The sequence below is a fragment of the Lactuca virosa genome, chromosome 5, assembly GCF_052849685.1.
Source record: "Lactuca virosa cultivar CGN04683 chromosome 5, Lactuca_virosa_CGN04683_v6, whole genome shotgun sequence".
NCBI classification, from domain to species: domain Eukaryota; kingdom Viridiplantae; phylum Streptophyta; class Magnoliopsida; order Asterales; family Asteraceae; genus Lactuca; species Lactuca virosa.
Window position 1 is genome coordinate 197756557 of NC_136430.1, and position 72089 is coordinate 197828645.

Genomic DNA, 72089 nt, shown 5'->3' on the forward strand with positions numbered 1-72089 from the left:
GAATTATCCTCTTCAACTAACTTCTTTAATTGTGGTTTGATTTTCTCAACATTTCCAGTAGTTACGAAAACTTGATTTGGAAAAATGACATCCTCTGTACACTTGAAATTTGGATAAACCACTGTATTCGTTTCAAGATAGTGTTCATCTTTTTCATTCATTACTTTTTCGAACTTTTGTGTATCACCATACACTTGATCAACCACTATTCGAGGAGTTTCTTCTTCCTTTAAAGATTTCTTTTTCTTCGAAATTTTCTCTTCATCTTCATCATCACTATCATCAGTTTGACTGTCTTTGAGATCCACGAAGTTCATATCATAAACTTTCGAAGTTGAGGGTATATCAGTTTTATTCTCAACCATCAAATCCTTAACTTTTTCTTTCCCTGTAGATGTTGATGCAACATTAACAACAGACAACTGAGAACAATCAACATCTTTAAGTTCACTAATTTCACTAATATTGTCAGAATTATCTTCAATATCAACAAAATTAGATTGAGAATCAGATGTTGAATTCTCAGTCTTTTTCAAATTTTGAATTTGTTCAGATTTAGTCAAAGTATCATTTACTATGTTAACTAATTCATTCGCATCAAGACATTCATCAATTTTGACAATTCCATATTTATATCTATCATCAGGAACTTTGTCAAAATCAGCTATTATTTGCTCACAATCATACGAAATATTATCTACCTTAGCTCTTTCGAATGCTAGAAAAGGTAGTAATTTTCTATGTTGTTCTTTACTTATGTCACATGAATGATGTAAATCAGTTAATTTGCCATAAAGTCTTTTTGCAAAATTACAATAAATGTTTCTTTGTTCTAGCAAAAGTTTGACTTCACACGTTAAAGTATCCCTATCACACGTAATATTTGTTATTTGTAATTCCATACATTCAATTTGGCTTATTTTCAAGTCTAATCTCTTTTTGGTCTCTAATAACTCCATGGACAATTTGTTGACCTCATTGCTAGCAGACACAACAATTGAATCAAAATAAGTAACCGTCTCATCAAAAGATATTAGTTCAGAATCATGAGCATGTGTAGGAATATTAAAAGATTCGAGAATTTTACGTACCTTTGTTGTCATTGGAGATCTGTCTGCCGTTTTGGATACGAAGCATCGTCCTTTCACTTCGAATTCCTCATCATCTGAATCCTCCGCCATTTTCGCATACATCGCTCCATGTGTTGGATTTCTCATTTCTTCATCGTCTGATCCGGATGACCAGATTTGATAAGTTCCATATTCATCCTCATGTTCACCCTTTGCAACCAATGACAAATTCTTGGCTTTCGCACGAACCTCCTCAAGCCTCTCTGCATAATACACCTCATCCTTGACTTTATTCTTCCTCTCATCCTTCTTTCGAAGCATACAGTCATTCGCAAGATGATTCGTACCGTTGCAATAATGACAATCTATTCCAGCATCACCTTTCAGCTTTTTCTCAATCTTTCCTTCAGACATTTTCGAATCTTTCTTCTCAACTTTCTTTTTCTCCTCATAAGCAGTTTTACTCACAACACTTCCTTTTACCTCAGCAAGCTTAGTTTTCGGATTGAACGGCTTTTTGAAAAACTTCTTAACACGATTATTCGAGTAAAAAGCTATTGCCTCATCATCCGGATTCATGATGAATCCTTCTTCTTCCTCAGAATCATCATTTTCTGCTTCTTTCTCATATATCTTTGATACAAGTGCCAATGGACCTCCCAAATTTAGCTTCGTCTCTTCACCAATTTCATTAACCTCAGTTTCGTGTGTTTTCAACTGATTGTACAAATCATTGAGAGTTGATGTATCAAAACTTTGCTGATTCTTCACCATCATACTTATGCTTCTCCATTCTTTTCGAAGACCCATCACAAAAATGAGATTGAATTCCATTGAAGTCCTGGTAATTCCATAGCGATTACAATGATAGATTAGCTCATTCAGTCGATCACAGTAGACTTCGATTGTTTCACCTTCTTTTTGTCTGAAATCTTTCAGCTCAACCAAACACTGTTTGACTGAATTGATTTTCGTCTTCTCACTTCCTTGAAACTTATCTTTCAGATTGTTCCAGATCTCCTTTGCAGTTGTACAACTCCTAACGTAATTGTACACAACTGGAGGTAAAGCACCTCGCAGTTCCCTCATACACCTCTTCTCTAGTTTCTTCAGACGATTAGATTGATTCTCAACATCAGAACTTGTGGAAGAAGATCCGATTGGTTTAACATTCACTAGAACATTGACATTTCCAGTGATACATGACCATAATTCTTCATCAAGACCATTCAGATAATCATGCATACGATTAGCCCACTGATCATAATATTCAGGGATTAGCATTTGAATTTTGGTTGATGAACCTAACAGATGAGAAAACGAGGTCATCGAATTGAGATTGAAACTCGCCATTGTTGTACGGAAGCTGAATTTGAAACTTTTTAAGAAGAAATGGAAATTTGAAAACAAACTAGTTGATTCAAATCAGAATTGAAAGAAAAACACTCGATTCAACAATTCAAATGCAGAATCAAATCATAGACTAAGATCTAGACAAATTTTTCACTTTCAAAAAGTGCGGAAACTTTTGAATCAAAAAGTTGATTCAAAAACCTTTTGAACAACATGAAAATCAGATCAGAGATATGATTCCTGCTCTGATACCAATTGATGAATCAAAGAATCGAGTATTGAATTAAATAGAGTATGAATTCAGGTAAGAATGCGAGATTGAACACCAGATGTAAATATGATCTTGTTTCAGCTCAATTACGCTTTCGAATGTTACAGAGTACAATAGACAGGTCTGTAAAAACTCTTATCTAACTCTAGTAAATAACCCTATTTATAGGGAACAGAAAGCATACAAAAAATATACTAAGGCATAGACACTTAAGCTTCGAATAAAAGCACCCTAGTAAAATACATTACAAAACATTCGAAGAGTTCAAAATACATTTCGACTAATTACAACAATTCGACCCTTACAAAGTCAGATGATTCCTGATGGTCAGTGTAAGTATCGGATCATGAGCACTAAGAAGATTGGTTAGCATATTCTTTACATCACCAGCACAACTCTGGAATACAGCTCGCTCAGTCTTCAACAATGAAATATCCCTTTCAGCTTGAGCCAATTGAACTTTCTGAACTTCAATAGTAGAGGCTTGTCGTGCAAGATCCTCCTTTAATGCACTCTCCTTCGCTAAATCAGCCTGGAGTGTTTCAAGGCGAGAATTCACTGAGCTAAGTAGAGAAGTGTTCTCAGCTTGAATGGAAGAACGAACATTCTCAAATTTAGCTTGCTCCTCTTGAAGTGACTTTGATAAAGAATCGACTGAAGCATTCACTTTAGCTGCATTTGAATTAGCATGACCTTTGAGGGATTCGAGAAAAATCTGAGAACTGTGAAGAAGTTCTGCAACTTCAGTAGTGGCCTTCTTGCAAGAAGAAGTGGATGCTTCAACCGCCTGTGTGGATGCCTCAATTGCTCCCGTATACTGCTCAACAGCGGTGTCTAGAAAATCCTTGAGCACAATATCGTTGTATGTATTGGTAGAGGCAAGATATTGATCAAGCTTTTCATCAATACTCTGCAATTGTTGTCGTGTGACAGGAACCTCTTCATCTTTGTCTGTTTGAAGCCGATAGGGACCGTAATAAGTCGAGTCAAACTCAAAATTATCACCACCGAGAGTATCACCAGAATCTGATGAGGGTGAGGGTGAAAGAGGTTTGGAAGTAACAGGAGGTTCGGTTTCAGTATTAGCCCCTGTATCAGATACGTTGATGTTTACTGGAGGTTCGGTTGTTGTGGTGGTAGGAGTAGTTGTGGTAGTTGCTTGTGAAAAGATAGGAGGTGGTAAAGGAGTTGTAGAGATTGGTATGGTACTAACTGGTGGTGGGGGTGGAATAGAAGTTGTTGTTTGAGATGTAGGAGGTGTTGGAATAGGAGCAACCGAAACTGGAACGGTGGATTTCGGTGGAGATGGAGGAGGTGTTGGAATCTTATCATTAAGTGGTTCAGTTGGAGTTGGAGAAGGAGGAGGTGTATTACCTCTCGGTGAACCATGATGTTGAACTTCCTCTTCCTCATCTACCGATCGCTCCTCATCATTGTCTGAACTTGAAGGAGAAGGACTCTTTGATTTCTTTGCCATCTTTTTAACCTTCTTTGGAGCCGAAGAATCACCCTTTTCAGCCTTTCGCTTTTTAGACTTGGCAGGCTTAGACGAAGGACCTTCGGTTGTCACTTTCTTGGTATTTGCCCTTTTGCCTTGGTTGGCTGGCTTCTCCACAGCATCTAAAGCAGCTTGCTTTTCAGGAGTCAGTTCTCTTGGTCCTTTGGGAGGAAGCTTTTGGTAGTCTGCCATCACTTTACTTTCGGCTGACACACACCTGTACATCGTCTCAGGGATTGAACCATTGTGGGAGAACTTTGTGGCATCAGAGAAGATGATCTTCTTCGTATGAAAAGTAGCCACAGAGGAGACCAAGGCATCCTTCATGACTGGAATCTGCAAAGAGTCAATAGCCCTTCATGTGACGATGGTCTAGAAGCGACCACAAGAAATTTCAGAGTGTCTCGTTGAGGTGTTGAGACTTTGCACCAGTTGCGACTAAATGATCGACCCGTAATCGAGATTAATCCCATTGTAGAGACCATAGAGAATGGTCAGAAAACCCTTACTGGTACCATCTGACCCGGAAACCCTCTCCACTAATCCCTTGTTGAGAAGAGTAAGCAACCCATTCCATTGTGGCGGCAAACACGATTTCTTAATCTCACTGTGGTAAAAACATTAGTGTACCCCATCTCATAGAGCATTATAAACAGTTGGGTTGTGGTGACGAAATCAGGAGAGATAACAGAGGCATCGACAACAAGCTTTAACAGGGTACATAATCGCCCTTTCGAAATTGATGCCTTGTGAGAGAAGATTTGGAAGTAGATCCTCTCCTTGTTCTTTTCATAGGATGCAGTAGAGTAAACTTGCGATAGTAGAGACATTGGGACAGATTCCACCTGTGTGAGTGCGATAACCAGAGGAGAGTATTTGAGACATTCCACAACCTGGAGCATGTACGAATCATACGGAAAGGGGTTCAGTTAAATGATCATGTTCTGATTGGGTTTGATCACGAGCAATGAGGATGAAGCAGTTTGATCTTGAACAGATGAGGAATCCGCCATTGTTGAGGTAAGGAAGAAGATGAACAGTTGCAGATCGCCTTGTGTATTTAAGAGAATTTGAAGAAGGTAAGAAGGTACAATTTGTGTGAGAAACCCTTTATATACCGTTGCCAGGAGAGAGAAAGAATCTTCGTGATGATGATACGATCACTGAAACGTCGCCTGAAAAAGCGCAATGTGACAGCTTGGTTTCCCCAGATAGACGCCATCAAACGTGAGTTTTGGAACCGTTCAAATTCACGCGCCCAAAATCTTATCCACATATCGTCTTTTCAAATTCACTTTCGCTCCAAATGTGATAATAACCATTTTCGCGCCTAAAAGAAACTTCAAATGAGCCATAAGAAACATCAAACAGAATTTTGTAAAATCACAAAGTATTTTTGTGCAAGAGTGTGCCAAAAATTAAGAAATAAAGCAAAATGTGTATAGGATGTGAGTGATGTCTGTTAGAAGACATAAAGCAGATGATTCCGGGCAAGAATCTCTTCCTTCAAAGTCAAGAGAGACTTGAAGTGCTGCGTGGTTCCCCGAGAAAATACGATCGAGTCCTTGTAAAGAAACACCGAAAGACTTCTTTTAAATAATAGTCTAAGGGTGGCTTATCTTCAACCGAACCTCGATTCTTAACATAAGACCGAACGTTGGATGAAGTACTTGTGAGACCGATGTGGTCTGTTGAACAAGTAGGTTGGATATAATTTGTTGTGACTAAAGATGTTATAAAAATCTCAAAAACAAAAACAAACTGGATCTTTTTGGGAAGAAATGCCTTGGTGTTAGACAATTTCATAAATGACCACTCAAAAATAAAATGAGATTTCGTTAGGTAACAAGTAAGATCTTGAATATAAAGATTCACCGTCAATTCATTGTTGGTGTTGAATTTTGGGTTTCACTTAGCATGTGGTGTACGCATCTAATATCATAAACACAGATGTTATGCAACCATAAACCTCAGTGGTAATATCTGAGAGTCTCAAGCGTTACCAAGATGAAACGAAAGTTGATGGAGAATGTAAAGGAGGTGGTTAAGGAACCGAAAGTACCTATGCTGTATAAACGTGACAAAGCAAAAAACTCTTAACTCATTTGAGAAGAGTATGGTAGCTCTTGACTTGAGTGGATTTATCAGCCTGATTGGGAAGAAACGATAGGTATAGATCGATTCATGAAGGCCTTGCTCCTAGTCTTAGAGGCTTCGGTCGACATGCAACAGCATGCTTCTAGGGACACTTAACTAGTTCATATTAAAAGAATCATACCTGCCTTAGCTCCAAATTATGTTGCACGGAAGTACTTGGGACCTAGTCAAGAGAACATGCAAACAAACAAACCACATTAACAAAACAAACAAAACAAAAAAAAATTAAGAGAAAAAAAAAATCTTTTAGAAAAATCTTTTTGGATTTTTGAAGTTTCTGAAAAATAATAAAAACAGAAAAAGAAAAGATAAGAAAAGAAAAAAAATATTTTTTTTTTGGATTTTTGAATTTTCTGAAAAATAAAAAAAACCGAAAAATAAACAAAAAGAAATTAGCACTAAACACTCTTATAAAAAATTAAAGAGAAAATAGAGTAAGAAATAGACTTAAAAAAGAGTTTAGAAAATATACAGCCGAAACCAAACCTTAAAAGAATGAAGCGAAATAAGTCGAGCGTTCGGTTCATTTCGGTTCCCTAAATTTCCGGAGCCGAAATAGACCGAGCGTTCGGTTCATTTCGGTTCCCGAAAATTATTGAGCCGAAATAGACCGAGCGTTCGGTTCATTTCGGTTCCCGAAAAATCCGGAACCGAAATAGACCGAGCGTTCGCTCTATTTCGCTTGTCTAATTTTTAGTTAGAGGTTTGAGGGTTCGATACTGACTCTGTTTCCATCATTCCCAAACCTTGTAAAATTTTATTGAAGCTTGCTTCTGGTAAGGCTTTAGTGAATATGTCAGCCAGTTGATCAGAGGACCGAATGAAATGTACTTCCACTTTCCCATCTTCTACATGGTCCTTGATGAAATGGTATCTAAGTGCAATATGCTTAGTCTTTGAGTGTTGCACTGGATTGTGACATATTCTTATCGCACTTTCTGAGTCACAATAGAGAGGTATTTTCTTCATACTTAGTCCGTAGTCTCTTAGTTGGCTTTGTATCCATATCACTTGTGAGGTACAGGATGTTGCAGCTATGTACTTAGCTTCGACTGTTGAAAGAGACACACAGGTTTGCTTCTTGGACTGCCAGCTAACAAGTTTATCGTCAAGGAATTGGCATCCACCGGTTGTGCTCTTTCGGTCCAGAGCACATCCTCCAAGATCGGCGTCAGAAAAGGCTTGAACAAAAAAACCAGATCTAGCAGGGTACCAAAGACCGAGAGAAGAGGTTCGCTTCAGATAACGAAAAATATTTTTCACTGCCACCATGTGAGGTTCTCTTGGATTTACTTGAAACCTGGCACAATAGCAAACATAAAACATAATGTCTGGTCTACTAGTTGTTAGATACATAAGAGACCCTATCATTTGATGATAGAGTGTTACGTCAACGACAGGTTTTTCCAGAGACGGTGTTAACTTTGTGCCAAACGCCATAGGAACCTTCACTTTCGAATCTCCCGTCATACCGAACTTTGCCAGCAAGTTCTTTGTGTAGGCCTCCTGGTTGATAAAAATACCTTCTGGTCCCTGTCTTATATTCAAACCAAGTAAAAAATTAATCGGACCCATTGCGCTGATTTCAAATTTATTCTCCATCAACTTACTGAATTCAGCCGTTAAGCTAGGATTCGTGGAGCCGAAGATGATGTCATCGACATAAATCTGAACTATCATTAGATGTTCGCCTTCTTTCTTTCGGAAGAAGGTTGGGTCAACCGAACCTTGCTTGAATTTTGACATTTTAAGAGAGCGAGTTAAAGTTTCATACCAGGCCGTCGATGCTTGCTTCAGACCATATACAGCTTTATCTAACACATAGCAGTGATCAGGGTATTTCTCGTTCACGAACCCAGGTGGTTGCTCAATATACACCATTTCTTCTAGTTCTCCATTCAAGAAAGCACATTTCACATCCATTTGGAAAACTTCAAAGTTTTTATGAGGAGCATATGCCAGAAAGATTCTAACTGATTCCAACCTTGCTACAGGAGCGAAGGTCTCCTCATAGTCTATCCCTTCTTCTTGCAATATCCCTTCACCACCAACCGAGCCTTATTGCATATAACGTTCCCCTCTTTGTCAAACTTATTCCTGAAGACCCATTTTAAGCCGACCACTGAAGCATCCTTTGGAGTGGGAATCAGCCTCCAAACTCGATTACGTTCAAACTCATGGAGTTCATCTTGCATAGCTTGTACCCAATCAGCATGATCAAGTGCAGCATTAACCGTCTTCGGTTCGACTTTGGAGACAAACGAATTAAACATACAGAATTCAACATTTGAGAATAATGCAGTTTGTTTCGCTTTCAATTGAGAATGTGTGAGAACTCGCTCAGATGATTCACCAATTATTTGTGCTTTGGGATGATCTTTAGTCCATTTCCTTAGAGGAGGGTAATTAGGGTCATAGGCTGGATCCAACTCTGCATTTACCTCTTCTTCAAGTTCTGATTGATCACCTTCGTCATTTGTATTCTCATTCTCCCCCTCAAATGGCTAAGCGTAACCCTTGTCAGGTTTTGAATTCTCCTCCTCTGTTGGAGTTGGATTCTCCCCTCGATTGGACTATCGGTTGTTTTTGGTTTAGATGAACCCTCCCTCTTGAACGTTGAGCCGTTGTTTGGAGGGTCACTTGAGGGTTGACCACCATTTGGTTTAGGAGGTTCATTTTCCATTTCTTTTGCAGCTTCATCAATGATCTTTTTCAGATTGTCGATTTTGTTGTCTGCTGCTTTTGCCTCTGAGTGTGCAGCCTTCTCTGGTTCATCAAATAGCCTTATGTACTCTTCAAACAGGTTCGAAATTGGAACCGAGACTTGTCCTGATTCAGGAAATATTTCCCCCAAGGCACTTTCGCTTCTTTGAACTTTCTTAATGTAGTTGTCATCAAAGGTTACATAGTATGCTTCTTCAATACGTTTGGAGCGTTTGTTAAAAACTATGTATGCCTTTGAAGTGAGTGAATAACCAAGAAAAATTCCCTCATCGGCTTTGACGTCAAACTTGTTTCGGTTCCCTTTGGAATTGAAAATGAAGCACCTTGAACCGAACACGTGGAAAAACTTAACGTTGGGCTTTCGATTGTTCAGAATCTCATACGGAGTGATGGAGAACAGTTTGTTAAGTAAGGATCGGTTCTGAGTATAGCACGCGGTTGCAACTGCATCAGCCCAGAAGTATAGCAGAAGAGAAGCGAAGCTTAACATGGTTCGGGCTACCCCATATAAGGAACGGTTTCGTCTTTCAACAATTCCAATACCGTTTTCGCTCATTCAGATTTTTCATGTATCTCTGATTTCTTTGGCGTTTCTGTTCAGCTAACTGCTTTTGAGATTTATGAATATTGAAGCTTTATTTTGGCTTCTCCTTTTGAGTTTTGGTAGTCTTGGAAGGAACATTCGGTGTTTGCTTTGGTTCTTCAAGTTTCTCTTTCGTTCCACTTGTGCTTGGTTTGTCAAAACTCGAGGGTTTGTTGATGGGTTCAGCAACATATCTACCTTTTACCCTCCATGAGGTTCGCTCCGATAAGCTGTCACACCCCGCTAAAGCGGAAACACGTGGCGTGGCAGTATAAAGGGTTTCATAGCAAAAGTTAAAAGACAACACCAACCATAGTATTAAAAAATCATTACAAATTTACAATGGGTTTAAACAACTTTTAAAAGAAATTACAATGTAAATTGAAATACAACACATGCGAATGCTCCTAACAGTGAAGTGTCTGTAAGTGCCACTTACTCGATGATTCCTGAAAAAGCATGTAAAACGAGCGTCAACTATAAAATAGTTGGTGAGTTCACAAATTAAAAATAATATTGGTTTCATGAATCGAAATCAAAATTTTGATATAAGTTTCCATAGATAAAAATATATTGCTAAAATGAGTAAATAAGTTTGTGTAAACAAAGTTCGTTGTCATCATGAGAAATAAAGTATGTTGCCCAAAAGAGATGCAACGTTCATATCCTCATGGGAAATAAAGTTTGTTACTAAAATAAGTAAACAAGTTTCATTGCTACAAGGAGCAAACAAGTTTGTTACTATAAGAAGCAACCAATTTTGTTGCTAAAACAAGTAAATAAGTATTTAGTAACAAAAGTTCGTTGTTATAATGAGATACAAAGTTTATTGCTATAATAAGTAACGAGTTTGTATGTGTATGAGCAAACAATGAGTTCCCAACCAAGCCTATGACTGATGCCCTATCAAGATCTATGCTTATCGTTCCATAGATTATATGGTATCATGCACTCCAGCAATCGGGCGAGTGAGGAGTTGTGAATTCCTAATAGCGCTATCCATAATGAGCATTGGCTCAAAGAGTTAATGGTTGGATTTAAGTATAAGGGAAGGGACTTAAGACGATAAGGCCTCATGTTTCAAGTTTCATAAACATACATAGCAAAATATGGCAATCAATTTTGATACAAATCAATTTAAATACAACGAACAATAAATAGATTTTTGGACATGCTTTTCCACCCGAAAACATAAAAACTGAAAATATGGGAGTCCATGAATACTCACAATATGCAAAATATTGTAATCAAGTTTATACGAGTCAATTAAATATAACGAACATAAGTAGTTTAGGACATGCTTTTCCACCCCAAAACATAAAAACCGAAAATAGGGGAGTACGTGAATACTCATAATATGCAAAATATAGCAACCAAGTTTATACGAGTCAAATAAATACAATGAATAAAAATAGTTTAGGACATGCTTTTCCACCCCAAAACATTTAAAAACCGAAAATAGGGGAGTGGTGAATACTCACAATATGCAAAATATAGTTATCAAGTTTATACGAGTCAACTAAATATAATGAACATAAATAGTTTAGGACATGCTTTTCCACCCCAAAACATAAAAACCGAAAATAGGTGAGTGGTGAATACTCACAATATGCAAAATATAGTAATCAAGTTTATACGAGTCAATTAAATATAACGAACATAAGTAGTTTAGGACATGCTTTTCCACCCAAAACATAAAAACCGAAAATATGGGAGCACGTGAATACTCACAATATGCATTGAGATGATGCAAATGATGTCTTGAGCTAAGTTCCACTTGTACCACTATCGATTTCTACAATAATGGTATTCGCTAGTGAGTCTCTAATCGAAATATAATACTAGCATACTTACTACTACATTAGAATTATGCCAATGTTGTGTCAAAATTTAATATTGATAAGTTACAAACATTTTTTTTCTGTAAAAATTAAATTTCAATGAATCAATTGTTATATAACAATTTAAGTGGAAAATTCTCATTATTGAAATATTAATATTTAACATTTTAAGAGGTGTTCCAATGATTAAATATTCAAAAACTAAATCAATTAAGTTCTAAAATTTCCCAAACTTTGCATTTCAGTTTTAATTGAAGTCAAAGACCTCAAGATAAATTTTCTTGAATTTTTGATTTGTGTAACTATTTTTCTCCATTTTAGTTTCTTTAATAACCATAAAATCATGAAAAATACTATACGGTTAATAAAAATTGCCAAACTTCAGATTTTGGTTCTAATTACATTAAAAGACTTCCAGATAAATTTTCATGGATTATAGATATGCATAACCATTTTTCTTTTATTTAATTCTCTAAATTGATAAAAATTCATGAAAAATAGCAATGAGTTAAGAAAATTCCCCAAACTTTTTATAGTACTGCAACTACACATACTTAAGCTGGGAAAATATAAAAAAGGGTTTGTAAACTGTTTAACCCATTTTTATGATTTTTATGCATTTATTCTAATAAAAATGGGGATAAATAGAAAACAGTTTCCAAAATTACCCAAACTTTTTGTAATACTGTTATTAAACATTCTTAAGTTGAGAAAAATATAAAAATAGATTTATAAACTGTTTAACCCAATTTTATGATTTTTGTGCATTTATTCTAATAAAAATGGATTTAAATGTATTTAATGTTGAGAAAATAGAAGAAAAATAACATACAGAAGAGAAAAATTATCAAAATTTTTATGTAGCATCCTAATATATTATAAGGTGTTCTGGTAATTTTTCATGAATTTTGGATGAGTAAAACTATTTTTCCTGTTTTTAATCCATTATAAACACAAAAATCATGGAAAATAGATATACATTTTAAACAAATTCCCAAAATATTTTTCTGAGTCTTAAATATAAGGTACAAGCTGCGAAAAATAAGAAATAGTATTTTCACATTCCCTAATGTGGTTTTATGATTTATTAGAGCTAAAAAACAAGAAAATTCAAAACCATATTAAACTGTAACAAAAGTCATTGAAACTTCATGGGAGATGTTTATTAACTTAAAGGATCATCCAAGAATTTTTCCAGAATTTATTTACTAGTGTAAGTATTATATATGATTTAACACTCCATTTTCTTATTATTTTCATGTCAAAATAAATAAAATATATATTGAGCTGAAAATTTCCAGAATGCATCTTCACACAATTTAATAACAATGAAAAATTGATTTCTTATTTTTTATGTCGAAAAACATGCCTAAAGGCTCAATAAATTATAGAGAAAACTTGGTTCTTGTGATTTTGGTAAAGATTATTGATGTTACTTTGAGAATTTTTGCAACATGTTCCAAAGACTTTTGAATCAAGATCTTTCTGTACCTCTTAATACATTATGCTAAGAGTTCAAAATAATTTTTGAATGATTTTTAGTGATGAATAAGTCCTTTGAACATGCAACACAAAACAAATGTTCATAAGGAAAGTGCTATTTGAGTAACAGTTTTGTAAAAATTCGAAATATTGGCATTTTCCAGTGAGGTCAGATGGGTTTGAAAGCTAACTCAAAATATTATATTTCAGAAAAAGAATCACGAATTTTGGTTAAGAAATGAGTGAGATATGGCAGTTTAAAGTCAGGTAAAGAAATCTGGCAGATTGCATGCATGATGATTGGTTAGAAAAGTGAGTTTTCATCATTTCCTTGAGTAAATATTTTGAAATATTTTAAATATATCATGATAAACTCATATTTTAGTCATGTTAATAGAGATCAAAAGATTAAAACTTATCGAAATGTATACATGCATTTATGAACAAAATTTTGTTTCTCAAAAACTCTTAACTTGAGTTTGATGTTTTAATCCTTAAAATCGATTTTTGCACTAAGATCATGAACATGCAACCTTGTTTATCATACATGCATGGTGTTAAAACATATCCATGATGTTCTAAAAACCATTTTAACAAAAAAGAAAACAAGTTTGAAGAAGATGAAGAAGGAGAAAGTGTAAGAAAAATAGCAAAACTTGAAGGAAAAGTGAAGTAGAAATCGATTTTACCTTCAAGAACACCACAACATGATGAAGATTTCGAGTTTGAGGAGTGTTCTTGGGTTTGTTTTTTGGAAAATTTCCTGATTCTTAGAGGGAGGAAGAGAGAATGGAGTGGTGTTTGGAGAAAAAAATTAGAGAGAAGGTAGAGAGAGTTTTCTAGAGAGAGAAAGAAGAGAGATGTGTGTGTATTGGAGAATGAGAGTGTGAGAGAGATATGGGGAGAGAGGGATCCGAATTTTTTTAGTATAATACCCATTTCTCATTCATTTTCTTTTATAAAATTTAAGTTCTTTTATAAAATATCTAAATTTTTATATAAAATGTGCACTAAAATCAAGTTTTTATTCATAAAACCTTAATTTTTGATTAATAAATTAAGCGTAAATGTTAATGAGTTAAATTTTATTTTCCATGAATGCATTTTTATAATTTAATTATTATAAGATCATATTATGAGGTTCATAACTATTTTTATAGAATTTTTAAGGTTAAATTTCTTAAATTTAGGTTTTTAGGGCATTTAGGGTTTTTGAGAGTTTGTAAATATTTGTATATCAAAATCAATAGAATCTGTGAGACTTAAATTTATCTTATGGTATTATAACTCTTTTATAGTTATAATAATGTTTCTAACTTATTTTATCGGCTTATTGGCATTTCTATGTAGTGGTTTCGAGATTCAAGGGAAATTGAGAAAATCAAGTATACTAGTCCTAGTTTTCAACTTTGACTTAAGTTTCTATGAGACTATGACCTAATTTCCACTACTAGATCAAGTGCAAGATGGGTGTATATGATTAATGAAATGTTGTTCGAGTCAAAGAGTGACCCAAATATGGATAGTCACTACAGTTAAGTAGTTGTAGAATTCACATATCAATGTGAAATCTAAGTACATTATCCATTGTTTCTAATTGTTTCCAAGTTCCTAGTAGGTTATAACTTAGCTTCTAGTTACTAAGTCTAGTATGTGTCGTGCCTATACGTGCAACTAAGTTTAGTCAAATCTAGAACCGACTCAAATTTTGACGGTTATCACATAAGCCGATGGTTTCGTCTGCGTTATCAATAGGGGCTGACCAGAAATAATCGTCGCACCCTTCAGCATTGTCTGTGTCGACCAAGATTTTCAATTCTGCTGTTTGTTTTGCAGTGACCCCTGTAACAGCATATACCTGATTTGGCACAGTTTGAACCTTTTGACAAACCATTGGTTTCTCTTTGAGTTTCTGTGGCTTGTCGTTTGACAGGCGAGCGTATTCAACCGAGTTTTCAGATATGAGGGGTTTCTCATTCTCGGTTTCGCTCTTCATAAATTCAGAGCAATCAACCACATCTTCTACCGAAATTTCGCTCATCTCACTTTCCTCATCAAATTCAGACGTGTTTTCTATATTCATTTTATGTTCTGAAATTAATTTTGCGTTAGACGAGTCAAATGATTGAATGGTATCAGACTTAATTTTCAACCTATCATTTTTATCTAAAAGAGTTTTGAGCATACACTTATGTTCCTTAGAGTCAATGAAGGTCTCTATCTTGTCTAGTCCGATTTTATAAGCGATGGATGTCTCTTCTGAGGACATTATGGATTCACATTCAACGATGACCTCATCCTCCTTAAATTCAAGGAAGGGTAAGATCATCTTATGAATATTTTTCCCTATTTCACAACTTAAGTGCAACTGAGCAATATTTGTATATAAGCGTTTAGCAGTTAAGCAAAAAAAATCCCGTTGTTTCAAACACTTTAAATTGTCTCGTTGCAAATAAATAATTTCATCCCTAGCCCTATTTAACTCCGCCTCCTTCAGCTCAATCCACATCCTTATCTCCTCAGTCTTCGAAGACACCCTTTCGAGTTTGTCAGTTAGGTTAGAGTTCGCTAAGAGAGTTTGCATGAGACTACCACTTAAGTTAGAAAATATAAATTTTAATTCATTTAATTCTTCTTCATAATTTGTTACTGTGACTTTAAGTGATTCAAGGATGGATTGTACCTTTTTGATCAGCCGATCACAGTCGTTGATCTTCTCACTCACGGGCTTGGCTGCAAAGCACTTTTCCTCAGTCAGGTTCGGCTCCTTAAACTCACCTTCGGTTGGCCACATAAGCTCTTCCATGTGTGGGTTTTCTCACTTCTTCATCCTCAGAATCGGTTGACCAGACTTCAACGCCACCGAACTCATCTTCATCCACATTCTCCTGCACAATCACGACATTCATTGAACTGTTAGTTGCTTTCTTTTTCTTGATTTCTTCCAACTTTCGCATGTAATACGCCTCATCATCTTCACCATCCATTTTATCAGCCATCTTCCTCAGCATGTAATCTTTGGCAAAGTGGTTCTTGCCATGACAGTAATTACAGTCGAACCCAGAGTCTCCTGCAAGCTTTCCTTCCTTCTTGTCATCATCCTTTTGAGAGGTATTCTTCGTTTCTTCTTTCACCTTCTTAGAACTGTAACTTCCTTGCCAGTTTCGGTTCTTACTGACAGGGAACTTCTTTCGTGCAAACTTCTTTGGGTTGGTGACCATCATTGCATATTCTTCGCTTGTAAGGTCACACTCAGACATATCTGACTCCTCCTCTTCTTCTGCAACACTTTTTCCTTTTGAGACAAGGGCCAACTATCCCACACCCGAAACTATCTTCGCCTCCTTGGTTACCACATTCTCATGGGATTTAAGTATACCCACCAGTTTCGCGAGTATGATTTAAATTGTTCATGAGCTTTCACTGTTGAAACCACTGCCATCCATTCTGGTCTCAAACCATTCATGAAGGTTACCTTTTGCTCGATCAATTTTCTTTCTATACCATGCTTGATCATCTTGCTAAGGAGATGATTGAAGCGATCGAAGGTTTGTATCAGTTTCTCTTCAGGTTTCTGTCCGAAAACTCCAAATTCTGAGAGCAACAAGGTTTGAATAGAGTGTTCTAGATCTTCATCGGCTGAGTAGAGTTCTTTCAACCTATCCCAGATTTCTTTAGCCGTCGTGCATGAACCAACTAATCGAAAAGTGTCAGATTGCAGTGCGAATCTGATCATTCTCATAGCTTTCACATTACATAGCACCTTGTCCTTTTCATCCTGTGGCATCTTATCTACGTCCGCCACGAGCTGATTATATTCTTTTTGAGTCTTCACTGTCCTGTTCGTTCCAGAGTGAACAAACGGCCCAAGCATGATAGCTTCCCAGATGAGATAACCATTATCTTCAGATCCAACCACGTAATCTTCAAAGTGATGCGCCCATACTTCATAGTCTTGAGTGTAAAGAATGGGAACCCTTGTAGTGGATCCAATGCTGTTAGAGATGTTGATGGGATTAGTTTGAGAATCTTCGTGAGACATGGTGATCCTTTCCTTAGAACCACTAGAATCAGACCTATAAACTTGAGATTAGGGTTTTATCAAACACACGAGTTACCGTCGACAGGAAGAAGACGACTTCTTTATATTCGATAAAAGCGGAAACCCTAAAGAATTCTTAACACAGAAGGAATGTGTATTGATCACACAGTCTCCTGCTCTGATACCAATTGTTAGAACAATGTTCTAGTAGGATCGATAGATTCTAAGCAGATAAACAATAAATGACGTAATGAAGAACACAGGAATGGTTTAACTGATGTCGAATGATTAAAATTTAACACCTCAGAAGAGCTCGATTAAGAACTTCGACTGTAGAGGTGTTTAGGGTTACAAAGAAATAATAACTATAATCACAACCCTATCTATGGCATACATGCATGCACTATTTATAGCTAAACCCTACATAATAATCACGGATGGACAGGCCCAATCCGGATATACAATACTAAGCCCATGACGCAACATAAAATACCCAACAAGTATAACACGACGTTCGACACATCAAAATGATATGATATTCGTCACCCGTAGACCTGCAGGTCCCACTGTAGCTAGTAGCAAGGTGTAGTAGGGTCAGTCCCGTATAGATCTATACGCAAATCCACGCTCTCCCTCAAGGAGACTCTGGGTACAAAAGGTGACACAGCAGTATCTTGTCGCGACATGAAGTAGTATCTCACATTAATGTTATAGTATTCTTGTATTTGTATAGTATGTACTAGTGTAGTGTATGTTCTCTCTGTCTAGTATGTACTATGTTCTCTAGTGTATAGTGTGTAGTATGTATTGTTTCTCGTTATAGTATGTACTGTTTCTCTTTATAGTGAGTATTGTCTCTCGTTATAGTATTCTCTATCTGTTTCTCTTTGTAGTGAGTATTGTATCTCGTTATAGTATTCTCTATTTGTTTCTCTTTATAGTATGTACAGACTCATGTATGAACTGACTCTTTGTGTGTTTCATTGTTCTAGTATTGGTTATAGTTAAGTCTACGGATAGGTTCTAGCATTATTTTTCATGTTTTTCAGTAAGACCACGAAAATTTTATTTTCGGTAGGTCTGTATGATGTCGATGTTTTCGCATAATTTGGTATATTGTAGACCTGTTTAGGGTCAAGTTTTCCAGACGTTAGGTATTCAATATGCCAATTATAATTGACATGCATTTTCATACTCTTTGAAAAATAACCATTCAATTTCTTATCGTTCTGTTACAAGTTGTACTTGTCGTAGACTTCTATTTCCAATTCATTACATGATTCATGTTGGGCTATATGTTTTAGTTCAGAGATATCAAAATTCATATTCACTCTCGATATCTTACCATCTTTGTATCTTTTGACTTATATAGAAAAAGATGCCTCCTCGTAGAAATCCAGGACGTAACACTGTTAATGAAACGTCGGTGCCACCTCCGCCACCACCTCCTCAGTTCAACCCCGCTATGTTCCAAGCGGCGGTCACGGCAGCTGTAGCTGCTGCCATGTCTCATATCAATACTCCTGGTGCTAGTGGGTCGGGAGCTGGTTCACATCCTTCTAACCATGGTGAGAGTCATGGGCACTCGCGAGAGTGCACTTATAAAGATTTTTCAAATGCCAAACCCAGGACCTTTAACGGAACTGGAGGAGTTATGGCATTACGTCAGTGGATAGAAAAGACATAAGCTATTTTCGAAATCTGCTCCTGTCCTGAGAGCAGCAAGGTCAAATTCGCTGCTTTTACCTTTTCAGAAAGAGCTTTAACGTGGTGGAATGGCCATGTTAAGTCACTTACTCTGGTAGTGGCTAATTCGATAAGCTGGGAGAACTTCAAATCCATGTTAATGCGGGAATACTGTTCGCGAGGAGAAGTTCAGAAACTTGAGCAGGAGCTCTGGGGTCTTACAATGGTTGATTCTGACATATCAACCTATACTAGTAGATTCTGTGATCTGGCTATTCTGTGCCTGGATATGGTTGCTCTGGAGAGCAAGAAGATTGAGAGATATATTTGGGGACTGTCGCCCCAAATTCAGTCAAGTGTTTTAGCTTCAAGGCCTGTTACTTTTGACAGTGCCAAAGAGCTGGCACAATCTCTTATTGACCACGGAGCCCATCGATACTCAGTGGTTGCTACACCAAAACAACCGAAGGGAAACAACAACAACAACAATGACATCAACAACAGCAAGAAGAAGGGTAGGAACAAGAGGAAGGGCAAGTTTTCACAGGATTCCTCAAAGAAGCAACAGCTAGTTACAGTTAATGCTGCTACTGCACCTATTGCTGTTCCTGTTAACCCAGTACCAGCCAAGCCTTATGAAGGTAATCTCCCCAAGTGCAACAAGTGCAATTATCACCATAATGGTAATTGTCGGGAAATGTAGTGTCGTAACTGCAACAGAAAAGGGCATACTGCCCGATTCTATAGAGCGCCACCGCAACCACTTAACCAAGTACCTGCTGTTGGAGTAGGTCAAGCATGCTATCAATGTGGTGAAGTGGGGAATTTCAAGAAAGATTGTCCTAAAGCTGGAAATGCTGGTGGAGTTGGGAGAATTTTAGCCTTGGGTCACGAAGAAGTGGTGGCAAATCCCGCAGTGGTCACGGGTACGTTCCTTCTCAAAAACACTGATCCATGCATTGTATTTGATTATGGTACTGAGAAGAGCTTTGTGAGTCATAATTTCAAACACTTGCTAAATCAAAACTCCCAACCACTAAAAGAAACATTCATAGTCGAAATGGCTAACGGGAAATGCGAATCCACCAACGATATATACATAGGATGTACTCTTACCTTGAATAACTCTTCGTTCCCAATAGTGCTTATGTCGGTCTCTATCAAAAGTTTCGACGTCATAATAAGTATGGATTGGTTGTGTCCTAACCATGCTGACATCCTATGCTATGAAAGAGCCATTCGTCTGAACTTGCCAACGAACGAAACTCTTGTTATTTACGACGATAAACCCGGAACGAACCTCCAGATCATTTCTTGCATCAAGGCACAGAAGTACCTTCGTAAAGAGTACTGTGCTTTCTTAGCTCACGTGGTAGACAAAAAGCAAGAAGTGAAAGACATAGCGAGCATTCCTGAGGTCAGCAACTTTCCCGACGTTTTTCCCGATGATCTTCCAGGAATGCCTCCTGAACGACAAGTCGAGTTCAGAATCGACTTAATTCCAGGGGCTACCGCAGTAGCCAAATCTCCCTATCGTCTTGCACCTTCTGAAATGCAGGAATTATCCAGCCAGCTTAACGAACTCCTTAGCAAAGGTTTCATAAGACTAAGCCTCTCACCCTGGGGAGCACCGGTCTGCTCGACCAACTTCAAGGTGCATAGATTATTGTGAACTAAATAAACGTACGATTAAGAATCGATACCCTCTGCCTCGCATTAACGATCTGCTCGACCAACTTCAAGGTGCGAGCTACTTCTCCAAAATAGACTTAAGATCCGGGTATCACCAATTACGGATTTAGGAGAATGACATTCCCAAAACCACATTCAGAACTCGTTATGGTCATTATGAGTTCATAGTGATGCCATTCGGATTGACGAATACATCTGCTGTGTTCATGGATCTAATGAGCAGAGTGTGTCGTCCATTCTTGGACAAATTCGTCATAGTCTTTATTGACGACATCCTTATCTACTCAAGAAGTGAAGATGAACATGGCCAAAATCTTCGTCAAGTATTGCAAACTCATAGATCGGAGAAACTCTATGCGAAGTATTCAAAGTGTGAATTTTGGATCAGGAAGGTTGAATTCCTAGGTCATGTGGTCAGTTCGGAAGGAATACACGTCGACCCTTCCAAAATTAAGGCTATTGAAAACTGGACAGCACCCAAAACACCTACAGAAAACCGTCAATTCTTAGGTCTTTCTGGCTATTATCGCAGATTTATCCAAAATTTCTCTCGAATAGCTAAACCTCTTACCACCCTGACACAAAAGGGTGTAACTTTTAGTTGGGGAGAAAAACAAGAAACAACGTTCCAAACACTGAAGTGAGGTTTGTGTAGTGCACCGATCCTGTCTCACCCTGAAGGGACAGAGGATTTTGTAGTGTACTGTTATGCTTCTAATCAAGGGCTTGGATGTGTTCTTATGCAGAGAGGAAAGGTCATATCATATGGCTCAAGACAGCTAAAGACACATGAAGTCAACTATACAACACATGACCTTGAACTAGGAACAGTGATATTTGCTCTGAAGATCTGGAGACATTACTTATATGGCACGAAATGCACAGTATTCACGGATCATAAAAGTCTCCAGCACATCTTCGATCAGAAAGAACTGAACATGAGACAACGACGATGGGTGGAGCTACTGAACGACTATGATTGTGAGATTCTTTATCACCCTGGTAAAGCTAAAGTAGTAGCTGACGCCCTTAGCAGAAAAGAATACTCGGGACGCCGAGTAAAGTCGTTGACCATGACAATCCATTCACATTTGTCCACACAGATCAGAGAGGCTCAACTCGAGGCCTTAAAACCTGAAAACGTGACAGGTGAAACTTTAAGAGGAATGGATAAGAACTTCAGAGTCAGGGATGATGGAGTCTATTGTTGCATGAACTAGATCTGGACACCAAAGTTCGGTGGTTACAGAGACGTAGTCATGAATGAAGCAAACAAAACCCGATACTACACTCATCCAGGTTTAGAAAAGATGTACTTAGACCTCAAGAAACTATACTGGTAGCCAAACATGAAGGCCGAAATTGCTACCTTTGTGGGCAAGTGCCTTACTTGTGCCAAAGTCAAGGTAGAATAGCAGAAACCTTCAGGTTTATTGCAACAACCTGAAATCCCTGAATGGAAGTGGGAGCGGATTACAATGGATTTCATAACCAAGTTACCCAAGACATCGGGTGGTTATGATACTATTTAGGTAATCGTCGATAGATTAACCAAATTCGCGCATTTCTTACCAATCAAAGAGACAGACAAGATGGAGAAGCTAACAAGAACTTACCTCAAGGAAATCGTTAGACTGCATGGTGTGCCAATATCTATTATTTCTGACCAAGATAGTAGATTCACTTCTCGTTTCTGGCAGTCTTTACAAAAATCTTTGGGAACTAGGCTGGATATGAGTACAGCCTACCATCCACAAACTGACGAACAAAGTGAGAGGACGATTCAAACTTTAGAAGATATGTTGAGAGCTTGCGTGATAGACTTTGGTAAGTCATGGGATACTCATTTACCCTTGTCGAATTCTCTTACAACAATAGTTATCACACTAGCATAAAGGCTGCTCCTTTCCAAGCTCTCTACGGCCGCAAGTGCAGATCACCTCTGTGCTGGTCTGAAGTGGGTGACACGCAGCTGGCTAGAAGCCAAGTTCCTGACAGTGCTCTCGCTGGTCCGGAAATCATTCGCGAAACCACGGAGAAAATCGTACAAATCCAGGAGCGACTTAAAGCTTCCAGAGATAGATAGAAAAGCTATGCTGACAAAAGAAGAAAACCTTTGGAGTTCCAGGTTGGTGACCGCGTCGTGTTGAAGGTCTCACCCTGGAAGGGCATGATACACTTTGGAAAGCATGACAAGTTGAATCCAAGGTACATAGGACCATTTGAGATTCTTGCTAGAATCGGTCCTGTAGCTTATAACTCCGACTACCTCAAGAACTAAGTAACATACATCCTGTTTTCCACGTCTCGAACTTGAAAAAGTGTCTATCCGACGAGACTCTTGTTATTCCACTCGACGAAATCGAGATCGACGAGAGCCTCAAATTTGTGGAAGAACCAGTAGAGATCATGGACCGAGATGTCAAACAAACGAAGCAAACCCGTATTCCTACAGTGAAGGTTCGCTGGAATGCCAAGCGGGGACCTGAATTCACTTAGGAGTGCGAGGATCAAATGAAATTGAAATATCCTCACTTATTTGCTTAATTGTTGTAATTGATTACTTGCTTAAATTGTAATTTCGGGACGAAATTCTCTCTAACGGGGGGATAATGTAACATCCCATTATTTTCAGTTTGTAAAGTCAACTCTAGTAAACCAAAGTCAAACAAAGGTCAATTAAAGTCCTTTTTATTATTTGGATTTTTTATTCAGGTTATGATGATAACCTTTATTTGCTAAAATCCTTAAAACATTTATGGTTGAACTTAGAAGGAAAGGGCTTAAAAACCCAGAAACTTCGCATCCTTTTCTTTGCTTCGGACCGCAAACACTTCGGGCCGCAAAGAGTTTACGGCTGTACACTCCTTGGACCGTAAACTCCTCGCAGTCGTACACGAGGCTTCGACCGTAAACAACTTGCCAAATTCGAACCGTAAACCCCTCGGCCGTAAACCCTCGCACATATATATAGATTTCCTTCATTTTTCACTATTTCTCACACTTTCAACCCAAGAAACTCGATTTTCTCTCAACTATCATCAAGATTTACACCGTGATCTTCAATTAAGTAAGTGTTTCCTTCTATTTATTAGTTGATACCTTGCTTAATCTAGTGAAACCCTATGATTTCATCCATGAAATCATCTCTTTTGATTAGATCTTCAAGAACACCAAGAACACCAAGAACACACACTAGTTCTTTAGACCGTGAACACCTCATTTAAGATTCAAAATGTAAGTATCCTTCCGTATACTAGTTATTCTATAGAAGCTCATAACATACACCCTTGAAAACAACCATTTCCCAAGAACATAAGAGTTTACGGCCATGAGCATCTCCCTTGGCCGTAAACCCTCCTCAAGAACGTTGGCCGTAAACTCCATGGCCGTGAACACCTTTGTGTAGCCGTAAACCCCTTTAGAGAAATCACATGTGATTGTAACACTTCAATTCAAGTGTTTCCTAGTCCCTAAAGTGGTTTCCTATCACAATTAGTTGTTATATACACTAATTATATCCATATATATCATTATATGCATAATAGGATCGGTTGTGTTCAAGAATTCACTTGACACTTAGCATCCTACACCGATCTTACATTTGAATAACTTACAACAGGTGAGTTCATACCCCCGTATTTTCATAGTTTTTACTGTTTTAAAGGGGGGGGGGGGGGAATACAAGTCTAACACAAAGTTTTTGTGTTATAAACAAGTGATTTCAAATATCTTATCAAAATGGATTTCAATTATCATCAAATCAAATGATTTTCAATGTTTGTTTCAAAACGACATCAAGTCACCAAAATGGATTTCAAAATATAAAACTTCTTTTAAATGTTTTTATAAACTTATATTTCTCCCAAAAATCATACTAGTATACATATACTTATATAAATAAGATTTAAAAGGCTTAGGACTGATAACCCACTTTGGTTCCTTTTCCTTGTTTGGATGCGGGATTACAAGTATCAGTTATTTGTCCGAGTGTCATTTAAAGTTTACTTATATATATTTGTATATGTATACAAGTATAAAAGTTAGTTCATTAAGTTTCAATTACCCTTTGTAACATGTTGAGCAAGGGGTTACATTCATGAATACTCGTTATCAAATCAGAAAGTACATATAAATTATAATAGGTATAATTTATGATTCATAGAACATTAATTCACAATTTAAGTATACTAGAGTACATTGTTTTACAAGAACAAAGGTTTGATTCAAAACTATTCAAGGGTATACATTCTTTCAAGATACATGAGAAGAATACTAATTCAAGAACATACTATCAATCATTCATCTCAAAATGATTGGGTTTTCATAACTATTATACGAGTAATGTTTATATGCTTTTATGAGTCAAGTAGTACAGGTTGTTTAATTCATTTTAAACAACATAGTTAAAGTCCTTACATTATAACCAGAATCTCCAGCGGAAGATCGAAACAATGTGTGTATAGATCTATATTGGGATTGACAACCCCACACTCGGACTGCTAGCTACAGTCAGGCATTCACGCCTGTGAGTGACATATTGTTATCAACAGCTTTCAGCGCATTCATAGCGTTGGGTCAGGCCATCTAGTCAGTATGGTTATAATAACTCATTAAAGAGATTAACAATACGTTAGTGTATAATTAACTAAACTTAAGTAAATTTTCAAAGTACTAGTTTACAAGATACATTTTACAAGATACAGTTTACAAGATACTGTAACACCCATAAAATTTGAGCAAATTTAAAACATTTTAAATCATATAAAACCATTCAGTTATTACAGTTTGTTTTCAAAATAGTTTAAACATCAAAGTTCCCAGAAATCATAATCATAAATCGAGGAAGTGTACGGTCACGCCTTCACCTTCCTGCGGTCGTCTGCTGAACCTGAAACAATAAACTAAAACTGTAAGCCCGAAAGCTTAGTAAGTTACCCCAAAATACCAACCTCACACAACCATAACATATCATATAACCAACACATAACAACCATGCATCTCGAGTCTACAATGTGACTGGTCCGCCCGCACCGGGCTTTCATTCCACCTGGTCCACTCTCTGAGTCTACAGTCTGACTGGACCTCCCGCATGAAGGGCCAATGTATTTGGTTTGGGCTAGGCATTAATGCATGGATGGTTTAGGGCTGTTATTAATGTGTTTTGGACATCTTTTGTGTTTGTATGAGTTTTCGGTCTAGGTAGGTTTTCGGTCAGGCTTAGACCGAAAACCTGTTTTCGGTCTAATGTATATTGCTATAAATTGTTGTCAGGTTGTCAGAGGCATGTCTGGTCGTTGTAGCAAGTTTTCGGTCTATCCAAGTTGTATCCGACATTTCATAGTTGAATTGTATGCAAGCTTGGTTGTTTAATCTTCTTCTTCTTCATTTCTATTGCAATTGATTGATCATTAGATAGATCCAACAGAATTGGGACCTAACAATTGGTATCAGAGCACTTCTAGTGTCAATCAATTGTGTTTTCTGTTTTCGGTTCATCAACATTCTCGTGATCTTCATTTTCGGTTCATTGGCAAGTTTGAATCTGCTCTAGTTTGAAGACTGGATTGTTGTTTGCTTTAATTAAAATCAAGATATGCATCATATTTAAGTTTGTGATTGAATTCTTATAATTTTCGGTTGAATCTACACACACCGAAAACTCATTGTCATTTGTATTCTGTTCAGATCTGTGTATTTGGAAGCATTTTTGGAAGTTTTGGCTGTGCGAAAAATAGTGATCAGATCAAGAATCAACGTTTTCACTAAAAAAGTCCTCAGTTCTCGGTTCATCTTCAGAAAACCGAAAACCCAAGCATTCTTCAGAAACCGAAAACACAAGCATTCTTTAGAAACCGAAAATCCAAGCATTCTTCAGAAACCGAAAATCCAAACATCTTCAATTACCGAAAACCTTTCATCAATCTTACGAAACCGAAAACTCACTTGATTCTAGTTTTCGATCTAACGTTTTCACCAAAAACCTGTCTTTGATCATTTTTATTTTTCTTTCAAAACAAAAATTAAAAAAATTAAAATTAAAATAAAAATTTCAAAAATCAAACAAAAATCAGAAAAATTCAAAAATCAAAAATATTTTTTTGTATGCTAAGTTTTCTTTTAGTTTAGTTTTGTTTTGAAAAGTGATTGCAGGTATAGATAAGACTCATGGAGACTGAGTCGAAAATTTCTAAGCCAAAGCTTCATCCGTGATCATCGAAGAATTCTCATTCGAAGGAGCAAGAAATGAAGATTATTCTTTCAACATTTAATTTGTCAACCCTAGAAGCAAGGTGAATCTGAAATTGAAGATTATGTCACGGATTGCATTGAAGCCTCCTCAATCAGTCTGTTGCTGTCTTAAACCTGCTGAAGTGATCTAGAAGATTAGTTCTCTCGGATATTCTCTCTGAAGATTCTCAAGCTGAAAGCGCTATCTTTCATGAATCAATACATAATGTTTCCTCACCCAATGTGCGTTCAGAGTCAAATCTTGAAGAAAAGCCCAACTGCTCAAGATGAAGTCATTCATAGAAGATTCATATATTCATCCTGATGCTGTGAAGAATTTGAAGATAATAGCTGAAGCCAAGCTCCCAATGAAGATTGACAAGAAGTGCCAGCTACTTTTTAGGGGGAGCTTGTTGGGTCAATTAGAAAAGAAAGCTATAAACCAAGGGGGAGATTGTTGGGTCTAAAATTGGTTTATACTTTGCTTTTCTAAGCATTTATTGTTTTATCATTTGTGCCGAAAACTAATATTGGGATTAATTGTAGCTTGGACCGAAAACCCATGAGTTTTTGGTCTAGCATTGGCTTTTCGGTCCATTGGGTTTTCGGTCCGGCCTTGAGTTTGTGGCCCATGTATATATAGGTGTTAGGTGGGTGAGGTGATAAGATGTCTCAAGGTGCTTAAGTGTGTGTTCGTAAGGTGTGAGAGAAAGTTAGAGAGAAGAGTGTGTGTGTTCATGAATCTATGTGTAAGGAGCTTCATTCCAACATTGAATACATCATAGATTCAAGTTATTCTTCTTCTCCTTCTATTCTATTTTGATCTGAAATCATCCAATTGATTGGGATTCCGCACCATTAATTGGATCTGATTGATACATTACTGGCTCCTGATCTTGAAGGCGAATCCGTAGATCAGACGTACTATCGATCAATGATCGGATAGCTCATGTATCTGACTGCTAGTCGCACAGATGTAATGTTTGCGGTCTGTCAATGCGCACGCTACCAGGCTAATCCTAAACTTTCTCATCTTATTGCTGTTAAACGGATTTTTCGGTACCTCAAAGGTTGCCCAAAACTGGGTCTTTGGTATCCGAAAAATCCTGAATTTGACCTTTATTCTTTTGCAGACAGCAACTATGGCGGGTGCGAGCTTGATAGAAAATCAACTTCAGGAGGATGCCAATTTCTGGGAGATAGACTGGTCTCATGGCAGTGCAAGAAGCATACCGTCTCAACCTCAACAGCAGAAGCGGAATATGTCGTTGCATCCGCCTGTTGTTCTCAAGTCATATGGATCCAACATCAACTGTTGGTATACGGTTTGAACTTTCAAGAAACCCCTATTTTTTGTGACAATGAGGCTGCGATCCAAATTGCTAAAAATCTGGTCCAGCACTCAAAAACCAAGCACATCGACATCAAAGTTGATTTTATCAGAGATTGTTATGAGCGTTCGCTCATTCGGCTAGAACAGGTTCCCACTGCTAATAATGTGGCGGATCTGTTCACCAAGCCGTTTAACAAAGCTCGATTCGATGTGCTGGTAAACTTTTTGAAAATGATTCGCTTTGAGGATTAATTTTTGTTTAGGTTAGTTTAAATTTGCGCATTTCAATTTCAATTTCATTCTCACCCATGCACAAATTTAGGGGGAGAAATAAACCAAAAACCAAACAAACATTAGAAAATCAGAAAAGCCAAAAACAATAGAAAATCAGAAAATCCAAAAACATTAGAAAATCAGAAAAATCAAAAATATTTGTTGTCAAGTGATGTGTTGGGAAGTGATATCAACAAGTGATAACGGGAAATCTGAGTCTGTGTAAAGTTCCAAAGCTGAATTGTCTAGGCTTTGTGTTCGATGCGCTGGTAGGCACGAAGAATTTAACGGACTTGACTAGGTGCAGATGAACTTAAGCAATCTAGAGACTTGATAAATCTTGACCTAGATAGTTCCGCTTAGCCTGACAATACGACGCTCAGATAGGTTGAGCAGGGAGATATACATGAGAATCCACCAGTCACATTAAGAGAACCTGTATCTAGAACTGTGGTTTAACTTTTCCTCGATGTACGTATTATGTCCTTAATTCCGGTATTGATACGGCGACTGGGGAATTCCGATAAAGTAGGTCTGTAGAAAATTATTTTCTTTCTTTCTTACTGTTAGTCATATGTTGCCTCCTTTACGTGATTGGAAGAGATCCGACCTGGACTGCAACATATGCAAATCTATTTCTCTGCATATTTTATTTATGAAATTCTTCCTATCTGTTAGCCATATGTTGTCTCCTTTGTGTGATTAACAATCCGATCTGGTACACAGCATATGCAACCTTCTACTTCTCAATCCCTCTAAAAAAATTATAATTAATAATGATCTAAATCTATCCTCTCTATGAATAATAGTCTGCTCACCCAAAGTAAGGAGTATCTCGGAAGTTCTTGATTATTGGAGTATATCAGGAAGCGGGAAACATGTTCTAGTACATCTAAAACTGAACTATTCTAGATTGTCTGTAGATCTCGCTGCTCAACTTAGGTGGACAACAATATTCTTGGTCGTCGTCAGATGAATGGTCCTTAGGAAATATTATCTAGGAACATAGGATCAACTTGTCTTGTCACTTATAGCATGTCCAAAATTTGTCACAATTTTTTGTGCTTAAGTGGACCACAATACGGGTGATCGACCAGATCTATTCATGAAAGGAGAGGTACTGATAAATGGCAAATGATTGTCTAACAACTATGATCCCAAAATCATTAAAATTATTAATTTTAGTTAAAGACTTAATTTTAGGTTTGAATTTAAATTTTATTTCAATTTTATTTTAATTTTATTTTAAGTCTTTTAGGATTTATAAATCTTAGGCAATTTTATTTTATTTTATTTTTCTGAATTAATCCTCAAAGAGTGTTATTTTTAATAAAGTGTTGAGTATTGGACCATTTTTTTAAATAAAAATGTTGCAGCCCATTAAGATTTGGAAATTGGGTTTGGGATCCGCGTTTGGACCAGGTCATGAACCGGATATTTAAAGAACAAAATGAAATCATTTTTTGGTTCCCCTTCTCTCAAGAATACCGAAAACCTCTATCTCCTCTCCAAAATCTCGAAATTTTTTTTTTGTGTTATTTCATTCAATTGACCCCACAATCTTGAAGGTATGAAGATTCCGACCATGCCCATGTAATTTTTACCGAGAATCGACCGTGAAATCGTGGCCAAATCGTGAAAACATGAACTGTCGGCGTTTTCGGCGTTTTCGGTCCGGATGGCTTTCGGTCCAAGCCGAGCCGTTTTCGGTCAAGCCAGCTCAGACGGCTTTCGGTCCAAGCCGAGTCGTTTTTGGTCGAGCCGGCTCAGACGGTTTTCGGTCCAGCTGAGAATTGCTCTGCTTAGCTTTCGGTCTAGCTCATTTTCGGTGTGAAATTTGGCTTTCGGTCTTGTCTTGTGTGTTGGTCCTTAGGTTTTCGGTTTGACTTTCATGACCGAGAACCTAATTTTTGACTCATAAAATTAATTAAAATGGCCAAACTAAAGGAATTAAATTGAGAAATAAAATCAATGCATTTTAATCAAAGGATTTCTCATCTGGTCTCTTTTGTGCAGATTAAAATGGCAAGTTTCAAGGTTGCAGAAAGTCACAATATTTCCATTTTGCTTGATGATCCTCCTATTGCGCACAGTGAATTCAAGTCAATGACGTTCAGGTTGCGTGAATGCTGCATTTTCTCAGTAATCACTTGGAACCCCATAATCTACTTGGATTTAATCAACGAGTTCTGGAGTTCAGCTAGCATCAAAAATGAAGGCAACGGAGCGCAGACAATCGAAGCAACTGTCAAAGGACGTAAAATTGTCATCACTGAGCAGTTTATCAGAGACACATTGAAGATTGATGACAAGGCTACTTATCCTACCGACATTGATCTGTGAGTTGTTGATGAGTACCTTGAAAAGATGGGATATGAATGTGTTTTCCCACCGACCCTCAAGAAGCTGCTACCTCCATACTGGAGGTTTCTGGCTCATGTGTTTGTTAACTGTATATCAGGGCGTAAGGGTGGAGCAGACGAGATCTCTTCAAGGAATACTCAAGCTATTATTGCACTGGCAGCAGGAATCGACTTTAACTTCTCAAGATTTATCTTAGGACCAATTCCTGCTTTACCCTCGGTTCATCCAGATTTTTCTCAACTGCCTCTTTCCAGACCTTGCCAAGACGGGAGAGATTCTCGACATGAAGGCTTTTGGACCAAACACAATCAGTCTGATGAAGCAAAATCGAAAAGGGAAAATCATGTTCCAAGGAAAGTACCCTTTCGAGAAATTTGGAAAATTTGCCAAGCTGACCGACTCTTCTGAATCCCATGGGTCACCTGAGCAGACTTCAATTGATCATGCGTCATCAGATTATGCAAATGTAAATGATGATGTAATCGATGTTTCAGACCATGAGGAAGAAACTGCTGCTGCTCAAACTGTCAGTGTGGCTGAAGAGCATAATTTCACAAATGTGACAGTTCAATGTGATTTTGATGGAGGTTCCACAGAAGAATTCACCGAAACTGAGGAAGGAGAAGAGAATGAAAGAGTTGATCTGTCCGACTATGATAGAGATGATATTGTTGTACAATTTACCGGACTTGAGTACTCTTTGTCAAATGAAGATCTCGACGACATCTTCAAAGATATCGATGATGGTGCCAGTCCAACACCGGAGATAAGGAAAAATGTTGACAACCAAGAAGTTGAGCCTCCTGTTCCCGTTCAAGCGGTTGATTCTTCAATTCAAATGGACACCTCTTCAGGGATTCCTCCCCTTGAAAGGGTGATTTCTACATTTGAGCCAATTGTGAGTGAAGCCTAGACAGACCTGACCTCCCAGCCCCCGATGAAAAGACAAAGAACTGATCCAAGGGTGGGAGTTATTTTTCCTGACCTAACTCAAACCACAGAGACTCCTCCACTCACAACTGCTACCTCTTCTTCATCCATGCCCATTCAGGAAGGTCCCAGCTCGTTTCATGAAGTTGGTGGCTCATCTGCTGGCTTCAGTTTCTCTCCTCCTAGGGCAGAGCATGATTCTGCCTCTGTTAAGCTAGTCAGGCTCTTGGCCAGAGAACAACTTTCAACGCCTCCCCTACATGGCAAAGGAATTTCTATCAGGGATGGTAGCACAGGAGATGAGAATCTTTCACTTCTTAGACTTCAGAAACAGATTGATGATCTAAATCAGAAAAATGTTGATTTAGATCAAATAAAAATATTGAGCTGGATATCAAGGTCGCTGACCTTCAGACTGAGAATACAAGGCTCAATATTCAAGTGGCTGAGCTTACCGAAGATAAAGCTATGAAGACAAAATAGATTACGGATCTTCAGACACATTTTAGCCTATTGACCGCCAGCTACAATGATTTAAAGAAGAAGCTAGAAGATAAATTTGGCGACGAATTCAAGTTATCCGTTGACGAGCCAAAGATCTATCTTCCCGACCAAGATGCTCCCATAGTTCCAAACCCTAAAAGAACACCCAACGTCGTTAATCGTTTTGAAACAGAACCGGCTCAAGCTCGAAGTATAATGAAATTGAAACGCACTAAGTTGGCCCAGTCAGCTGAAAAGGGTCAACTTTTATTCAAAAGGAGCTCGGAACATAATCCCCCCTGGGATCAACAAAAGATCACCGTTACGGATCTGGGCGAACATCGTTTCAGAGACTTTTATGGTGATCGGTCAGGAATCATCTCGTGGGGATTCCATGACACGAAGAATATGTTTATGGTGAGGAGAAAGAGCGACAACACTGAGTTATACAAGGATGCTCACGATTTTAATTCCTTTACAAGAATTGATCTTACGGAGCTATCTAAGGCTCCCTTCTCAAATCCATCAAACAATCCCAGGGCGGGTCAGTTCAAATCATTTTTAGAAGATCAAGTTGCTAAGGGATTCCCTTCAATGAAGAATACTGAGTCTATAATCAAGATTTACCCTAGCATCATTGATCCTAAAACAAGTCGGCCTCTTAGATCAGTGATGTGGCCAGCTACCGCTCAAGTCAAGCAAATTCCCGTCCTTCAAAATTATCCAGATGGGTCTCTCACATCCATGCTATATTGGGTGTATGATGAATCCACTGATGCTGCTGTCATCAAGCTTAAAAACGATTGTATCCGCTTATATGACAAAAGGGATTTGCTTCAATTCGGTAAGTGGGACATACATCAGCTTTCCATTCATCAGATCGTTGTGGCTGAAGACATTTTTGAGCCGGTTGCAAAAGAATACACTTCGATGGTGGCTGAAATTATTGAGAAGAAAATGTGGAATGGTGCTATGGGAAAGTCCGATGTACTGGTGGTCGACAAGAGCTGAATCATGCTAGTCCCAAACCAAGGGGGAGATCGAAGGGCCAATATATTTGGTTTGGGCTAGGCATTAATGCATGGATGGTTTAGGGCTGTTATTAATGTGTTTTGGACATCTTTTGTGTTTGTATGAGTTTTCGGTCTAGGTAGGTTTTCGGTCAGGCATTGACCGAAAACCTGTTTTCGGTCTAATGTATATTGCTATAAATTGTTTTCAGGTTGTCAGAGGCATGTCTGGTCGTTCTAAAAAGTTTTCGGTCTATCCAAGTTGTATCTGACATTTCATAGTTGAATTGTATGCAAGCTTGGTTGTTTAATCTTCTTCTTCTTCATTTCTATTGCAATTGATTGATCATTAGATAAATCCAACATAATTGGGACCTAACACCGCATCGGGCCTTCAGTCTATCTGGTCCACTCTCCGAGCCTCGGTACGTCTGGTCCGCCCTCTCGGGGCCTTCAGCCTATCCGTACCGCTCGTCGGGCCTTCGGCCTGACTATGTGCCCTCCTGGGCCTGCAGTGTATCCGGTCCGCCGTGGGTATGTTGGCCTACAGCACAAAGCAGGACCCGCCTCAACCCAACCCCCTTACCAATCAAACAATCATGTCCACATAATTATCATACGCTAGCATGTATATAACAGATAATCATACCGATCTAACAGATCACTAACACTGCAACCATCCTATAACCAAGATACCGACCTAACCGGTCACTAACATAACCTCATCCTAACTACCAGGATGCAAATATAACAGATCAATAAACATATCAAGCAAATATCTGGATAAAAATCCGATAAAGGGCGGCCTTGGTGCCTTAGACCCTGTTGATATAGTGAGGATAACTCACCTCGCAACTGTCGATTTGAAAGATAAGCTCAACCTCTCGGATCACCGACACGAACACCACCACCTATAGTTACCATAGAATCCTTTTTCATAAATTTCCAAATTACCAAAATACCCCCAGAGGTCAACTGGTCAACTCTTGGTCAATGCTAAAGCCAACAGTCAAGGTCAACAGTCCATGTTGACCCGAATGGTCGAGTGCAGTTTACCGAGTCGTCGAGTGCTTCCTGAACTCGAGATGTCGTGAAATCCTTGGTTCACTCGTCGAGTTTCCTCGCAACTCGCCGAGTTCACGCGTATCAAAAGGTTAGGGAAAAACCCTAGCCGACTCGCCGAGTCATACGACTGACTCGCCGAGCCCAAGGCAATCTTCATCGGACTCGCCGAGTTGTTCATCCAACTCGTCGAGTACTTGACTATCTTCATATGACTCGCCGAGTCCCTTCAATCCTTATGATTTTTAAGTCATGCAAACGCTCCATATTGCAGATCTAAGCTCCTACGGCATGATTATCAAGTAAAGTTGCGACCTTTACGTGCATGCAAGGCTCTATAGGCTTAGAATGACAATCCGAAGATTACAATGGGGTTTATCTCAAAATGGAGGGTTCATGCTTGCTACAGCTAGAGGCTTTATGGCTCTAGAGTCCAAGATGAGCTCAGATCTGAAGTTGCGACTTCAGATCCTAGCCCATACCCAAAAATGGTTATCACCCATGCTATAAGAGCCCTAATCTTCAAAATGCAGAGATCTAGAAAGAACAAGGTCAAGGTAACAACTTGTTACCTTCAAATGATGCTAGAATGAGGTAGGCTTCAGATCCCTAAATGTTCTTTCCTCCAACTTCTTGTTCTTCAAGCTTCTAGCAACAAAATCTTCTTTCCAAGCTTGAAATTCACAATAATATGGAGCACACACACGAATTAGGGTTTTTGGACTCTCAAGAGGCAGTAAAGGGAGGCCAGGGGGAAAATGATCCTTTAAATAGGGTGCAAAACCCCGGAAATTAGGGTTTCATCCTCCAGCTCCTACTCGTCGAGTCTCTTCCTGGACTCGGCGAGTAGGTTACTTATGTGCGCGGCCTAACCTTCTACTACTTGACGAGTCAGGCAACCAACTCGTCGAGTAGACCTTGAACCCATGAGAATTTATCATCATAAATTGATACTTGGGAATCGGGGCGTTACAGATACGATTTACAAGTTACAGTTTACAGTATTACATTACAGTTTTATGTAACTAAAACTACTTTTCATATACAGCAGAAAATATAGGATTTTATGGAAATAGTTTACATATTCAAGAAACAGAAAAAATTCTTTCAAACATAAATACTTATGCACTCACTCAACTTTATGTTGATACTGTCTTTTCAAATTACTTGTATTCTCAGGGAACCAGTAGACACGTACTCCCTGAGCTTTTGAGAAGACGAAGTTATTTATGTTTTGACTTCTTCTTTTGTATAACTATTTGGTTTCAGTATACTATGATGAAACTCATGTAAATACTTATACATTTTAAATATAGTGGTTGTTTGTACTTTGATTACTATTATACATGTGTTGTGATACTACAAATGAAGTCCTCCACCCCTGGACGTTTCCGCCATCTGGTTTAGGGGTGTGACAGAACTGAATGAAGAACTGTCAGAGAATGGAAATTACAACCGTATCGTGAGTCAAGTTGGACCCCGAGTGGTCAGGAGGAACGAACCAGACAGAAGGATTGACAGGGATGGGTGCATGTATAAGAACTTCTTGGGTGCCAAACCACTAAGTCTTTCTGGAAGCCCAAAGGTAGTGGAAATTATGGACTGGGTCTCTGTAACGCCCGGGTTTCGAGGCTAAGCATTTTTAGACGATTTAATAGTCTAGTTCAACTATTGTAACTCTTTTTGATGTAATAAAGATGAAATATTTGAGTATTTTGTGAATTATGTGAATTTATGTGCTTATTATTTAATTATAAATGTATAATTAATAAAGAATAAAAATAAGCGTCAAAATTAAAGTGTGAGATAAACCCGATATCTTTACATAAAATTATAGAGGTCGAAACAAGGATTTCGGGGATATAAAGAACGCCGAAATCCGAGTTATAACGAAGAAGTTATGACCCGTCGAAGTTTCACGACGGAACCGGCACGACACCGGGAAGCGTAAATAGTGAATTTACGAAAGAGCAAGTATTAGCCTTAACGATCTAAACGAAAGTCGTAGAATACGTTAAACCGAGAGCGTCCATAAAAAGAACGCCCAAATCTGACTTCGTATGAGGAAGTTATGATTTTTTGAAGTTTTGGCTTACCAGTGTACAACCCCGAAGTTCGAATACTAGATCGAGCGGTTTTTAGCCGACACAACCTAAACAAGAATCGAAAATGTCGTTAATAGTAGCATAACGATAAAAAGACAGACGAAAATGGACGTCGGATGAAGAAGTTATGAATTTTTAACGGACCAATCCTGTCCCGCCTGTTAAAAATATAACTTTTAAAATAAAGTCAAAATGAGCCGACGGAGTCTAAACGAAAGTTGTAGAGTACGTTCCCGCCTACGCGTGGATATAAAGAACGTCGAAAAGGGAGCTCGTATGCAAAAGTTATGCTTTTTAGAAGTTAAGTGTGCAATTTGCGAAACTATGATGACGTGGCAAGATCTTAGCCATTGCTTGCTCCCCACGGTCTTGCATCTGATGAACGCCACGTCGCCTCGCCTTCGCCCTACACCCCGCGTCCAAGGCTGGTACGCCCAGCGTACCTTCGGACATGATCCTCTTGCGAGTGCGAGCCAGCTGGTGCGAGTTGGCACCCTTATCCGAAGTTACGCCCCGCGTAACTTGCTGAACACCCCGTGTAGATCCGAACTTCGGCCCCTATAAATACCATGCGAGATTGCCCAGATTTTTCACACATTTTCACAACTATTTCTCTCTGTACTTTCTCTCACTACCCCTTTAACCCCCCTAAACCCTAGGAAAAATCCCTACCACCCAAAGGAAGCCCCGAGGCTCCCGGAGTCCCGAGAAAAAGGGTCTTTCGGTTCGGAAACGCTGCTCCGAGCGAAGCCCGACTTTCATTAAAATCCGCTGTAAGTGAGCTACGCCTACGCAATTTTTAATATAAATTTTAAATAATTATAGTAATGTTGTTAGGTCCTTAAAATAATTATTTGGGCTATTATATGGGTTATATTGGGTGTTATTTAACGCTTATATAATAATAATAATAATAGCTAGACTATTAATTAGTCGCGGTTAACGTTAAAACTAAACTCTAGTGGTATTGATAGTAGGTTTTGGTCAAGGAAAAATTGTTTTGAGATAACGAAGTGCTGTTCGAGTACCGAGTCACCACATAATCAGGTGAGTGCATAGTTACTTTCATCTTACACATAGATATGAAGTATTTTATATAAATTAGGTGCTATGTGTGCATATTATCTGAATACTTGCTGTCTATGTTGGATGAATGATTTTATACATGTTTTTCATGATTTAAATTGTATATGTATTTTATATCTACAAAAATGTTGGGGTAAAACATGGGTAGATGTAATAAGACGATGTGTGATAAAATGATAAGAGGCCTCGATGTTGTTGGTGATCCAGTCATCTAGCGGAGTATAGATGACGACCACAGACTCTTCTAGACAGTCCGGTGGAACGCTAGCAGGCTCGCAACCTGTAGGTGTTTGTGAACGATGTGTTCACCGCTGTACTCCATCCCCCTCATGGTTGCCTTTAGGACATTTATTTCTGAGGAACCCCCTTAGCAGTAGTGTCTATCCCGATGATGATCCTTAGGCTAGGTCCCTTATGATAGGTGTTTAGGGACGTAAAGTGAGGATAACGGGAACGGGTAATCGGGTTATCGTTGATTGATGAAATTAATAAACTTATTTATTGTGGGTTGAAAACCCTATGTGCTCACCAGGTTCCCAAGCCTTACCCACTTAGTTTCATGTATTACAGGTAGTGGTGCTCGAGCATAGATGTGATGTTCTGGATGAGGGATTACGGATATAGGCCTGTAGATATGAAATAATGTAGTAAGGTTTATATTGTACTGTTTATGCTTTTGATCTATATCGAACATGACATCCCGAGTCTTTTAATGAAATACATTTCTTTGGAAATGTTTTTGATAAATCTTTATCATATTTTGTTTTGGGACAAATTCCACAACACTTTTATTTTAAATGTTACTCTGATTTTCAAACAAGCATAAACAAAATCGGTCTTTTCTGGCCGTGAGAAATGGGGATGTCACAGTTGGTATCAGAGCATTAGTTTAAGCGAACTAGGAATCTGTAGGATTTCTAGACTTAAACTTAGAATGCTAAGCGATGATTGTAAGGTGTGAGCATTAGCTTATTTTAGGAATTATGCCTAAAATGCTTTTATGTGCTAAATGTTTTGTGCCTGATATGTTGTTATTTGTTTGGATCTGTGGTCTGTTGCCGACCGGATCTGGAAACCTTATGTGTTTAGGATTCTAAACGTACGACTACGATATTAGAACTAGCATGAAAACGTTTCGGAGAGATAAGGATGATTTAAACGACTATCGTAAATAAAGATCTAAATTCACCTTATTCGGTGTATAGATCAAAATGGAAAGAACCCGCAGTGGAGCCGGGAATGCAAATGGGAACAGAAACCAACCCCGGTGATTGAGCAAATACCGGTTGTGGTAGCCGCTGCTGAACCAATAACGATGGCCGGAGTACAAGCGATGATCCAGGCGATGTTGGATCGTCAAATGGAGGAAACTAGACGTTTGCTCCAACATAATCGAGAGGAAGCTACAATATTGGTCGAACAGCCCGAGCTGAATGATGGGCCGTCTGAAGGAGGAAACTATAGTGGGACTGTTGGTCAAGCCAACCCACCGATAGTTAGGCGAAACCACCAGGATGGAGGAAATGATGGACGTGGATGCAAATACAAGGATTTCATGGCATCTAAACCACCGTGTCTATCTGGAAGCCCGACGCTTGTGGAAGTCATGAACTGGATTTCCGAGATGGAAACAATGTTTGAGAGTTGCAAGTGTAGCAACAGGCAGAAGACCACTCTCGCGGTTCCTCTGTTGAAATCTGGAGTACTAAGCTGGTGGAAGCTACTAGCTGATTCAATGTCCAAAGGAGAAGCAAGCAAGATGTCTTGGGAGGATTTTCTGGTGCAGTTAAAGATGCAATACTGCTCTGAGCAGGATCTTCTGGAGATCAACAATGAATTCTAGAATCTGAAGAAGGGAAGAATGAGCGTTACTGAATACGCTGCAAGCTTACAGAGAAAATGAAGCTTGTCCTTCTCCTCGTCCCAACTGAACTCTCCAAGGTTAACAAGTTTGCCCTCAGATTACCAGCGGACTTCGGTCCAATGGTGAAACAAACAACCACTCTGAAAGCCGCCATTTGGGCTGCTAAGAATGTGGAGACCCAGATACGAGAGAAGGGTCTGGAGAGAGCGGAGGTGGGAGAGAAAAGGAAATTTGATGGGTCGTCGAAATTCAGCAAGAAAAGCAAGTTCTCAAGGTCTGGTACGTAGAAGTCTGGAGGAGGTGAAGTCAAATGGTGCGACCAGTGCAAGAAGAAGCACCAGGGGAAATGTGACGGAGGAGTCACTTGTTTCAAATGTGGAAAACCTGGGCACTATGCCAACGAGTGCACGTTCACTAAGAAGGCCTGTTATGAGTGCAACGAGGAAGGGCACATTTCGAGGGACTGTCCGAAGAAGAATGAGATAGGAAGACTTAACATTCCACCGAAGCCGAAGGCAAGAGCCTTCCAGATGACGCTCGAAGCTGCAAAAGAGGCACCAGACGTCGCTTCAGGTACCTTTTTTGTAAATGGATTGCCTGCCAGTATACTGTTTGATTCTGGAGCAAACTATTCCTTTGTATCGCATAGATTTGGAGGAAAATTAGCATTGCCTGTAGAAAACTTGATAATGCCCTAATTGTGGAAGTTGCCAGTGGCAAGTTCGTACCTGTTAGTGATCGTATTAAGAACATAGTCATCGACATAAATGGAAATGAATTCCACGAGGAGCTGTTACCCATAGAATTGAATGGTTTCGACATCGTTCTGGGAATGGATTGGCTTAGTGCCAACGATGCTGAGATTTAATGCTGAAAGAAGATAGTAAGGGTAAACCCACCCGGAAAAGAGTCATTTATGGTGTACGGGGACAAATGCCGAGTAAATTCTGGAATCATCTCCCTGATGAAAGCCAGAAAATGTTTGTCCAAGGGATGTGCATCATACTTGGCATTCGTAATCGATGCTAAGAAGGAAAAGAAAGAGGTGCAGAATATACCGGTTGTGTGTGATTATCCAGAAGTCTTTCCCGAAGATCTTCTCGGATTACCGCCTAATAGACAAGTGGAGTTCAGAATAGACTTGTTACCAGGAACAACACCGATAGCGAAAGCACCATACTGATTTGCACCGACGGAGATGAAGGAGCTTATGACGCAACTTCAGGAGTTGTTGGACAACAGTTTCATTCGACCTAGTTCATCACCCTGGGGAGCTCCGATGCTATTCGTGAAGAAGAAAGACGGAAGCATGAGAATGTGTATAGACTACCGAGAGCTGAACAAGGCAACAGTGAAGAACAAGTATCCATTGCCAAGGATTGATGACCTATTCGATCAGCTGCAAGGTTCGAGCTACTTCTCAAAGATAGATCTTAGGTCAGGATATCATCAGATGAAGGTGAGAGATCAGGATATCGAGAAGACTGCATTCAGAACATGATATGGACACTACGAGTTCTTGGTTATGTCGTTTGGACTAACCAATGCTCCAGCAACATTCATGGATTTCATGAACAGGGTTTGTAAACCATTTCTCGATAAGTCCGTGATGGTGTTCATAGATGACATACTCATCTACTCGAAAAGACAGGAGGAGCATGGCCAGCATCTACGAGAAGTGTTGGAAGTCTTGAAGAAGGAGAAACTGTATGCAAAATTCTCCAAGTGTGATTTTTGGATCCGAGAAGTCCAATTCTTGGGTCATGTGGTTAACCAGGAGGGGATAATGGTTGACCCAGCAAAAATCGAAGCTGTAATGAAGTGGGAACGTCCAAAGAGTCCCACAGAGATTCGAAGCTTTCTTGGATTAGCTGGATATTACTGACGATTTATCCAAGGCTTTTCTTCGATAGCTGCTCCATTGGCAGCTTTGACCCATTAAGGAGCTACTTATACATGGAGTGAGAAACACGAAGAAGCATTCACGAAGCTAAAGAAGAAGTTATGTGAAGCACCGATTCTTTCTCTACCTGATGGAGTTGAAGACTTCGCGGTCTATAGTGACATATCTGGAGTCGGGTTGGGTTGTGTTATGAACCAAAGGGAAAAAGTGATAGCATACGCATCTCGACAATTGAAAGAGAACGAAAAGAACTACTCCACTCATGATTTGGAGTTGGCAGCGGTAGTATTTGCCTTGAAAATATGGAGGCATTACCTCTATGGCACGAAGTGCAAGCTTTTCACTGATCATAAGAGTCTCCAGTATCTCTTTAATCAGAAGGAATTGAACATGAGACAACGACGGTGGCTAGAATTACTCAAGGACTATGACTGTGAGATACTTTACCACCCCGGTAAGGCAAATGTTGTTGCTGATGCTCTCAGTCGGAAAGTCAATATTGAATGGAAAAGGCCAAGAGAGTTGAGAATTGAAGTTGTCTCGACAATTATGGAAAGTATCAAGAAAGGTCAACAAGAAGCTTCGGAAAGGAATAACCGAAAAGAAGAACGTTTGGGAAAGGCGTTGGTATTCGGTACAAACTGTCAAGGACTAAAGGTACTCCAAGATCGAATTTGGGTACCTAAGATGGGAGGAATAAGAGATATTCTGATGGAAGAAGCTCACAAGACCATGTACTCGATTCATCCCGGTAGCACTAAAATGTATAGGGACCTAAAACCCTACTACTGGTGGCCGACGATGAAGCTCGATGTTGCAAAGTATGTGGCCAAGTGTGTAACTTGTTGGATTAATGTCTAAGTCCATAACTATAATTGGTAAGACTTGACCCGACCCGGCATGGTCAATTTGGGTTGCATGGCATCATGCATTTGGATAGACTATAATGAGAGAAATAACACTTAAGGTTGGTTAATATATTATAAGTTCTAATATATTAATAAGGTTATTTAATTAGTATTGATCAAGAATTAATTTGGAATTAATTAAGTGATCAAAAGGAGACTAATTAAATATATGAGTTGATTGTGTAAATCATTCATTGTTATATATGTGGGCTTGTGATCCAAGATTCCTTATGTTGGACTAAGTCCATGGGGTGACCCATGGATACTCCATGGAGGTTAAAATCCATGGAGCATAAGGAATGGGTAAAGTTATGAGTTACATGGTGTAACCCTAATAGCCACCATATAAAAGAATCTCATGGCTCAAGAAATCGTGCACTAATGTGTGAATATGAGGGCTAGACGATTTCAAGGAGTGTTCCATTTCTCTCAAGTCATTCCATGTGCATTTGGTGTTGTGTGAACCATTTGAGGTGTCACACTTGGGGCACTAGGCACTCAAGCTTCATGGAGACAAGCTACATCAAAGAAAGGTATGTATTCTATCCATTTGATTACCCAAGTATCAAGTATTGTATGCTAGATAGGGTAATACCTTGGAAAGTTCATAATTGCATGTATAATAGAGAAAACATAGAACCAGGGTATTTAGGGTTGCATGTACACTTAGGAGTGTTAGAATGCTCAAAACCCATCAGTGGTATCAGAGCCAGGTTTTGTTTTCTTGTTATACTTGCAAAATTAGCTGAAAAATCGAATTGTATTAGTTTAAAAGTTATGCTAATTACTTGAAAATTTTTTTGATGTGAATTATCTTTGTTCATATGAGTTTATTAGATTAACAGAAAAGTTAATTGATTATGTGTTTTCAATCCATTTTAATCTAAGAGTTGATTCTAAAATGTGTTTTTGTAACTTGTCCTCAAGTTATATGAAAAGTCACATTTAAGTTTCATAAAACTCATAAAAAGTTGGCAGTGGTTACAAAAATGAAGAGTCTTGTCCTCATTAAATGGTTTTATGACTCCATAACTTGTCCTCAAGTTATGGAGGTTGAAGAGTCACTTCATTAAATGATAAAATGTGTAACCTTAATTAGTTCCATAAGTTACAAAAATAAAGAAAAGTTACATTCTTTTATTAGTTTAAAGTCTTCCATAACTTGTCCTCAAGTTATGGAACTTGAAGAGTTTTTTAATTAAAACTACTTTAAACACATAAGTTATGGAATTAATTAGTTTTGAATATTTTCAAAACTTGCCCTCAATTTTTGGAATTTGTAAAGTTTTCCCCATGAATACTTTAATTCCAAGTTAGCCCTTAGAATTTTAAAAGTTAAAATTCAACCCTTATACTTTATAGTATTATAAGTTAATAATAAATATATGTATAAGAGCAAGTCAGTCTTACCGTTAGTAGGCCTCATTCACGAAGTCGGTCTATAAGGGGGGTATAAGGTTGCTGCCTATAAAATGGCAGTTTAATGGGTGTCCACTCTCACCCACCGCTTCCTTGACTGGTGGAGGGTCGTTAGCCGAACGGGTAGGACAAGGACTATAATTCTCCCTTCATTAAAAGTATTAATGATAAATACTAAGTAACTAAACACTTATAAATTCCCAATCTTAGTTACTTAGGAAAATGTGAATAAGGTGCTAATCCATGAAATTACACTTTGCACTTTGTTTAAACCGTTAGTGGAGCGTGTGTGGTTAACCGGCACACTAACCTGGATTTAACAAAGTAGGCAAAGGGTAACTTAATATTTATCATAGTATCGGTGGAGCTCGTGTGGTTAACCGACACATCGATTGAGGGGTAAATATTAAGGGTACCAAGTATATTTGCATGGTTACTTCACACCTTGTTTTGTGATCCTCGGCATCCCAGTCACAAAACCTGAAGGGCACACTCGAGATTGAAACATGCCATTGAAAAGTTCAATGAATCTCAAAAGATCTAGGAGTTTCAAATCCAATTAAAAACCTAATTACATTATTTCGTTTTTCATGGTGGAAATTGGTAAATCGTCATTTACCTACCTTCAACTATTTTATAACTCGGATATCTCCCAAAAGATGTCTACTTCAGACATCTATGATCAACTATCTTGAATATCTCCCAAAAGATGTCTACTTCAGACATCTATGATCTTCCCAAATCTCTTGGAACTTTACTTCCTCCACCTCCTCCAATTATTCTCCCTAACCCACAAGTTCAAGGTCACTCAAGCCCTAATGGCAAGCAAGGTCTATGTGTGATAACATCTTAGAGATGAAGTCACATATTGACAAGCTGGGAGAGTTGGGTGTCAAAGTCTTGAGAAAGTTAGATGTTCAATCACTTTCTAAGTCACATAGTGAGTTCCTTTGGGACTACTATGAAACAGACTATGACATGAACCTTAATGATCATATCTATTTGCTTGGTGCTGCTGAATCAGCAATGATTTGGAACGATAGTAAAGCAAATTTGATTAGAAGATCAACTTCCCAAAAACTTTATGGACAGTGACAATGGTGACACTGGAAATCCAGAAAAAACATTCTCTTCCCAGTGGAAAGGGATTGGCCATAGTCAACCCGGTTGACCAAATGGTAAAGAGAAAGGCTAAGTCTAAGATAGTCCCATTACCAAAGGGTCCATATGTTTATTTTGCCAAAGGAAGGGGCGTTGATTGCAAAGCTGCCAAATTTACCTAAGGATGTTAAAGTCAATAAGTTTGACTCTACATCAGGTAGAGCCCATTATCTAACTCTGTTAAGTTCTATTCTGAGATCCTCATTACATGATGTGACTGGGTCACATGTTGATGCTTTAAGAATCAAAGAATAGAGAGAAATCTTAAAGGAAGTATATGTTGATTCTGATCGCGAAGGTGGATTTCGATCGCATCAGAATTTTGAGCAAGGAATAGATAACAACAATTTTCTATGTGGATTGTAAGGATAAGTTTTTCCGCAAAGTTTTAAAACAAAAGAAAATTGTTTAATTTTATTTATTTGAAGTATCCTTACAACGGCATTTGTGGAAAATTGTTGCTTATATGATTCCACTGACAGCAATATTGGAAAATGGATTTGATTCTTTCATTTGTGGTAGTGTCTAAATTTACCAAATCAGGAAAGTTCCTCATCGCCCAAGTTTCATTTGGACCGAAACTTGGAATCATGCAAGTTGAATAGTATGATGAATGAGAACTTTCAAGCATTGGAAAATCAAGACTAATTACTTGTTCACATGGATGTGTGAGTCAAGTGAAGGACTAAAGGGATCGAGTACACATTCTTGTGTACTGGTCATGTCCACCACAAAATATCGATAAGACTATTCGTCATAATTTACTATAGCTCAGTAAATATGGTTATACTTACAAGCTTAAGTGTAATTCTGAGACATTGGAAAAGGTTCCAATGTATGGCAGAGCGAATAAGAAGAATCAAATTAGGCAGAAAGATAAAAGTTTTCTCAAATCTGAAAAGATGGGAGAGTACTTTAGTATCATGTTTTGTGATCATATTAATGATTTAAGAACCACATCACAATTGGTCTTCTAAGGACATCTTAGTGCATTCTTATGACTAAGAAGAGGAGTCATGAATTGTTGAAATGGTTAAATCAAGAAGATGAGTCATACTTCGTTTCAAAACAAGTCTTAGAGTCATACTCCAAGACTATAAGTTGAGTGGCATATCTTAAAGAAAGGTTTATAACACTTGTCAAATGTAAGAGTAAAAGTGTCCTACTCTTGTACATTTGAAGTTGGTAAGTTGTGATGTTTTGGATTAAACAAAGACCAACTAAGGCCAATTGTGTGAAGTGTTTGTCTTGATAAAGAATCCGCACTATCTCTTGAATATTTGGCAAGATAGTCTTATATGTCAAGAGGACAGTGGGAGTCTTAAAGATCCTAAAAAGAATTTCAAGAACTAATCAAGAATAAAACCTGAGGTTCTTCACTAGCACACGACTTGAGGTTTATAACCTATCATGTTGACATATTCTGTGCCCATTCCAGTTAAAGTTGGCTTTGCATAGGAGTTCTGAAAGTTATCAATTGGTTGCATAACAACTTGGAAGCAATGGCAGGCCCTGTACTGCCAGGTGGCAAGAAGTTAAGATTGCATAAGTTCAGTCCATATGAGTTTGGATTTGTCATTATCCTTGTCTTCTGACTATGGTTTTGACGATTCACATGGATAAGAACACATACACCATAAAATCTAAGGGTCATAAGGTTTCTCTCCGATTCATGAAAATGATGGTGAGGAAACACTTCCACCAAGTAGATTTGAAGCAGATGGCAAAAGGTCTAAACAATTGAGACTATGATTACGGCATCCCTTTTCATAGTTCTGACATTGTTTAGACACACATGTATGCTATCTAAGGAAAGGTGTATGATTTTGATAAAGTTTTATCAAAGCATCTCGTATCAGAAATCTGAACTTTGGTAAGGAAGTCAATAAAGTATTGATTTCTAGAAGTCCAGCTGATTTCTGAGTACATGTCAAAGCTAGTGGGAGCATAAGTGTTATGCTAGTAATCATCATGTTAGTGGGAGCATGATAATTACTGTTGGTGTTGCAATTTAGCAATGTTAATTATAGAAAACAAAAGTTTCAATTCGTGAGGCTGCAGGGATTGAAAAAGTTGTTTTGCTATAATTAAGGGAGAGGATATACTTCATTTCAGTTCTAAAGGCTTAGATTGAGACCTTAATCATCTTTAGTCAAGAATATATATATGAATTTCATGTTGGATTGGTTCAACTTAAGGAAATTCTATATATTGCGTTCTCAAAATTCGATTATGATTACGGCATCCCTCTTCATAGTCAAATTTTGAAAACATGGCAAATAAAAATATTATAGCAAAAGACTGGTCTAGAATCATGTCTTTATGTGAGACATCATGAATCGTGTACCATTTGCTTTGGGTACAGGATCGATTGCATGTGCTATAATATTTGTCATTTCTAAATTTTTCCAAATGCCTAGAGGCATTAAGAAGGGAAAAGGTCTAGAATTGGTTATGACTAAAATGATTAAGCAATTGTCGAGTACAATCTGAGGTTTACCAAAGATTGGTTGCTCAGGGACAGTTGGAAGTATAGTGCTAATTTTGGAAGGACCATATTGACATATTCTGAAAAGAGGCATCTCTTATTCAGAAGTGATAGTCAAAATGAGAATATGGAGTTGTCTCCATAGGTGGAAGTTATCTGTGTAAGATTAGAAAACTTAATGCAAGAAGCATGTCCAAAGCAATGTACTTTGAATATGAGACTTAGTTTCCATGGAGTTGATCTCCATTGGAATACCTTATAATGACTGTTGACAAGTATTTGTGACTTTGTACATATTCATTACAGGAGGGTCAGTGCATGTAAGTTTAAAATCTAAACAGATTTTGATAAATGATAGGAATTTGAAATTCTCACATTTTTCGATAAGGATTTGGGAGTGTGAAATTAGAATCATTGAAATTATGTTCAATTGGTTTATTTCACAAAGTAAGGATCATAGACAAACATAGAGTGCATACTTGGTGTATGGCAAAGCTATTGTTTAAGAAAAACATAGTGTACATGCTTGGAGCATGGGACAACTAGTGTTTTTAATTCAAGTATAAAGTTGATAAAACTGAAACAATGAATAATGAGTAATCAGTATGGTGATAAATAAAAGTGTTTATTTATATTCATAGGGTTTGATACCATATTTGATTCATTTATTCTTGTGTTTCACTTTGCCTGTTTTGACTTCCAAAATAACTAAGTCGCTCTTCTTGAATGATTAAGTTATTCAAACCATCCACAGTCGGTCATATGTTGGAAGTAGATATGAATCAAGACTATCATGGGTTGGTTTGTAGAGGTCCAAGTTGGTGGACAAAGTGGTGCTACAACACTCATGAGTGCTCATAAGCTCTGAGTATTGGATTCAACCCGCGCTCATTTGAATCACTTCATGGATTTTATCACGAGTGATCATGAGACGATAATATCTTATATTCTTCAAACCTAGAGATATGAGTTTTTACTATGAGTTGGTTATACATTGATTGCACAAAAACGCATTGGTAACTCGATGTTATAAAACGTGCCTTTGTGTATGATTCAACAAGTAGTAGAACAAGCCATATGAGTCGAAGTTTATCCATTCCTTTTACCTTCGGGATAAAAGCGATATCTGTGGGCCCCTCGATGATTTAAAGATGATACATGTGAGTGCTTGGCCAAGCCACGACTGATTTGATTTGTTCAATCAGTCAGTCATCATGAATCGGAAATCGGGAAACAACAAATGGACAGAGAGAATGATTGATAATCCATGTCTCAGTCCATATGATATCTAGAATGGAGGAATATATGATCCCTTATCTAATGGACAAGTCATTAACAAAGGTCAGAGTTCATCGACAAGGTCAGAGTTCGACAGAAGCTTTTGAGAGCTACGATTGCTGATTGGTTCCTGAAGTCATCCGCAATAATAGTTTTAGACTTATCCAAGTGGGAGACTGTTGGATTAATGTCTAAGTCCATAACTATAATTGGTAAGACTTGACCCGACCCGGCATGGTCCATTTGGGTTGCATGGCATCATGCATTTGGATAGACTATAATGAGAGAAATAACACTTAAGGTTGGTTAATATATTATAAGTTCTAATATATTAATAAGGTTATTTAATTAGTATTGATCAAGAATTAATTTGGAATTAATTAAGTGATCAAAAGGAGACTAATTAAATATATGGGTTGATTGTGTAAATCATTCATTCTTATATATGTGGGCTTGTGATCCAAGATTCCTTATGTTGGACTAAGTCCATGGGGTGACCCATGGATACTCCATGGAGGTTAAAATCCATGGAGCATAAGGAATGGGTAAAGTTATGAGTTACATGGTGTAACCCTAATAGCCACCATATAAAAGAATCACATGGCTCAAGAAATCGTGCACTAATGTGTGAATATGAGGGCTAGACGATTTCAAGGAGTGTTCCATTTCTCTCAAGTCATTCCATGTGCATTTGGTGTTGTGTGAACCATTTGAGGTGTCACACTTGGGGCACTAGGCACTCAAGCTTCATGGAGACAAGCTACATCAAACAAAGGTATGTATTCTATCCATTTGATTACCCAAGTATCAAGTATTGTATGCTAGATAGGGTAATACCTTGGAAAGTTCATAATTGCATGTATAATAGAGAAAACGTAGATCAAAGGTATTTAGGGTTGCATGTACACTTAGGAGTGTTAGAATGCTCAAAACCCATCATGACTTGTGCAAGAGTTAAGGCACAACATCAGATCCCGTATGGGAGTTTAGAACCTTTACCTGTACCCATGGGTAAATGGGAAGACATCACCATGGATTTTGTGACTAAACTACCCAGGACGAAGAACGGTCACGGCATGATTTGGGTGGTCGTGGATCGTTTCACAAAGAGTGTGCACTTCATAGCTGCCAATGAAAGGTGGTCTATGGATAAGCTTGCAAATGCTTACGTGAAGGAAATTGTGAGACTTCACGGTGTTCCTCTAACGATTGTATCGGATCGTGATAGTCGTTTCACGTCAAGGTTTTAGAGAAGTCTACAAGAGGAATTGGGTACGAAGTTGTGTTTGAGTACAGCTTACCATCCGCAGACTGATGGTCAGAGCGAAAGAACGATTCAGACACTGGAAGATATGCTAAGAGCATGTACCCTGGAGTTCCAAGCTAACTGGGACGAACACTTACCTTTGGTAGAATTTTCCTACAACAACAGTTTCCACTCGAGCATCAAGATGGCACCTTATCAAGCCTTGTACGGACAGAAGTGTCGTACGCCGTATTGTTGGCTTGAGGCCGGAGAAAAGCAGTTTTTGGGCCCTGAGATAGTCCATGAGACTGCTGAGAAACTGAAGGTGATTAGGGAAAGAATGTTAGCAGCTCAGGATCGTCAGAAGAGTTATGCTGACAAGAAAAGACGACCGATGACCTTCGAAGTTGGAGATTCGGTTTTGCTTAAAGTCTCACCGTGGAAGGGACTTATAAGATTCGGGAAACGAGGAAAGTCGAGTCCAAGGTTTATTGGACCGTTCAAAGTTCTTCAGAAGATTGGGAACCAAGCTTACAAGCTGGAATTGCCCGAAGAACTCGATGGTATTCATAACACCTTCCATGTGTGTTATCTGAGGAAATTCACGGGAGAAGTTCCCGACATAATTCCGATCTCAGAGTTAAGAATGGATGAAAACAAGAGGCTGATTGAAGAGCCCGAGGCAATTGTTGACCGTAAGACTAAGAAGTTATGACGCAAGATGGCCGACTTAGTGCTAGTCCAGTGGAAACATTCGAATGGTCCGAATATCACTTGGGAAACAGAGGATGACATGATGAGTTGCTATCCGCATCTGTTTGCTGACGCACGATTCCGGGACGGAATCATCCTAAGGGGGAGAGAATTGTAACCCCCGGGTTTCGGGGCTAAGCATTTTTAGACGATGTAATAGTCTAGGTCAACTATTGTAACTCTTTTTGATGTAATAAAGATGAAATATTTGAGTATGTTGTGAATTATGTGAATTTATGTGCTTATTATTTAATTATAAATGTATAATTAATAAAGAATAAAAATAAGCGTCAAAATTAAAGTGTGAGATAAACCTGATATCTTTACATAAAGTTATAGTGGTCGAAACAAGGATTCCGGGGATATAAAGAACGCCGAAATCCGAGTTATAACGAAGAAGTTATGACCCGTCGAAGTTTCACGACGGAACCGGCACGACACCGTGAAGCGTAAATAGTGAATTTACGATAGAGCGAGTATTAGCCTTAGCGATCTAAACGAAATTCGTAGAATACGTTAAACCGAGAGCGTCCATAAAAAGAACGCCCAAATCTGACTTCGTATGAGGAAGTTATGACTTTTTGAAGTTTCGGCTTAGCAGTGTACAGCCCAAAGTTCGAATATTAGATCGAGTAGTTTTTAGCCGACACAACCTAAACGAGAATCTAAGATCTCGTTAATAGTAGCATAACGATAAAAAGACAGACAAAAACGGACGTCGGATGAAGAAGTTATGAATTTTTAACGGACAAATCCTGTCCCGGCCTGTTAAAAATATAACTTTTAAAATAAAGTCAAAATTAGCCGACGGAGGCTAAACGAAAATTGTATAGTACGTTCCCGCCTACGCGTACATATAAAGAACGTCGAAAACGGAGCTCACATGCAAAAATTATGATTTTTAGAAGTTAAGTGTGCAATTTGCAAAACTGTGATGACGTGGCAAGATCTTAGCCGTTGCTTGCTCCCCACAGTCTCGCATCCGATGAACGCCACGTCGCCTCGCCCCGCGTCCAAGGCTGGTATGCCCAGCGTACCTTTGGACCTGATCCTCTTACGAGTGCGAGCCAGCTGGTGCGAGCTGGCACCCTTATCCGAAGTTACGCCTCGCGTAACTTGCTGAACGCCCCGCGTAGATCCGAACTTCGGCCCCTATAAATACCATGCGAGATTGCCCGGATTTTTCACACATTTTCAGAACTCTTTCTCTCTCTGCTTTCTCTCACTATCCCTTTAACCCCCCTAAACCCTAGGAAAAATCCCTAGCACCCAAAGGAAGCCCCGAGGCTCCCGGAGTCCCGAGAAAAAGGGTCTTTCGGTTCGGAAACGCTGCTCCAAGCGAAGCCCGGTTTTCTTTAAAATCCGTTGTAAGTGAGCTACGCTTACGCAATTTTTAATATAACTTTTAAATAATTATAGTAATGTTGTTAGGTCCTTAAAATAATTATTTGGGCTATTATTATGAGTTATATTGGGTGTTATTTAACGCTTATATAATAATAATAATAATAGCTAGACTATTAATTAGTCGCGGTTAACGTTCAAACTAAACTCTAGTGGTATTGATACTAGGTTTTGGTCAAGGAAAAATTGTTTTGAGATAACGAAGTGCTGTTCAAGTACCGAGTCACCACCTAATCAGGTGGGTGCATAGTTACTTTCATCTTACACATAGATATGAAGTATTTTATATAAATTACATGCTATGTGTGCATATTATCGAAATACTTGTTGTCTATGTTGGATGAATGATTTTATACACGTTATTCATGATTTAAACTGTATATGTATTTTATATCTACAAAAATGTTGGGGTAAAACATGGGCAGATGTAATAAGACGATGTGTGATAAAATGATGAGAGGCCTCGATGTTGTTGGTGATCCAGTCATCTAGCGGAGTATAGATGACGACCAAGGACTCTTCTAGACAGTCCAGTGGAACGCTAGCAGGCTCACAACCTGTAGGTGTTTGTGAACGATGTGTTCACCGGTGTACTCCATCCCCCTCATGGTTGCCTTTAGGACATTTATTGCTGAGGAACCCCCTTAGAAGTAGTGTCTATCCCGATGATGATCCTTAGGCTAGGTCCCTTATGATAGGTGTTTAGGGACGTAAAGTGAGGATAACGGGAACGGGTAATCGGGTTATCGTTGATTGATGAAATTAATAAACTTATTTATTGTGGGTTGAAAACCCTATGTGCTCACCAGGCTCCCAAGCCTGACCCACTTAGTTTCATGTATTACAGGTAGTGGCGCTCGAGCATAGATGTGATGTTTTGGATGAGGGATTACGGATATAGGCCTGTAGATATGAAATAATGTAGTAAGGCTTATATTGTACTGTTTATGCTTTTGATCTGTATCGAACATGACATCCCGAGTCTTTTAATGAAATACATTTCTTTGGAAATTTTTTTGATAAATCTTTATCATATTTTGTTTTGGGACAAATTTCACAACAGTTTTGTTTAAAATGTTACTCTGATTTTCAAACAAGCATAAACAAAATCGGTCTTTTCTGGCCGTCAGAAATGGGGATGTCACAGTCTCTAGGATGGAAATGGTATTTGAAAGTTGTAATTGCAACGATAAGAAAAATACCGTCTTTGCGGTCAGACAACTAAAGACTAGAGTTTTAAGTTGGTGGAAGTTGCTGGCAGATACAATGCCATGTTGAGAATCCATGCGGATGTCTTGGGAGGCATTCATGGAGCAGTTGAAAATACAATACTGATCAGAGATAGATCTGATAGACCTAAACAACGAGTTTCAGAACTTGAAGAAAGGGAATATGAGTGTTGATGAGTATGCCACCGCATTCACCAAGAGGATGAAGCTATTCCCCTACTTGGTGCCTATTGAACTATCCAAGATAGATAGGTTCGTTAATGGATTGCCAATAGACTTTGGCCCAACGGTCAAAATGGCAAGTACATTGAAGATAAACGTTAGAGAAACTAAGAATGTCGAGACCCAGATAAGGAAAAAGGTTCTGGAGAGAGCCGGATTTGGCGAGAGTAGGAGGTTTGAGGGGTCTTCAAGATCCGAAAAGAAAAATAGGTGCATGAAGTCTGACCCCAACAACAAAAGGTATGGGGATATTAATGAAGAAAACTGGTGTGACAAGTGCAGAAGGAAGCACATTAGGAGATTCTTTAATGAGGTGATCAGCTTTAAATACGAGAAGACTGGTAACTATGCCAGCGAATGCATGACGAAGAGAGAAGCAAGAATTCCCATTTAGAGAACGAGCTACAAGGCCAAACGTAGCACCAAATCCAAAGGGTAGAGCATTCCAGATCATCCTTGATGAAGCAGGTGGCAACCAAACAGATTAGAAGTAAGGATTAATAAAGTAGCTATATATTATCATGTGGTGTAGCCTAATATAAGCTGCATAGTGTAGGTTGAAAGTGAATACCAATGTAATCGTTTCGAGAAGTAATATAAACCTTAGTTATGTTATCCGATGTGTTAAATGACTATGTAAAAATCTTGTATGGTGACTTGGAAGAACTGCGAGATAATACTTGTGATGAGTATGATTAGGTGTGAAAGATAGTAGAGGCATATACTACCGGAAGCATAGGACTCGCACTTGGATCTGGGAAAGTCACAAGGTTACCAAGGCACTAGAAATTTATTCTGTTTTGTTCATGTCTGTCGTTACCATTGTTTCGGTAATGACTAAGAAGATGATTATTCTGACCGTAATGGTCATATCAAATCAATTCTGACTAAGATGAGTGTGTTACGTGGTTCAGAGTACCAAGTTCGATGTAGTATCCAACTTAAGCCAGAAGATTGTAGCGAAAGATAATCGAAGCGATCAGTAGAAGTATCACGATCGTTGTTAAACTAAGAAGCTTGTAGATAGAAGTGCACATGCTAGAATGTGATTATATCACCTTAGACCATGAAGGAAGGTATATTCCATTATGGAATCTGACTCTAAGAGACCTGAGTCTAAGCGTTGTATCATACAACATGAGGTCATGAGAACATGACCCATCGGCTTGTCATGATAATCGAAGAAAATAACTTCTCTTAAGTTAAGTATGTTTAAGAAGAAGTATGAATCTCCAATAACGATCAATTTTTTAACTCGAAGGTTACGGGTGAAAGCCCAACATAGGATAAAGAACGGGTGCAAGATTGAGCACCGCCTGCAGTCAAGAAGTCCAAGAGTTAGATACTCATTCGAAGGAACATAGAAGTTACGGTTATTACCCAGGATGAAGAGATAGCGTATGGAGTCATTATACAAGCCCTTTTTCGTTGATGATTACGGGACGTAATCATTCTAAGGGGGAGATAATTTTGACGCCCGCAGATTCGGGCTAGTCAATTTAGAGACAATAAGCGTCCAATATGACTTTTTGATAGAAGATTATTTAGAACAAATAATCTTAACTAAATTATAGTATATGTCACAAGGGTTCCTTACATATAAAGAACGCTGAAATCCGAGTTATAACGAAGAAGTTATGACCTGTGTGACCTAAAAAGTGAGTTTGCGATAAAATACTTTTTAGCCTTAGTGATATAAATGAAAGTCGTAGTATACATTAAACCGAGAGCATGCATAAAAAGAACGTCCAAATCTTACTTCGTATGAAGAAGTTGTGATTTTTATAAGATTTAGCATAGAAGCGCACAACCCGGAATTCGAATTTTAGATCGACGGATTTTTAGCCGACACAACCTAAACGAGCATCAAATATCTCATTAATTGGAACTTAACAACATAAAGACAGACGAAAACGGACATCGAATGACAAAGTTATGAATTTTTAACGGAATGTACCTGTCCATGCCTGTTAAAATATAGCTTTAAAAATAAATTCAAAAGTAGCCGATGGAGTCTAAACGAAAGTTGTAGATTATGTCGGCACCTACACTTGGATATAAAAAACGTCGAAAATAGAGTTGGTATGCGAAAGTTACAAAATTTATAAGTTTATTAATTTATAGAAGAACGCGAGGCTGACACGTGGCATAGATACCAGCCCTCGATTTCCCTCCACGGCTTCGCATGCGATGTCGACACCTAGCCCTCGTACGCACAACGTAGCCCCTCGTACAGACATCATACTGAGTATGCACTGCATACTACGAAGCTACGCCCAACGTAGTCCGAGGAGACCAGCCTATAAATAGGTGCGAGGGAAGCCTCATATCTTCACACCTTCACCCTTATTTCTCTCTCAAACATCTCTCTAAATCCCTCCCAATCCCTATTACTTCCCGAGTGCTAAGTAGCGAGACACATAGCGCCAGAAGGCTCAGAGAACAAGAGCTTTCGGCTCGGAATTTCTGCCCCCGCAGAGCCTGGTTCCTAGCCAAACCACCTAGTAGGTGAGTTATCATTACCCTACTTTAAGTATAGCTTATGTTTAAGTTCAATATCGTTATTATGAACTTATGAACTATATATATATATATATATATATATATATATATATATATATATATATATATATATATAAATATATATATATATATATATATATATATATATATATATATATATATATATATATATATATATATATATATATATATAAAATAAAATATAATATACCAAGTGTTATTATTATATCTTTTAACTACCCGCGGTACGTGGAATCTGGTTCCGAATAGGGTGGTCGGATTTCAGAAATGCTTAAATGCCAAAATGGTCCTGCGCTTCGGTGTTTCATGTCTGGCTCCTGGCTGTACATAGTGGTTGAAAAGTATTGTTTAAAACTTATAAAACAATTTCGCTCGTAAATAGTTGCTATAAATATTAGACTAAAATCTAGCGGTAATGATACTAGGTTTCGCCAAAGGAAAATAGAATTGTTAGAAGCGAAGCGTTGCCCGAGTTTGGAATCATCACTTTAACAAGTGAGTGCAGATTCTCTTTCATGAACATGATTTTAATACAAGTATTGATTAAAGTATTAAATGCATGTTTGAGTGTGAGATATTTGTTATTGGCTGAAATACGTGTTAAGAGAATATATGATAATATATGATGATTTAGGGTACAGAACAAACCTAAATTAATTGAGATGGATATCAGGTAGTATCTCCTTATGACTATGGGTGAGATATACATGGAGGGTCGAACTTTAAGATTTTTCATTGATTCGAGAGCATGGATTAGACATAGTCATTTATCCTTAGTCCGAGAGTATGGAGAGGACATAGTTATTTGTCATTAATCTGGGAGCATGGATAAGACATACTCAATATTCCCGAGTCCGAGAGTATGGAATGGGCATAGTTATTAATCTGAGAGCATGGATTAGACATACCTGATCCGGGAGTATGGATTAGGTAAAGAGGTTAATTTTAGATCCGAGAGTATAGATCTTGTCATTGTGAGGATCGATGGGGTGGGGTAAAAAAAATTATACGAGGTGAAATTGTGGGATTGAAATCCCTATTGTGAGTTCTAAAACACACACACACACACACACACATATATATATATATATATATATATATATATATATATATATACATATATATATACATATATATATATATATATATATATATATATATATATATATATATATATGATATAACATTGTGGGATTGAAATCCCTATGTTCTCACCATGTTTCCCAACCTGACCCACTCAGTTTATTTATATCACAGGTATCGATACGAAGCTACATTATACTGAGAGATTAAAGGAGATGTAAATCAGTAGTGTAAATGAATGTAAAGTCTGTTTATGCTTATGTTTCTGTATTGACGATGACATCCCAAAGTTTTAATACACATAAAATACAGTTCTTCGGAAATGTTTTGATTAAATATTTATCATGTTTTCTGGGAGCAAATTCTGTAATATTATACTTTAAATTTTGAATACTCTAATTTATAATTAAAAATAAATAAATTTTTTATAATGACCATGAATTTAGGTATGTCGCAGAGGGTCAGCGAGTGGTAGTTCGAACCGCAAGTGGGGGAGAACTGGTTATCTATGGGGAGGGCGTCAGGATTGGTTTTATGTTTTGTTTAGCCGCCAGGGCTAGACAATATATTCAGCACAAGTGTGCCGGTTATTTGGATTATGTGGTTGATACCCGGGTTAGGGAGCAGACTTAAGTTTCAGAGGTACCAGTCGTTAGGGAGATTGCTGATCTATTTCCAGAGGAGTTACTCGGCGCGCCTCCCGAGAGGCAGGTCGAGTTTAGTTTTGAGCTTTTGCTAGGTGTGGCCCTTATTGCCAAGGTGTCATACCACTTGGTGCCTCCTGAGATGCAGGAGTTGTCATCTCAGTTGCAGGAGCTGTTACGCAAGCAGTTCAGCAGACGGAGCGGTTCGTCGTGGGGATCGCCAATTCTATTCGTCAATAATAAGGATGCTTCACACCGGCTGTGCATTGATGTCTGGGAGTTGAACAAGTTAACGGTGAAGAACCGCTATCACCTTCCGTAAATTGATGACCTCTTTGATCAGTTGCAGGGTGTATCTTGGTTCTCCAAGATAAATTTGAGGCCTGGGTATCATCAGGTGAGAGTAAGAGACGATGACGTGGAGAAGACCGTGTTCCAGATTTATTAAAGGTATTACGAGTTCGTGGTGATGCCATTTGGACTCACCAATGCGCTTGCTGTGTTTATGGATTTGATGAATCCGGATATGTAGGCTGATGCTCGATCGATCCGTCACTGTGTTTATTGATGATATATTCGTGTATTCCAAGACTAGAGAGCAACATCAGAAGTAACGTCGAGAGCTTTTGGGGGTTTTGAGGCGAGAACGATGTCACACCCCCAAACCGGAACGGCGGAAACGTTCGGGGGCGGAGGACGTCATTCTCGGTATCATAACCATAGTGAAGAAAGTAAACACAACCATCATAAATATAATTTAAAAGGTTACATCGTTGCAAAAATACATGTTTCCAAATAAATTACATATGATGTCAAATTATTGCAAAAATCTGCGCGTTAGCGTCGTGCCTTCAAAAATCTTGTGGTTACTTGTATTACTGAACACCTGAGAATACAAGTTGTTTTTGAAAGAGTATCAGCATTAAAGTTGGTGAGTTCATAAGCAATTTATGAATGAAAATGGATGTTGTTCCTTAAAGTTTGTTACAAGTTTGTTTCCAGAAAATCCAATATTCTCTAAAAGGTTTGTTGTAGTCTTACTGAACCAAGACTTAGTATATGTAAGTAAATCGTCATACTTATGTGTGGTTTTATATTTAAATAAAACTCCTTTTTGTGAAATCTTTGAATTCCTGTGAACTGTATGTTTTGTTAATTCCGCATGTGAGTTGTTATAACCATGCTAAAACTCGAAGGCCTCGTACTCAACGTTCTTCAGGCGTCGAAATGTTATGATATTTGTCACCCCAGACCTACCGATCTAGCTGTTGCAAGCAGCTTAGGTGCGGGTTTGTCAGACCCAATATAGATCTATACACAACTATCACGCTCTCCCTGCAAGAGATTCTGATTATAACTGTAGGACTTTTCTTTGGTACTTAAGAGTACCCCGAATGTGAATGTCTCACAAATTTATTCATTAACAAGTTCACATAGTTTGTAATGAAATACCCGTTTTGTAAATCGATTGTATTACCGTTTCTTTGATAAACGAGGTGTCGAAACTATACCTATTATAGTTTATCAAAATGTTTGTATGATCTGGTGAAACTTTGAAATGCATGACTTTGTATTTCAATAAGAATGACATTGAAATTACTTAAGTGTAAATCTTACACACCTTGCTCAGCATGTTACAAGGTGTGAATAACTCTTAAACTTGTTTTGACAGTTTTACCCTTAACTGTCACTGTTTTAGAGTATTTGTAGAAACATCATCGTAAGTCGAAAACTTAATCCGTAAACTCCGAGAGTTTGGACAAAGAGTCTATTGTGTTCATAAATTTTCCTATAATTTTTTGGTGGTTTCAAACCAGTGTGAAAATGTTCATTTTCACAACATCGTCCGATTTTGTTGCTGCAGTGATAGGCAGTTTTGTAAAAATGACCATAAATTGTAGAAACATCGTATGGAGATGTGCAAGTAGTTATTTTAAAGGTAGAAACCTGAAATATTTTCATATTAAATAGTTTTGAAAAATATTAAGTTTAAGTTGGGTAAAACAGTTTGTGAACAGGTCACAACTTTTCTGTTGTAAGCTGTCAAGTTAAGTTTTAAATAAGTTTTGGTGTTTTAACTTGTATTCCCCTTTGAGAACTAAAGAAAACTGGAAAATAAAGGGGTATGAACTCACCTTGAGTGATTTCTTGAAGAGTGGAAAGTCGAAGACGAGGAGTATCAAGTCAAGAACACTTGATGAACACGTGGAAGCTTGGATGATCCTAAGAACGATTTTTGGTGTTAAAATGTGGGTAGATGATTCAAGTAGGTTATGAAAACTCTGAATAACACTTGAGTTTAGATGAAATACTTACCAAAAAGTGAATTATTAGCTCAAGAACACCTCCAAAAAGTGGCTGGAAGTAGAGAGAAAAAGAAGCTCTCTTGATGGTTAAGAAGAGTGTAAGTGTTTGATGGTGAAGGAAATGATCAAGGCAAACAAAGAAATCCTCCAGGGATTTCTTTATATAGGAGGTTGCTGGAGCAATTTGCAAGATTGATAGGATGTTTGCCTTGTTTTGTGTGATGTGGATAGGGTTGGCTAATGAGGAGGTGACACATGGAGGCAAGTGGGCACACTTTACCCACTTGTGGTGTAAAACATCCTTGGATATTTTCTCTAAATGAAATAATGATTTTTTTTAATTAATAAATCATTGAGATATGAATAAAATATGAGTTTAGGGAGTTTAAAATGATAAAAATATGAATTTGGTGAAAAATCCCCGTCAAAAACGGGCTTAACAGGCGAAAGTAGTCGAAAACCGGACAAGAGGAGCGAACCTGCGAGGGGTTCGGTTTGTTTGGTGTTGAGGACCGAGGGTGAGAAGAAGGAACCGAAGGGAAGGCTTGGGTCCGAAGGTGATAGGAGCGAAGGTGGGTCTCGGGTCCGAAGGAAGATGGAAGCGAAATGGACCGAGGGCTCGGTTCATTTCAGGTGTACTTGAGTTTCGATCTCGGTGGTTGGTTTCGGTTCCGAAGAGGCTAAGTTCGGTTCTGAAAGGGGACCTTTGGTCCTGAGAGGGTTTGGTAATAGAAGCTTCCGTCCAAAAGAGGTGTTTCGCTTCTTAGGGTTTCGCTTCCAAGAGGCTCGGTTCCATTAGGGTTTCGGTCCTATAGGGCTGTTTTTCAAGTAAATTTCCCATTTCAAGTGGTTTTTGGCCAAGTTAAGGGTCGGGATGACCCGGATGACTTTAAAAAGTTGAGGGAGCTTTTGAGAGATATTTGGGAGAGATTTGATTTTAGTCATTATTAGTGTATAGTCTCGCAATGCAAGGTTCATGAACCCCGTTATGCTTCGTTTATGATTATTTTAAGTCCGCAAGAGGGTCCATAGTCGTGTTTTGGTGCATTTAACTCCATTCTTAGGGTTTTACATTGTTAAAAACATAAATTCTCCGAGACACTTGAATTCTTGACATACAAATGCACATTTTTATACATAGAATAACTTTTAACATAGAATTACTAGTTAAATTTGACCGATTTGTCTTTTTGACTTTGACTTTGACTTGTTGACTTTGACTTTGACTTGAAGTTGACGGTCGTCACATTATCCCCCCGTTAGAAGGAATTACGTCCCGAAATTTGCATTTTGAGTGAGACTTCAAGGTTTGGGGAATAGATGTGGATACTTTTTCTTCATTTGGTCCTCATGTTCCCATGTAAATTCGGGTCCTCGCTTGGCGTTCCAGTGGACCTTTACGATAGGAATGCGTCTTTGTTTTGTCGATTTGACCTCTCGATCCATGATTTCAATAGGTTCCTCTACGAAGTGGAGGTTCTCATTGGTCTCAAGTTCTTCCAAAGGAATGACAAGGGTCTCATCAGACAAACATTTTTTTAAGTTTGACACATGAAAGGTACGATGAACGTGGTTGAGTTCCTGTGGTAATCGTAGTTTGTATGCAACCGGGCCAATCCTGGCGAGGATTTCTAACGGTCCGATATACCTTGGATTTAGTTTCCCCCGTTTTCCAAAATGTATTAACCCCTTCGAAGGTGATACTTTCAGTAGTACTCGATCCCCAACTTGGAACTCCAAAGGCTTCCGTCTCTTATCCACGTAGCTCTTTTGTCGGTCTTGCGAAGCCTTCATTCGTTCTCAAATTTGGACAATCTTTTCTGTTGTTTCCCTTTTGATCTTCGGGCTACTGAGTGTGTTGTTAGGAACTTGCCCTTTTAATAGTTGCGTGTCGCCCACCTCAGCACAACACAGGGGTGATCTGCACTTACGGTCATAGAGGGCTTCGAACGGAGCAACTTTGATGCTGGTGTGATAACTATTATTGTATGAGAATTTGATAAGGGGTAAATAAGCATCCCAAGCATTACCAAAGTCTATCACACAAGCTCTTAGCATGTCCTCTAACGTTTGAATGGTCCTTTCACTCTGCCCGTCGGTATGAGGGTGGTAGGCTGTACTCATGTCCAGTCTAGTTCCCATAGATTTCTGTAGTGACTGCCAGAACCGTGACGTGAACCGACTATCTCTATCGGAGATAATGGACATCAGTACTCCGTGAAGTCGCACAACTTCTTTAATGTAGAGCCTTGTCAGTTTCTCCATTTTGTCAGTTTCCTTTATTGGTAGGAAGTGTGCGGATTTGGTTAATCTGTCGACGATTACCCAAATGGTGTCAAGTTCACCCGTTTTGTTAGGTAACTTGGTGATGAAATCCATTGTAATCCGCTCCCACTTCCACTCGGGTATCTCTGGCTGTTGAAGTAGTCCCGAGGGCTTCTGATACTCCACTTTAACCTTGGCGCAAGTCAGGCACTTGCCCACAAAGGTAGCTATTTCGGCTTTCATGTTCGGCCAACAATACAACTTCTTGAGGTCTAAGTACATATTGTATGAACCGGGATGCACGTAGTAACGAGTTTTATGAGCTTCGTTCATGACAACGTCCCTGAATGCACCAAATTTTGGTGTCCAGATCCGGTTCATGAGACAACGAACCCCGTCATCCATGACTTCAAGATTTTTGTCCATTCCTCTCAACGCTTCACCTGCGACGTTCTCTAGTTTTAAGACTTCTTCTTGTGCTTCTTTGATTTGGGCAGACATATGTGAATGGATGGTCATGGTTAATGCCTTAACTCGGCGGCCCGAGTATTCCTTTATGCTCAAGGCGTCTGCAACCACGTTGGCTTTTCCTGGGTGATAACGAATCTCACATTCGTAATCATTTAGTAATTCCACCCATCGTCTTTGCCTCATGTTGAGTTCTTTTTGATTGAGGATATGCTGAAGGCTTTTGTGATCGGTGAAGATAGTGCACTTGGTGTCGTAGAGGTAATGTCTCCAGATTTTTAGGGCGAAAACTACTGCTCTTACTTCGAGATCGTGCGTCGTGTAGTTTACCTCGTGTGTCTTCAGCTGTCTTGAGGCGTACGCAATGACTTTTCCTCGTTGCATTAACACACATCCTAGACCTTCGTTTGATGCATCGCAATAAGCCACAAAGTCCTCTGTTCCATTCGGTCAGGACAAGATCGGAGCACTTCACACGATTCGTTTCAGTGCTTGGAACGCAACCTCTTGCTTTTCCCCCAGACGAAAGTCACTCCTTTTTGAGTCAAGGTGGTGAGTGGTTTCGCGATTTTGGAGAAGTTTTGAATGAATCTTCGATAGTAACCAGCGAGTCCTAAAAATTGTCGGATCTCTGTGGGTGTTCTTGGTGCTGCCCAACTTTCGATTGCCTTGATCTTTGAAGGGTCCACATGTATTCCTTCGTTGCTGACTACATGTCTGAGGAAATTCACTTCTCGAATCCAGAACTCACACTTTGAGAATTTTTCTTACAATTTCTCCGCCCTCAGTGTCTCCAGGACTTGACATAAATGTTGGCTGTGTTCTTCCTTACTTCGGGAGTAGACTAGTATATCATCGATGGAAACAATCACGAACTTATCTAAGTAAGGTCGACACACCTGATTCATCAGGTCCATAAATGTTGGATGTGTATTTGTTAAGCCGAAAGGCATCACTACGAAGTCTTAGTGACCATAGCGCATTCTGAAGGCTGTCTTAGAAATATCCTCCACTTCAACTCGTAGTTGATGGTACCCTGATCTAAGGTCAATTTTTGAGAAGAAATTTGCTCCTTGCAGCTGTTCGAAGAGGTCATCGATTCGAGGAAAAGGGTATCAGTTTTTAATGGTGAGTTTGTTTAATTCACGGTAGTCAATGCACATATGGAACGATCCATCCTTTTTCTTGACGAACAAGACCAGTGCTCCCCAAGGTGAGAAGGTTGGCCTAATGAAACCTTAGCTTAGCAGTTCATTCAATTGAATAGACAATTCCTGCATTTCGGCTGGGGCTAAGCGGTATGGTGATTTGGCTACGGGGGTGGCTCCAGGAATTAGGTCGATTCAGAATTCGACTTGTCGCGCATGGGGCACTCCTGTAAGTTCTTACGGGAATATGTCGGGGAAATTACAGACCTCCGGAATGTCCTCGATGTTTTTCACTTCTTGTTTCTTGTCCACGACGTGCGGTAGGAAGGCATGGTACTCCTTGCAGAGGTACTTTTGAGCCTTGACACAAGAGATGATCTGAATGTTTGAGCTGGGTTTGTCATCATAGACGACGAGGGTTTCGCCATTTGGCAGATTAAGGAGAACGGCCTTTTCGTGACATAGGATTTCAACATGGTGTAGGCATAACAAATTCATGCCAATAATGACATCAAAACTTTTTATGGTGACTGACATAAGGTCGATTTGGAAAGAGTGATTGTTTAAGGTGAGGGTACACCCGGTGTAAATGTCGTTAGTGTTCTCTGTTTTTCAGTTAGTCATTTCTACAGTGAATGTGTCTTTTAGTGTTTGTGGTTTTTGTTTAAGCAAGCGTTTAAATTGATGGCTCACGAAGCTTTTCTCCGCGCCACTATCGAAAAGAATGCATGCGTATGTATTGTTGAGGAGAAACGTACCGGTGACCACAGTTGGATCTACAACTGCTTCCTCATGACCTATCGCCAGAACTCTACCCACTTCACCAGAGTTCGGGTTTCTTGCCTTCGGGCAGTTCTGCTTGAATTGTCCTGCTTGTCCACAACCATAGCAGGTTCGACTCGCTCCGACATTGGCAGCTTGTGCGTTCTGTTGGACGGGAGCTTTACAAAATCGGGAGGTGTGCCCCTTTTTGTTGCAGTTGGGGCAATGCATTTCACGGCATGCACCATTGTGGTGAAAGTTGCACTTGGGTAGGTTCCCAACGTATTGCCTTATCGGAGTTGGGGTGGCAGTGGTTGTGGCAGCGTGCACAGCAACCACTTGTTGCTTTTTGGCAGGGTCTTGAGCAGGTTGACCCTTCTTCTTGTTCCATAACTTCCTTTTGTTGCTTCTTCCTTTCGCTTGCTCGGGGGTGGTTGTCATAGTGCCATGGCTGGATTTATGGTCGATGAGTTGCTGTGCCAGTTCTTTGGCACTGTCGAAGGTAGTTGGCTTTGAGGCGAATACGTTTCCTTGAAGTTGGGGAGATAGTCCCCATATGTATCTTTCCACCTTTTTGCTTTCCGGAGTAACCATCCCGGGACACAGCATGGCTAGATCGCTAAACCTTGAGGTATAAGACAGGATGTCAGAGCCTGTCATTTTGAGACCCCAAAGTTCTTCGTCCAACTTTTGTATCACGCCCCTTGGGCAGTACTCCTTCATTAACATGGTTTTCAGGTCTTCCCAAGTTATTTAATTAGCCACCGGAAGTGTCAACGCTTTGACGTGGACATTCCACCAGGTGAGGGCCCTTTCAGAGAATGTGCATGCTGCGAATTTGACCTTGCTTGCTTCAGGACATGCGCATATTTCGAAGATGGATTCGGTTTTCTCGAACCATTGCACCAATTCTATGACACCTCCGCTTCCATTGAAGGTTTTGGGTTTCGCACTAGTAAAGTCTTTGTAGGTACACACTCTCGAGCGTCCCTGGCTGTCCCAGTGGTTAGAATTTGTGGCACCATTACCCGCACCACCCGCATAATTGGTGCTTATTTGGGACATTGCGGCTGCTACCGCGGCTGTTACAGCAGCTTGGAACATTACTGGGTCGAACTGAGGGGGTGGTGGCGGTGGTGGCGCTGGCACGTCTAGGATTTCTACGAGGTGGCATTTTCTGCCATATCAAGAATGAAAAGACAATAAGTCTTTGATGACACTCACAAGTCGAGAGTTAGAACTAAACATTATTAGTTCTTAATATGCATCATGATTCCGACTTGTAAAGATATTGTAAGAATCCATTCATACTAGAGGTCTATACATAATGAAATATATACTTTATGAATTTTGATAGTTTTGATTCACACGAAATGTCTGTGATAGAATCCATACCGGGCCCATCCATCAATCGTTTGATGTATAATATTTATATATAATTAAGATTAAATAAACTTTCGAATCTAATGGGTTTGCCCTGGGCCCACAACCAAACAAGGAACAGGATCCAAGGCGGAACCACCATTTCTAGCTCCACATGGTCTTAATTATATATAACTTTGATTTATACATCAAAAAATCATAAATCGGACACCAGTAAATTTAGTCTGAAAACAATCCATGTCATGAACTTGATGTAATGTTCCCAATAAAACAAATAGCGCGTCAATTTCATTGATATAACTTAGTATACAATATTTGGGAAAAATTGACCCTACGAGGGGTCTATGCTACATCAGTGCATGGAAATTTTTGACCGCCTAACAGATCCCGGAAGTGTAAACACTCAAATCGCGAGATCGGACATAAAATAATAGAAAATAATAGTAATATTTATCCGCAAAACTAGATTAAACTGAAGCGAGCAGTGAAAATACTACTTGCGGCGGTTGAAGTTCTGAGGATCACGAAGTGAAGACACGAAGTTCCTCGTTTCCCTCATTTCAGCTCTAGATTCTGCCGCTTGGTGTTCTGCTTCTGCCAGGCGTCCTTCTAAAGTGGCTCGGTGTTCTTGGAGTTCCTGTACTTCGTATCGGGTCGTAGCCATTTCCCGTCGAAGAACCTCGGTGCGGTCTCGAGTCCGATCGTGGTCATCATCCAACCGACGAAGGCGAACGGAGTTGACTTGGCTGGTGGAACCAATTTCCATGAGGTGGCGGGTGTTTATCCTTGTTTGCTCCTCGTGGCGTCCGACACGGTGACCATGATAGGAAGGGCTATGTCAGCTGACCCTCCTCTGCTAAGGTCGTAAAAACCTTTTGCATGCCATAGGGAGGACGTTGACCTTGCTCTCGGCTCCATCTATGTATAGTTTCGGCCTATTGGGTCATCGGGCCTTGGAAGTGTTGCGGAGGGATAGGGGCAGGGTGTGGATTGTAAAATTCGGTTTCGGAGTCGGTTCCATCTGAGTCTTATTCTTCTTCACCGTATACTGATTCTTCCTCCTCCACGGGTTCTTCATCCTCCATGGGTTCCTCATCCTCTATGGGTTCCTCTTCGGAATCTTCCTCTGGGTCTTCCACAATCCAACTGGCATTCCCTTGGTTGGGGAAGTAAGGGCCACTCGGCAAGTGAAATCCTGCCATTGCGCCTGTACGAGAATAGGGATAAGAAGGATAGCATGAGAATTTTTGTATAAGAAGATAGTTATCGCAATTTATAATGTGATTATTACGGTTTTTGTGTTATAATACTCCTATAATATTTTTTTATGTTTGATTCTCGAGGTTTTTGGTAAGTTGAAGACTTGTTGCTCATCATGATTCTTCTTCAGCATACGTTGGTCATATCTTGGCTAAATATAGTTGATCAGGCTATATTCATCCACGATCTGACTACATACCCCGAAGCTGGATCATGGTGTCCAACTTGTCTCGACACTTTTTATGTTATTGCCATTATGATACTGAATTAATGGGTGCGACTGTGCGTGTACTTTTATAAAAATATAAATTTTTTTTAAAGTACTTTTGAAAAGCTACGTCAGAGAATTTTGTCTCGTTGTATTTATAGTTTGTATATCTTATGTGGTTCGATATACTTAGTTCACTATAAACAAAGCTCTTATACCAATCTGTCACCCCCCCAAACCGGAACGACGGACACGTTCGGGGGCGGAGGACGTCATGCTCAGTATCATAACCATAGTGAAGAAAGTAAACACAACCATCATAAATATAATTTAAAAGGTTACATCGTTGCAAAAATACATGTTTCCAAATAAATTATGTATGATGTCAAAATATTGTAAAAATATGCGCCTTAGCGTCTTGCCTTCAAAAATCTTGTGGTTACATGTATTACTGAATACCTGAGAATACAAGTTGTTTTTGAAAGAGTATCATCATTAAAGCTGGTGAGTTCATAAGCAATTTATGAATGAAAATGGATGTTGTTCCTTAAAGTTTGTTACAAGTTTGTTTCCAGAAAATCCAATATTTTCTAAAAGGTTTGTTGTAGTCTTACTGAACCAAGACTTAGTATATGTAAGTAAATCATCATACTTATGTGTGGTTTTATATTTAAATAAAACTCCTTTTTGTGAAATCTTTGAATTCCCGTGAACTGTATGTTTTGTTAATTCCCCATGTGAGTTGTTATTACCATGCTAAAACTCGAAGGCCTCGTACTCGACGTTCTTCAGGCGTCGGAATGTTATGATATTTTTCACCCCAGACCTTCCGGTCTAGCTGTTGCAAGCAGCTTAGGTGCGGGTTTGTCAGACCCAATATAGATCTATACACAACTATCACGCTCTCCCTCCGAGAGATTATGATTATAACTACAGGACTTTTCTTTGGTACTTAAGAGTACCCCGAAGGTGAATGTCTCACAAATTTATTCATTAACAAGTTCATGTACTTTGTAATGAAATACCCGTTTTGTAAATCGATTGTATTACCGTTTCTTTGATAAATGAGGTGTCGAAACTATACTTATTATAGTTTATCAAAATGTTTGTATGATCTGGTGAAACTTTGAAATGCATGACTTTGTATTTCAATAAGAATGACATTGAAATTAGTAAGTGTAAATCTTACACACCTTGCTCAGCATGTTACAAGGTGTGAATAACTCTTAAACTTGTTTTGACAGTTTTACCCTTAACTGTCACTGTTTTAGAGTATTTTATAGAAAAATAATCGTAAGTCGAAAACTGAATCCATAAATTCCAAGATTTTTAAAAAAGAGTCTATTGTGTTCATAAATTTTCCTTTAATTTTTGGTGGTTTCAAACCGGTGTGAAAATGTTCATCTTCACAACCAGATCCGATTTTGTTGCTGCAATGATAGACAGTTTTGTAAAAATCACCATAAATGGTAGAAAAATCGTATGGAGATGTGCAAGTAGTAATTTTAAAGGTACAAACCTGAACTATTTTCATATTTAATAGGTTTGAAAAATATTAAGCTTAAGTTGGGTAAAACAGTTCGGGAACAGGTCACAACTTTTCTGTTGTAAGCTGTCAAGTTAAGTTTTAAATAAGTTTTGGTGTTTTAACTTGTATCCCCCCCTGAAAACTAAAGAAAACTGGAAAATGTAGGGGTATGAACTCACCTTGAGTTATTTCTTGAAGAGTGGAAGGTCGAAGACGAGGAGTATCAAGTAAAGAACACTTGATGAACACGTGAAAGCTTGGATGATCCTAAGAACGATTTTTGGTGTTAAAATGTGGGTAGATGATTCAAGTAGGTTATGAAACACGGAATAAAACTTGAGTTTAGATGAAATACTTACCAAAAAGTGAAGTATTAGCTCAAGAACACCTCCAAAAAGTGGCTGGAAGTAGAGAGAAAAGAAGCTCTCTTGATGGTTAAGAAGAGTGTAAGTGTTTGATGGTGACGGATATGATCAAGGCAAACCAAGAAATCCTCCAGGGATTTCTTTATATAGGAGGTTGCTGGAGCAATTTACAAGATTGATAGGATGTTTGCCTTGGTTTGTGTGATGTGGATAGGGTTGGCTAATGAGGAGGTGACACATGGAGGCAAGTGGGCACACTTGACCGACTTATGTTGTAAAACATCCTTAGATATTTTCTCTAAATGAAATAATGATTTTTTTAATTAATAAATCATTGAGATATGAATAAAATAAGAGTTTAGGGAGTTTAAAATGATAAAAATATGAATTTGGTGAAAAATCCCCGTCAAAAACGGGCTTAACAGGCGAAAGTAGTCGAAAACCGGAAAAGAGGAGCGAACCTATGAGGGGTTCGGTTCTTTGGTGTTGAGGACCGAGGGTGAGAAGAGGAACCGAAGGGAAGGCTCAGGTCCAAAGGTGGGTCTCGGGTTCGAAGTAAGATGGAAGCGAAAGGGACCGAGGGCTCGGTTCATTTCGGGTGTACTTAAGTTTCGGTCTCGGTGGTTGGTTTCGGTTCCGAAGAGGCTAAGTTCGATTCTGAAAAGGGACCTTCGTTCCTGAGAGGGTTCGGTCATAGAAGCTTCGGTCCAAAAGAGGTGTTTCGCTTCTTAGGGTTTCGCTTCCAAGAGGCTCGGTTCCATTAGGGTTTCGGTCCTATGGGGCTGTTTTTCAAGTAAACTTCCCGTTTCAAGTGGTTTTTGGCCAAGTTAAGGGTCGGTATGACCCGGATGACTATAAAAAGTCGAGGGAGATTTTGAGAGAGATTTGGGAGAGATTTGGGAGAGATTTGATTTTAGTCATTATTAGTGTTTAGTCTCGCAATGCAAGGTTCGTGAACCCCGTTATGCTTCATTTATGATTATTTTAAGTCCCCAAAAGGGTCCATAGTCGTGTTTTGGTGCTTTTAACTCCATTCTTAGGGTTTTACATTGTTCAACACATAAATTCTCTGAGACACTTGAATTCTTGACATACAAATGCACATTTTTATACATAGAATAACTTTTAACATATAATTACTAGTTAAATTTGACCGGTTTGACTTTTTGACTTTGACTTTGACTTGTTGACTTTGACTTTGTCTTGAAGTTGACGATGGTCACAAACGACTTTATGCTAATTTATTGAAGTTCGATTTTTGGTTACGAGACGTCTAATTCCTTGGGCACCTCGTTAACCAGGATGGGATTTTCGTCTATCCCGCCATGATCAAGTTGTGATGTAGTGGGAGGTTCCGAAATCTCCCTCGGAGATCAGGAGTTTCTTGGGTTTGGCAGAGTACCATCGGAGATTCATTCCGGACTTCTCCAATATTGTGGTATCCCTCATTCATCTTACGATGAAGGGGTGGATTTCTAATGGGGCCCTGAGCAGCAATCGGCGTTTGAGACTCTTCGGAAGAGCTTATGTGAGGCCCCAATATAGACCCTCCTAGAGGGAGTTGAGGATTTTGTGGTATTCTGTGATGCATCCATCACTAGTTTAGGGGCGTTCCTCATTCATAGAGGATTAGTGATTGCTTATGCTTCGCGGCAGCTGAAGCCGCATGAGATGTGATATCCAACTGATGACCTGGTGTTGGGGGCAGTGGTTTTTGCCCTCAAGATTTGGACACACTATCTATATGGGGTCTGTTGTATGGTTTACACAAATTACAAGAGTTTGAGACATCTTATGGATCAGGAGAACCTGAACATGAGGCAGCGCAGGTGGCTGGACGTGGTCAATGCTTATGACTGGGAGATCCTTTGCTATCCGGGTAAAGTGAATGTGGTAGCGGATGCTTTGTGTCGCAATTCGATTGGATCTTCGGTCGGGGGGATGTCTATGAGGATATCTGTTGATTCTATGCTTTTAGGTTTGATCAGAGACGCTCAGAATGAGGGAGTTCAGAAGGAGAACTAGAAATAGGAAAGGATTAGGGGTGAGATCGACCGGCTTGTCATGGATAGTCGAGGGTTGTTGACCCGGTATAGTCGTGTTCGGGTTCCAGTTTCAGGTGGGATTAGGAATATTGTGTTGGAGGAGGTTCATAAGTCTCGTTTTTTTATTCACCTGGGGACCACCAACATCTATCGGGATTTGAGATTGTGTTGGAGGAGGTGCTTAACCTGCTTATTATTCAAGTCCGAGCATCAGAGGCTGCATGGCAAGTTGCAGCCTCAGGAGGTTCCCATGTGGAAATAGGAGCAGGTCACTATAGATCTCACCATGTTGCCGAAGACTACGAAGGGTTTGATGTTATATGGGTCATCACAAATTAATTAACCAAGAGTTCCCACTTTTTTGCTATTCGGGAGATCTCTTCGGATAAAAAGTCGGCCGATGTGTATGTCGTGGAGATCTTTGCTCATCATGGGGTTCCGGTGTCCATTGTTTCAGACCGTGATATTCAGTTCACCTCCCGTTTCTGGCAGAAGTTCCATGAGGAATTGGGCATGAGGTTGCATTTCAGCACTACATATCACCCGCAGATCGACGGCCAGAGTGAGCAAATGATACAAACCCTTGAGTATAAGTTGTGAGCCTGTGTAATTGATTTTGGTGGGAGTTGGGATTCCTACCTACCTATTGTGGAGTTCTCCTACAACAATAGTTATCACTCGAACATCGGTGCTCAGCCTTTTGAGCTCGTATGGTCGGAGATGTCGTACCGCGGTTTGTTGGGGGGAGGTTGGTCACAGGGTTATGGGAAGGACCGAAGTAGTCCTTCAGACCACTGAGCTTATCCAACAAATCAGGCAGAGACTATAAACAACATAGTGTCGACAGAAAAGCTATGCCGACCGACACCGATCCGAGATGGAGTTTCAGGTCGATGATATGGTATTACTGAAGGTCTCACATTGGAAAG